The sequence below is a fragment of the Xenopus laevis genome, chromosome 9_10S (assembly GCF_017654675.1).
Source record: "Xenopus laevis strain J_2021 chromosome 9_10S, Xenopus_laevis_v10.1, whole genome shotgun sequence".
Lineage (NCBI taxonomy): Eukaryota > Metazoa > Chordata > Amphibia > Anura > Pipidae > Xenopus > Xenopus laevis.
Genome location: NC_054388.1, coordinates 109,786,790 through 109,858,878, shown reverse-complemented (window position 1 = coordinate 109,858,878; position 72,089 = coordinate 109,786,790). Strand labels below are relative to the sequence as shown.

Sequence of the window (72,089 nt, the reverse complement as noted above, 5' to 3'; positions counted from 1 at the left end):
TTGAAAGTAGAATAAGAAAGATATTATTAAGGGTATGACCATTTTCTTTGCTTTGGCCTATGATAGTTTAAGGTTACTGCTCCCCTCTTTATCTGATAGTGACTCACTTATGGACAGATGAGCTGATAACGGTCATTTCTGGTCAACATTGATCTTCTAGCACGTGCCTATGGCAGGCAATAAGTAAAAGGCTCTGCATATCTGGGGAAAGGTGCAGCGAGCATTGACTGCACAAGCCATTGCAGGTGCATTAGTTGAACATGGAAGCCCCAACCTGAAAATGCAATATACCGTTAGCCTTGCCAAATGCAATAAATATCTGCAAGTTTATATGCTTCGTTATGAAAAGTCTATCTGCAGCAGCCGCTGAAAGTTTCTCCATACCAGTAGATAGAGAACACCACTTCCTGACCCCTCCTCAGATCCTAGTGGATGTTGGTATAGACGGGGTCAGACTGGACCGATGGGACACCGGGAAAAAACCCAGTGTGCCCCCAGCTCCAGTGGGCCCCACCAGGCCAGATCCGCACCCTGGCACAGCATACGTGACTCTGCTCGCTAACGTGCATGCGCAACTACGCGCTACCGCACATGCATGTCGAGTGGGTTGCCGGACTGGAGCCGATGAGCCAGCATCCCCCGGGGTCCAGAGGGAGGGCCCTGAGGCAGACGCCCTGGTGGCCCCCAGGCCCACAGCAGCGGGAGCATTTCATAACGAACTTTACACTTAGTACATGTGTCGTATATATGTTTTTTTTAGAGATGTTGGTGCAAATACTTGAAGTAGTCACTTATTATTACAAATGTCCAACGAAGCAAAATAAATACAAAAGAGATCATCTAATACCCTAGACATGAGCCCACCCTAAAACAAATGTGGCATGCCCCTCAAATGGTTAAAAAAAAATTAAAATAAAAATATTAATAGTTACAACTTTTAAAGACAATCCCACTATAAAATATGAAAAACGCCAGTGTTTTTTTTAAATAATTTTTATGACTTTTCGGCATACAGGATATGATGTCACTGACATAAGATTGAGGAGGAGGTAACTTCATCTTATTAGTTTGCCAGGTCTAAGCTGGAGAAGGGAACTCTGTCAAAAGGATAACGTAATGGAAAATTCACCTGGCGGTAGAGTGCAAAACTGCACTAACGACGGTCTCTTTCCCTAACGAATTGTCCTCGGCGTCTGATATTAAATTGGCGGTGTCCCTGCACATTTGATTTCTGATGAATTTTCACTAGAGACGGCAACGTCGCCCTTTAGTAAATCTGTCCCAATTAAAGCCTTGTAGGCAATTTTTGGAGCTCCAATGATGCAGGTGGAGATAAGCGTGAAACTGCATCTTCATTGACCGTGGTGAGCTCACAACCACTTTAGAGCTAGTCCTGCGATGGTGGAAACAAAATCACTTCTGAAAGTGATTAAAAGAGTTGTTTACCTAAACTTTTAGTATGACGTAAAGAGTTCTGAGACAATGTGCCATTGCTTTTCATTTTTTATTATTGTGGTTTTTGAGTTTTATTCAGCAGCTCTCCAGTTTGCAATTTCAGCAATCTGGTTGCTAAGGTCCAAATTCCCCTAGCAACCATGCATTGAGTTGAATAAGACTGGAATATGAATAGGAGAGGGTCTGAATAGAAAGATGAGGAATACAAAGTAGTAAAAGCAAAAAAAATGTAGCCTTACAGAGCATTTGTTTTTAAGATGGGGTAAGTGACCCCAATTTTAAAGCTGGAAAGAGTCAGAAGAAGGCTGATAATTAAAAAAAAAACTTTAAAAAAGAAAAAATTAAGACTACGGTAACTGAAAATCTGCATAGAACTGGCCATTCTATAACATACTTAAAGTTAACATAAAGGTGAACCACCGCTTTGAGAATCTGGAATTTTGAGGAGTAACATTAATGAAATCAGAGGTTTTGGGGGGGAAACCTGGGATAATTCACTAGTGTGTCTAATTTTTTTGGATTTTTTTTCAGTGATTTTATAGTCATTCCTGATTATAATTGCAATTAAAAACAGCCTTGTGTGTCCTTTCCTCGTATTTGTTTGCAAGGCTACAGAACATTGTATCAGAAACAAGACATCAAGTCCCACAATGCCTTGCCCTCCCTCCTCTTAAAGGAAATGCAAAGGCAAAAAAATAAAAATCCAATTTTTAACTGAAACCTATCTCAAATATACTTTAATTAAAAACTACCATTTTTATAAGAAACCTGACTGTATGCAGTGAAATTCTCCCTTCATTTACTTGTTCTGACAGCTGTGGATAGGAAACTTCAGACGGTCCCTAATTGCTCTGCAGGGAAATAATTATACTTTCAAACAGCAGGGGGGAGGGACTTCCCAGAACTCGAGCAGGTTTGTTTGTTTCCCTGTAGAACAGCCAGCGACCGTGTAGAGATTCATATCTGCAGCGGTCACAGCAGTGAGAATTTCACTGCATACAGTCAGGTTTCTTATAAAAATGGTAATTTATTATTGAGGATAGATTTCTTTTTCAGTTAATAAAGTAAAAATGGGATTTTATTTTTGCCTTTATATCCTCTTTAATGTTTCCAACTCCAGCGACAAAGATCAAGAAGCCAGATTTAAACAGATAAACTGGGATTCTATTTGGAGGATTATTTTGCTGCAGCCACTGGTTCTGCAGAGTTGGAGAAAGTTTGTATTAAACAAAACAAAAACTATAAAATCCACATTAGATTACATGACAACACAGGACCCAGTGCAGTCTGTATATTCTGATTATTAATCAGTCTTGCTGTATCGGCTTCTGGCAGATATTATTTTACTTGTGTTGTTTTGATAATTTATGATGATCTCTAAGCAGCCCAGACCACACTGAGCATGTGCACAGTCTTGGTCTTGCAAAGATTTATGAAAGCATAAATCATTTGTTTGATTAGGCTTGTGGTGCAGTAAGTTCATGTTTATTTTTAGTATACAAAATACAGCATTTTCTAGCATTATTCTATTTTAGACTTCAGTTCCCTTTAATCATAGATAATTCAAGGAGCTGAAATATGAGAATTGACTGGAGGAGAGCTGACTACCAATGCCATGTTCCTTTCGTACAGTCAGGGAAAGGAGAACAGTAGCAGTTACATAAAAAAACAAAAAGATGAATACTATATGGTGCTGGTTTTACTTTGGACTAAAAATAAATATTATTGGCCCCTTTATTGAAGCTCCCTATAAATCTGCTACGGCGCTGTCCAAATTTCAAATGAGGGGGGGGCATTTCCAAAAGGGTCCCTGTCAGAAGAACAGTAGGAGGGGGACAGCCAATAACAGCCCTGCAGTCACACAAACAAAGACAGGCCTTGGTTCCCTATCAGGTTTGCCTAGCTGCTGATTGGTTCCTATCCAGCAGTGCAGTGTGCCGAGTGCCGACAGCTCCCCTGCACAGTCTGGGAAAGGAGGCAGCAGGAAGTGGAACAGATGGGTGGGACTAGTAGGGATTTTGTTGAGATTTTCCTTTTTTGCCAGACACCTGTAAGTTACCCTATTTAAAAAAAAAAATACTATTCAGATGTAGCACAAAGAGATGTGTAGTGTAAATATAGGCACCTATCTATCAAACTCTCTCCTCTCTTTACTTCTCCCCAGTGAACATTAATAGTATTATCTTGAAGAGATGTTTCAGTAAATCTCCATATAATTGACATTGTTAGATGATTGCACATTTCATATTCAAGCTTGATTTATGCTCTTTATCTTGTTCTTCATGATGATGTGTTTGAAGTTTCAGATGGATGCAAAGAGGTATCATTGGTCTGTGACTGACCTGTGTTTGGTAATGGTGAGTCCATAGTTGCATGTGTTTTAGACATATCTCTTACAATCTTCTCTTCTTGATCCTTATTTTGCAACGTTGGTGGAGAACCAGAATGATTTGTGTCACTTTCCTGCCGTTGATCTATCTCCAAATTAGTTAGTAATGGTGGGTTTGACATTTCAGATGGATGCAAAGAGGTATCATTGGCCTGTGACTGACCTGTGTGTGGTAATGATGAGTCCACAGTTGCATGTGTTTTAGATATATTTGTCTTCTCTTCTTGATCCTTATTTTGCAATGTTAACGGAGAACCAGAAGGATTTGTGTCACCTTCCTGCCATTGATCTTGCTCCACATTAGTTAGTAATGGTGGGTTTGACATTTCAGATGGATGCAAAGAGATATCATTGGACTTTGACTGACCTGTGTTTGCCAATGGTGAGTCCACGGTTGCATGTGTTTTAGACATATCTCTATCACTCTTCTCTTCTTGATCCTTATTTTGCAATGTTAACGGAGAACCAGAAGGATTTGTGTCACTTTTCTTTCAGTTGATCTTGCTCCAAATCTGTTTGTAATGGTGGTTTTAACGTTTCAGATGGATGCAAAGAGATATCATTGGCCTTTGCTTTGTATGTGCTTGGTATTGCCGAGTCTGTAGTTGACTGTGTTATAGACATCTCTGTATCATTCTTCTTCTCCTGTTCCTGCCGAAACACATTAGGTAATATTATGTTGAGTGCCTTTTAATATGGATGAATAAAGATTTTGGTTTTCTTCTTTCCTATTCTGCGCGGCTTGAGACGCTAATGGATCTCCTCACCCAACAAACGCTCTGACTCACTCTTCCATCTGTTCCATATCAAGTAATGGGGAGTTGGAGCAGTTTGCTGCTTTTGTTTTCTGCTCTGAACTGTGATTCACTATGACATATATACAGTAGTATGCAGGTGGGAGTATGAACTGGGTTGCTTATCATAAGTAAAGCTCTTCCTGGGGGTTGGTCAGGTGACATTTGCCGGGACTTAAAAGTGCCTGGTTGGGTTGGAATCACTGCTGAGCCCCTGTGTAGTGGAGGCCTTCAGCTCTTTGTGCCAAGTATCAATAAATCACTTCTCTGTTTTAACTAAACGTATGTGTGGCCAGTTTCAATCATTCTACATAACCCACAAGAACCCTTCTCAATACAGCTGGCCACTATGGGCCACCAACAAAGCTTCAATGTTTCTCTGTTTAGAGGGTTAAGCTAAGTAATAAAATGCAATACTAAGGCAATCTGTGAATATGTATCATGTTTTGGATTCCATTTTTCATCTGCACCTCTCTAATGGGGAGTATGGTCCAAGTGATGCAGAAAGATAAGCAATAAGAGGTTCACAACCATCTGGGTGCTGCTGTAGAGGGTTCACAAAGACAGGCAAATATCCGTATCACTGAAGAGATATCACTGCCCTCCATATCAAGAGACTTGCTCTCATAAAGAAGTGACAACAAAAGAGGGTCTATAGCAGGGATGGACTGGCCCACCATGACACCAGTGCATTTTTTTCGTTTCACCAAGGTTCTCTTTTTTTCATAAGCTCCATGTTTTTTTTTTTTTTTAAAAAACTGATAACGGGTGCATATTTAGCCCATGGTAAGGTTAAAATAAAGCTAGGGGACCACACCTTGTTTATTGGGCAATTTGTTTTTGAAGTCATAGTCCAAGGGAATCCCACAATCCACCCCAGTCCAAGTGTGTAAATCACGTTACAGGATAAAAATGTATGGAGGGTTTTCCTAAAAATTCAAAATGCCTATGAGTAAGTGCCCCACCAGGCATGAAACCACCACCTTTTTTTGTCCTAATAAATTACTTTATACTTTTAAAATACTTTTGTTTTTTTGAATTTTTGGGAAAACCCCACCATACACCCATGTTTTTCAAGACAACCCTGCTTGATTCTTTCGGGGCCAAAATCATTCTGCTGAAATCCACAGGCCGATTTCAGTCCCTAGTAGTATGCTCTTCTTGCTTCTCACCCAGAAGCCTTGTGTTGGCTCTGGTGCAAAGACATTCCCCGGATTTCGGTGAAGAAACACATGAGTTTATGTCAAAATCTGCTGAATGTTCTCTAACTGGAGCAGATTCTTTTTTTGGCTAGGGCCAGACGGGGCCAAAATCAGTCTGCTGAAACCCACAGGCCGATTTCAGCCCCTAGCAGTATCCTCTTCTTGCTTCTTGTCTAGAAGCCTTGTGTTGGCTCTGGTGCAAACACATTTGGCGGATTTCGGTGAAGAAACACGAGACTTTACACCAAGGGGCCGATTCACTAAGGGTCGAATATCGAGGATTAATTAACCCTCGATATTCGACTGGGAATTAAAATCCTTCGACTTCGAATATCGAAGTCGAAAGATTTAGCGCAGATAGTACGATCGAAGGATTATTCCTTCGATCGAACGATTAAATCCTTCAAATCGTTCGATTCGAAGGATTTTAATCCAACGATCGAAGGAATATCCTTCGATCAAAAAAACTTAGGAAAGCCTATGGGGACCTTCCCCACAGGCTAACATTGAGTTTGGTAGGTTTTAGATGGCGAACTAGGGGGTCGAAGTTTTTTTTAAAGAGACAGTACTTCGATTATCGAATGGTCGAATAGTCAAACGATTTTTAGTTCGAATCCTTCGATTCGAAGTCGTAGTCGAAGGTCGAAGTAGCCCATTCGATGGTCAAAGTAGCCCAAAAAACACTTTGAAATTCGAAGTTTCTTTACTTTGAATCCTTCACTCGAAGTAAGTGAATCGGCCAACCAAATGTTTTCTAGCTGGAACCGCTGAAGGGTTTCCTCATATGAAGCAAAAAAAAAAGATACTGCAAGAAGCAAGGGGCTGAAATCAGGCTGATTTTGGCCCTAGCTTTAGGCATGTCTACAATGTTGTATTAATTGTAATGGTTATCAATTGCATTATTTTATCTGTTCATGTCTATCTTCATTCCTGTCCAATGCTTAGCGCCCATAGAACAAGGCATTTTCTTTCCAGTATGTATTCTAAAGGAATTAAATGGCAACTCTAGCGTAAATTTGTATAGATTTCCATGCAAATCCTAAAATAATGGTTTCAGAAGTGTTAAAATATTTCTTCAAATGTTAAATCACCCTTTCAAGAATCTAGAGTTTACATAAAGACCTTCTTATCAATGACTTCAGTTCTTGATTCCTTAGACTGTAGATCAAAGGATTTAAAAATGGAATTAATGTAGCATAAAATAAAGAAGCCACTTTGTCTTCTATGAAATGAGACTTTGCATTTGGACGGTAGTAATTAAATAAAAAAGTAGCGTAAAATATAAAGACCACAGTTAGATGAGAGGAGCGGGTGGAGAAAGACTTGGATCTCATGTGTTCTGAAATTTTCAGAATAGTGTTGATTATAGGGATGTATGGGTAAAAGGTGGCTGCCAAAATAACAACTCCAAATAATGTGCCCAAGAGAAATATAAGCAATACATTGATGAATGTGTCACTACAGGAGACCTCAAGCAACTGGGGCAGGTCACAAAAGAAACTTTGCAAAATATTTGAGTTGCCAAAGGTCAGTCTAGTTAAAAAAAGAGTGTGCACCAAGGAATAAACCACACCAAAAATCAGCACTCCTGATACAAGCCATGCACAAACTTTCCAACTCATTATCTGCATGTAGTGAAGAGGGCGGCAGATAGCAACGTATCTGTCATAGGACATGACTGCCAGCATAGACACCTCTGATGTAGCGAAAAAGAAAAAAAAGTAGATCTGAGTTAGACAAGCTAGCACAGATATGTCCCTTCTATCTGTGAGTAAATCAAAGAGCATTCTTGGGACAGTGACTGAGGAGTAACTCATATCCAGACATGCCAGGGTTCCAAGGAAGAAAAAGTTAAAAGGTAGATCAAAAGAAATAACAAGAACAGAGGAATCTGAAGACTTTTTGTATCAGAAAGTCCACGGAGAACTAATGTATTCACCGTTGTTTGGTTTTCCATCTTCTTTTTGATGGATCTGGTATCCTTGGGACCTGGGGTTTTCTGGATAAGGGATGTTTCTGTATGGATGACCATACCTTGAGTCTACAAATAATTTAAATAAAAAATACATTGCCATTGGGTGACTGATATTAATGTAAATAACAAAGTTACTAAACCCTAAGTATAAAATAAATGATGATCCTGGTGGTTCTGTAGTTGTAGCCACAACACTGTAAATTAAGTAAGAATTGTATAATTACAATATTCAATAGAACCAGGTACAGGTATGGGATCCGTTATCTGGAAACCCGTTATTCAGAAAAGCTCCAAATTACACAAAAGGTTGACTACTTTTTATCCAAATAATCCATTGTAATGAAATAATTACAATTTTTAAAATTGATTTCCTTTTTCTGTGTAATAATAAAACAGTAGCTTGTACTTGATCCCAACTAAGATATAATTAATCCTTATTGGAAGCAAAACCAGCCGATTGGGTTTATTTAAGGTTTACATGATTTTCTAGTAGACTAAGGTATGAAGATCCAAATTACAGAAAACCCCAGGCCCCAAGCAGTCTGGATAGCAGGTCCCATAGCTGTACTTGGGTAAAAACACTTTCCTCCGTACCTTCTAATAAGATCAAGTGCTAATCTTTGTTGGAGCTTTCCTCGCCAGATTATCATTAGGGATGGGCGAATTTGACCCGTTTCGTCAAAAATTCGCTGCCAGCGAAATGTCGCCGACTCCCATTAAAGTCTATGGGCATCAAAAAATATTTGTCGCGCGGCAATTTATTTTGACGCGCCATACAAGTCTATGGGTGTCATTTTTTTGGCGAAACAAGGCGAAAAAATTCACCCATCCCTAATTATCATCATTAATCCAGTTGCAGCATACACACTTACAGAGAAGAAATGGTGAAAGTATTGGCTAGAATTTGTGCAACGGTGTAAAAATGCTAACGAAGGTGTTGAAAAGCAGGTAATGGTATCCCCTCAATAGAAGGATCTCGTACTCACCAAATGGCCAGTAAAGCCAAATTTTGATTTTAATCTTAGAAATAAAAACCTTATGGGTTACTCACAAAACAATTGTCAATGACAACATTGTGCGATGATAGTCTCCAAATTGTTAAAACCCCTCTACATGTTTCTTTTGGACCGTCACGCTCCATCAGGAGGTACAATGCATTTAGTCCAACGGGGTTTTTAAAACACTAAAAAGCCCCACTAAAATGACATCATAATCTACAAAAAAGTCCCATTGGATTAAACTATTTTTGCATCAAGACAAAATGTTTTATACTACAATGTTACTGTTTCCAAAATCTTATCAGTTGGTGTGCAAACACAATGGTGGAACCATCTAGAAAAGCAGGTGATGAAATAGAAGCCCTGAAATGTACAGTTTATACCCAGATTTTTAACCAAAACTAGCTGGAAAAACAATCTAAAATGATTAAATCTCAAATTTTTATGATCGAGTTTTTTTTAAAGATTTATTATGCTCTGAAGCTTCTAAAAATAAGAATCTGAAAATACTCCCAACTAAAACCGGTAGAAATCATGTAGAAGTCAATGGCAGATGGTTCTTTTAACAACTGGAACATGTTTTTTACCTTCAGGATTCTCGATAGTTTAGGGTTGTTTCATTTTGGTTTGATAAACAGATAAAGTTGTGTTTTCTGGGCAACAATTTGAAAAAGTCAAGTTTTAGGCGTGACCATTAGAAAAAGTTTACAAGTGATGCTCGATTTTGTTGCGACTTTTTTTCTAGACGTTTTATTGATAAATTAAGGGGGTTTGGGAGTTTGGATGACTATTGTTTTTTTTTTTTTGCACGATATTGTCGCACGAGTTTGTCAAGACTTTAAATTTTTCAAATTCAAGTTTTTGGGGAGACAATTCAGTACAGTTTTTGGAGCAAATTTTTATTGCTCCAATTTTTTTTTTTGAGAAGTTTTATTGCTAAATTACAGGGGTTCTGTTTTGGGAAGTTTGGTCGAATTTTTTTTTTTTTTTAATAAAATGAGAAAAAGTTGAGCTTTGGTAAATAACCCCGGATGTGTCTGGGTACATTTCATGGCAAAAAAATATATACAGCTCTTTCTATTAATATGTTAAAAAAATGTTTTTATTAATTTATTTAATTGGCATCTTAGGAGGCATATAATATGTCAATGTGTTTACAAAAAAAAATAAGTATCAAAGGGTTCCGGCAATTCTCTCCGAAAATCTCTCTTATTTATAAAAACAATTGCGGGAGCATGTGGAAAGAAAGATAACTAGTGGCATAGCTTGCATGACCAGTAAAACACAGGCCAAATGACTATACAAAATATCAAAATGGGACTTATCCCCATAGGCCCAAATTATACAGAATTATCACATAACCATGTTGTAATTTAAGATAAAATGCAATTTTTATTAACTACCATGCCACATACTTATTAAAACCACTTAAAACATAGAAATAGCGCTGCGCTGGGTGTAGGGATCCCTGTACCCTAAATAACCAGTTTCTGAGGAGCTCCTATATATAACTATGATGGATATTCACTTATGTGATGTGGCTAAACAGCCAAAATTCCACTCCAATATGTAAATGTAGGTACTTCAACTCCAATTGGTCACAGGGAAAGGAGATAAGCCATATATAATCCACACCGTCCAAATCAATTACAATTTTTCACCACAATATGTTGCAACTTGCTCGTTGCTGATAAACAGTTCCCATACGTCGGGTGTGGTAAGGGTCAATGCTCCATGTATTGGGAGCGGAGTAGATCGGGGAGAGGTTTCAGGATGGCTCTACTTGTGGCCGAATAAGCCGTGTAGTGCTGTATGATTTCAGTAGTGATGGCTGCCCGCCGTTACCAGCGGTCGCAATGCGGCCACGGCCCAAGGTGATGCAAATTGTGACAATCACCTTGCGTGTTAGCCCAATAAATCCTGCCAATCCCAGCCTCTTATTGCCCAAATAGATTTATACAGACCGTTGTAATCACGTCTGCACCGTGCGTAACTCAACGCTCCCTTGTAGGTGTACTTTGCTGGAGAGCCCTGCGGCGCCTTCCAAGTCCCTGGTCGGGAGAGGGATCCCGTCTTCCTCAGCTAGCAACGCGAAACCCCGACAGCTGTTTCGCCACCAAACGTGGCTTTGTCAAGAGTTTTTTCAGTTCTCTAACACTACAGAATATCTTACCTTTAATCATCACTCCCTCTGTGATCAGAGAAGAAACCCCTGCTTTAAAAATCAGCCTTTCTAAACCTTCCAAAGCTCCCGAGTCTAATTAAATGTAAAACACATCCTACAGGAGTTGGGTGAATTTTTTTTAAGTGCAACTATAATTTTCTTTTAACTATTTCATCCCTGTAGATATTTCTCATGTGGACGTCGAGTAAATACAGCCATAATAACTGAATAGCAGGAACCCTTTTTTTTTTACATTTTATTGGGGTGCAAGGAAATCATACAGGACCTTTAAATGGAATCACAGTGCAGTTGATACCAGGACTTCTGTTTTCAAGTGAAATGGTTACATCATGATTCATACAGGTATGGGACCTGTTATCCAGAATGCTCGGGCCTGGGGTTTTCTGGATAAGGATCTTTCCATAATTTAGATCTTCATACCTTAAGTCTACCAGAAAATCCTGTAAACATTAAGGGGCAGATTTATCAAGGGTCAAATTTCGAAGTAATGGGAGTTTTCTTTTAACTCCCATAACTTCGAAATTCCAATAAAAAAGACCAACCAAAATTTATTTAAAAAATAAATAAAAATTCGAAGGTTTTTTCTGCGGGTGAATAAGCTTTATTCGATCGTTCAAATCGATCGTATTTTCAGATTCCACCAATTAACTCCAAATAGGTTCTAGGAGGTCTCCCATAGGCTAACACAGCAAAAAAAAATTTTTATTTCAAAATTTCAATTCAACCCTTGATAAATCTGCCCCTAAATAAAACCAATAAGCTGATTTTGCCTCCAATAAGGATTAATTATATCTTAGTTGGGATCAAGTAGAAATAACTGTTTTATTATTACAGAGAAAAAGGAAATCATTTTTTAAAAATTTGGATTATTTAATTATAATGAAGTCTATGGGAGACAGCCTTTCTGTAATTCGGAGCTTTCTGGATAACGGGTTTCTGGATAGCGGATCCAATCCCTGTATTATTTTTAATGGCATTTTTACTTTAGGGAAGATCAACATTCATTTTATAAAGAGCATTCTTCTCTATTGTTCCTTTATTTGTTGGTGCCATCTTTCCTTATGTTCCCCTTCTCCCCAGGCACCCCGTCTTCTCTATTCTTCCTTTTACCCATTGTGCCACCTTTTCTTACATTCCCCTTCTCCCCAGGCACTAGTCTTTTCTATTCTTCCTTTTGTTGTGCCATCTTTCCTTACATTCCCCTTCTACCCAGGCACCAGTCTTCTCTATTCTTCCTTATATCCATTGTTCCATCTTTCCTTACGTTCCCCTTCTCCCCAGGCACCAGTCTTCTTTATTCTTCCATATATCCATTGTTCCACTTTTCCTTATGTTCCACTTCTCCCCAGGCACCAGTCTTCTCTATTCTTCCTTATATCCATTGTTCCATCTTTCCTTACGTTCCCCTTCTCCCCAGGCACCAGTCTTCTCTATTCTTCCTTTTACCTGTTGTGGCATCTTTCCTTACGTTCCCCTTCTCCCCAGGCACCAGTCTTCTCTATTCTTCCTTTTACCTGTTGTGGCATCTTTCCTTACGTTCCCCTTCTCCCCAGGCACCAGTCTTCTCTATTCTTCCTTTTACCTGTTGTGGCATCTTTCCTTACGTTTCCCTTCTCCCCAGGCACCAGTCTTCTCTATTCTTCCTTTTACCTGTTGTGGCATCTTTCCTTACGTTCCCCTTCTCCCCAGGCACCAGTCTTCTCTATTCTTCCTTTTACCTGTTGTGGCATCTTTCCTTACGTTTCCCTTCTCCCCAGGCACCAGTCTTCTCTATTCTTCCATATAACCATTGTTCCACTTTTCCTTATGTTCCACTTCTCCCCAGGCACCAGTCTTCTCTATTGTTCCTTATATCCATTGGTACATCTTTCCTTACGTTCAACTTCTCCCCAGGCACCAGTCTTCTTTATTCTTCCCGTTAGCCTTTGTGCCATTCCCTCCCCCTTTCAGCAAAGCTCCAACGTCTCCTCCCTATGCAAAGAACCCTCCCCTTTTACTCCCTTGCCCATATACCAGCTCCTTAAATTTTCAACATCTTCGATTTGTGCATCAGTCAAGCTCCCACATTTAAGGTGATGGCATACAATGAGATTTGTCACAAGCGGAAAATCTGTGCTATATGCAGGTAATCAGTTTACCAATGGCTATTCCCTTTGACTAGACTAAAACGTATTTTCTGTAGAAAAAAAATCACAACACACTCTTGATTTATAAAGAAATTCTAAGCAACAATCAGAATTTAAGTATTTGTCAAATAGTTTAACACCCAATCACATGCGCAAAATGATGATACACAGTCAGGCTTTTTTAATTTTAATTATAGTAAATTAATGAAATGGTTCAGTGCAATTTATTCCAAAGCAGCATGTCAGCAGCAGACGAGTCCTACCAAAAACAAAGGCAAAGAGAATTATAAATAAACTCAATATCTCAGTATGACAACAGCTATACATACATTGGCACACATTTATGCTCAGACATGCACAACACACAAGTATATGTATGAATATGTGCACAACACACACACTGAAAAGACAAACGCTCACAAATATCACAGATTTTGTAGAACATAATGAAAAGTGGTGCTTCTCTATTCTATAAATGCACTCTCCTAGATGTATTGTGCAGCGCACACTAAGGGGGTTATTTATCAAAATCACAATTTTTCGGACTATTTTATTTAAAAAAAAGTCAGAAAAAACAGAATCCACAATTCGATCTTATTTATAATTTAAAAAGCACAATTTACTCGGATTGGGGAAAACTCGATAAAATCAAGCGAAAATCCTAATTGCACAACTTTTTCCCCCAAATTGCTAGATTTTTCAGTGCTTTTCCCAATTTTTGCCCGAAAAAGTCTGATTTTTGGACTAATTCCAGCGCAGACCACAGAGACCTCTCCCATTGACTTATATACAACCTTGGCGGGTCGGAGATGGAGGATTTTCAGATTCTGAGTTTTCCATCCTCGGAGTATAATAAATCTTGAAAAATTTGTATTGTATAGTAAAAACATTTTTTTTTGGCATTCAGACTTTAATAAATAGCCCCCATAATGTAGATTATTAAAACACAAACAATGTCCATATTATGCCTTATGATAACACTCTTGCCATCCAACTATGTCAACTGCAGACTTGCCTATAAAGTCCATGTGATCACAAACTCTTGTACTATAGGCAAAGAAAGGTTCATTATAACCAGCACCTGTAAGAAAACAGATTTTAAAAGAAGCAAGTTAAAAGGATGTTTCTAAAATAAAAAACATAAATTATAGCATTTGGCAGTGGGTATAAGAAGTAAGTAAATTGATGACTCTTATTCTACTGCCACACAGGGCTTATATTTATTACAGCTTAAAGGAGAAGGAAAACGACTGAGGCAGTTTATTGCCAATATATTAGCCACAATAGTACAAGCTATAACACTATATTTATTCTGTAGAATGTTTTACCATACCTGAGAAAACCGCTCTAGAAGCTCTCTGTTTGTTTAGGATACAGCTGCCATATTAGCTTGATGTGACATCACTTCCTGCCTGAGTCTCTCCCTGCTCACTCATAGCTCTGGGCTCAGCTTACAGCAGGGATGGGAGGAGGGAGGGGGAGAGGAACAGACTGAGCATGCTCAAGCCCTAGCCCTAGCCCTGGAGGTTTAAGTTGAAAACAGGAAGTCTGATACATAAGCCCATGAGTACACAATAGAAGGAAAGAAATGTGCTGTTTCTTTTAACAGAGGACTCAGAGCAGCATTACTTTGAGGGTTTACTGGTGTATTTATATAGACCTTTCTGATAAAACTTACTTAGTTTTAACCTTTCCTTCTCCTTTAAGGAGGCTTAGCCTCCCCAAACCTACCTGACAATATTAAGAAAAACAAAAACAAAAGAGAAAGGGAATTTGTATACAGGGGTCTCACTAATAAATCTTTTTCTCCTGAGTCCTGTATTGGCAGCACAAATACCCAAGGGTTAATGTCCACTTGGAATGGCAGAATGACAGGAAAAACTGTAGGGCTGCTCCTCTAGGAATAGCAAACAATAGACAAGAGCGAGGGTGGGACTCCCTCTGCTGTCTATACGGCTATACATGATATAAAAGGATTTATTGGTGATTATACATATCACGTTTCCCTCTATCATACCTAGACAACACAGGTAAGGGTTGTGACCCAAAGTAGAGTGTGGGAGATAGCTTGCTCAGAGGAAGAGAAAGCAAGAAATAAATGGGGTAACCTGCCTCCTTGGAAGATGACAGAAAAAACTGACAGGGGAAAGGATAATGTTGGGAAGAGGAGGAACAGCCATATGGTTTTTCCTGTCTCCTAGAAAGACGTGGACATTATAATCTCATGTTGGGCTGTACCTGCTCTTCACCAGTAGGGTTAGTTTTTCCCAAGAGAGAAGTGACCTGCTCACTAGCGATTGGCGAAAATTAGCCTGCGTCAAAGTTTTTTGATGCCGGTGACAATTCCGACGGCGTCAATTAAACAGACATCCATTGACTTTAATGCGCGTCAAATGTCGTAGTCGGAATTGTCGCTTGCGCCAATTTTGTGCCCGCAAATTTATGCCATCGTCAGAATTCTAGTTTCATAAGTTTTCGCCCATTACACGAATTTAGCTGGAAATCATTTAAATATTAAATACACCCAATAGGCTGGTTTTGCTTCCAATAAGGATTACTTATATCTTAGTTGGGATCAAGTACAAGCTACTGTTTTATTATTATTACAGAGAGAAGTATTAATTATAATTAATAAAAATGTATATGTACTCTTATGGAAAATCAGATCCTGTAATTTGGAGCTTTCTGTATACAGTTATGGAACCGGTTATCCAGAATGCCGGGACCTGGGGTTTTCTGGAAAACGTATGTTTCTGTAATTTGGATCTTCATACCTTAAGTCTATTAGGAAATCATATAAACATGAAATAAACCCAATAGGCTGGTTTTGCTTCCAATAAGGATTAATTATATCTTAGTTGGGATCAAGTACAAGCGACTGTTTTATTATTACACAGAAAAAGGAAATCATTTTGAAAAAAATTGAATTATTTGGATAAAATGCAGTCTATGGGTGATGACTTTTCTGTTAGTTGGAGCTTTTTGGATAATGGGATTCTGCATAAAGGATCCCATACCTGCTACATACAGGCACTGTATCAATGGGTGCAAGTCAGTTAATTAACCCATGGGGCTAATTTTGGTTGAGAATCAGTTAATCCGCTGCCCTCTGCCGCCTCCTATTTCTGCTCAGTCATCGCGTTGGCCTCGGTGCAGACACATTGAGTTGATTTCAGTACAAAGATGCATTTTTACTCCATGTGTCTGCACCAAGGCTGACGTAGTGCAACTCAAAGCCAGTGGATCAGCTGTTTCTGAGACTTTATAACTACAGACTGAAAATCAGCCCCACGGGCAGCAGCATTCAGCACACAATAGGGTCACCTGATGATAAGCAGACAGCAGTTATATAGTGTCTTAATAATCATATAGACATAAAATGCACCATACTGAATGAGTAAATGAAGCAAAAGGAGCTGAAAAGATCAGTTATGGGGTACAGATGAAGCCATCAGGATTTAAAGGAGTCATTTTGTGTACAAAAATAAGAACGTACCAGTGCTTTATACTCATTTAGATATAGAAGAATTGTGCTTAAAAAGTAGTGTTTAAGGCTGATTAAATATTTCTGCAAAAATCCTATTATTCCCTCCCTTCTTTTCCACTTTCCTGCCCCCTGAATTCCCAGGCTGTGCACTCAGCTCACTGCACTGTAGGACAGAAACCAATCAGCAGCTAGCAGGACCTGATAGGGAACTGAAGCCTGTCTGTGCTCATGTGACTGCAGGGCTGTGATTGGCTTTCCCCCTCCTACTGTGCTTCTGGCAGGGACCGTTAGGACACGCCCACCCCTCATTTGAAACAGGGACCACAGAACATCTATAGGGAGCTCTAATAAAGAGGCTATTTTTAAAGATAATATTAATTTTTAGCACTATTTAAAAGCAACACCATATATTACTTATAATTGCCTACTAAATTATGTTTTTTTCATTTATCCTATATGTCTACATTTTGTAGCACAGTGCCATTTTTTTAATGCTAAATCCCGCCTCTAGATGGCGGTAGAGTGCAATGGCCTTCGTTCAACCAAACTACATTGTAGCACCACCAGGATTTAGTACCAAAAAAAATGGTGTCTGGACACGGTGCAGCAAAATGTGAACTCCTGATGGCTTTATCTGTAATTGTAAAATTGAATTCAAGCTAACATGCAATGGTAACATCAGTCTATTAGTACCTTTGTATCTAAGGTGTAAGAGTAATCTTCACTCGCAATGCCATTTACCAGGACTTTTTTAGGGGGGCTGGGCACCCCATAAACAGTCACCAGTCCCAGTTTTAAACCATCTGCCTGACTGTTCAGCCGGATGAGCTCATTCAGCAGGACATTCTGAAACAAAGAAATGGGTGTCAAATGATAAGCAGAATAGTTCTTCATAATCGCCTAGGACAGTCCTCATAATACCATGACATTTACATTTGCAGCTATGAAGAGAACGTGAGTGTAGTCCTGTCTCTCAAATGTTCCCAAACTTTCACCATCATCCCAGTACAAGTCACCGCGGGCAACTCCATCAGGGTTTAGTGCCACCACTAGCAGCAGGTCATTCTTGCGAGACTCCTCTGTGTTCATACCAGGCATCTGGTGGGAGCAATATTTGAAATTATATTCATGAAAAAAAAATACAGTTTTTTATTTTTTAAGGAAGACGTATGTGCCAAAAAGTAAGTATTTCTTACCTGTTGCACATTTATTAGTTAATTTTTTTCCCTAGTAGCTTTGGTCTAGCCTGGCTCCACTCATCATCATGTAACATGGAAAAACACTACACTAGCGTTTAAAGGAGTTTAAAGGAGCTGTTCAACTTTGAGTTCATTTTTAGTATGAGGTAGAGTGGGATATTCTGAGACAATTTGCAGTTGGTTATTTGGGGTTTTCAAGTTATTTATTCAGCAGCTCTCCAGTTTGCAATTGCAGCCATCTGGTTGCTAGGGTCCAAATAGCCCTGGCAACCATTCATTCGAATAAGAGACTGGAGATGAATAGACGGGACCCTGAATAGAAAGATGGGTAATAAAAAGTAGCAATAACAATAAATGTGTAGCCTTACAGAGCATTTCTTCTTTTAGAAGGGGTCAGTGACCCCCATTTGAAAGCTGGAAAGGGTCCGAAGAAGAAGGCAAATAATTAAAAAAAAACTATAAAAAAAAAAATTAAGATCCTTTAAATTTGCTTAGAATATCCCAGTCTATACCATACTAAAACTTAACTGAAAGGTGAACCACCCTTTTGAAACAGACACCATGAAGTAGAGTTGCCACCTGTCCGGTGTTGACCCAGGCAGCTCTTCAAAAAAACTGGGCTGTCTGTGTTAAAACCAGACAGGTGGTAACCCTACTCTATGGTGGTCAAAACTGACTGGTATTCCAAATAAGAAAAACAGGGCAGGATTCCCTTTGATTGTTGAAATGATCGGCCAATCACCCATCTCCATGTCATAGACAAGCCCCTGATGTCATGACCAGCCCCCCACAGCATCACAGACCCACCCCCATTGCGTCACGGCCCTGCCCTGATTCAACCAGGCCATAAGGTGGCAACCCTACCATGAATTGAGTGATGAGTTGTGGCCCTTAGTTAGGCACAGTAAGACTATTCTAGCTTCACACAACTATAGTGCAAGCTCCTTTCCAAAATGTTTGGACATAGTGTAAAATATCATAAAAAAGGGAATGCCGTGATTTGCCGAATATAATTTGATGTCTTTTGTTACCTAGATAAGCCCTGGATATATTTACTGCGACACATTACACTGCAATTTAATCTCACACTGACAAATATATAGACAAAACACAAGTCACACCTTTGCTTCAGTTTCATACCTGGGCAGGTAAGATATAACCTCCTCTTATGTGAAAATTGATCTTGTCTAGTGGAGCAGGAAGCACCATCCATTGGCCTTTACTCTCAATCCCTGTGCCCTGTAAGTATCAACATATAGGCTTATTATTGGTTGTGTAGAAGAAAGAAAAGGCAACAATGCAGATCACTAAAATAACTCGCCCTCTTCTTGCCTGCACTGGAACCAGGTGACTGAAAGGATACAGATGTGAAATGCATTATAATACACAAAAGCCATAAATATCCTGTAAATTATATCCTTATAAACGGTGAGTTCTGATGTCATCAGTTATAAACGGTGAGTTCTGATGTCATTTCTGTCACATGACTCATTGAAATTTTTGTATTATAATAAATAAAGTACCCCCAGTTGTAAAATATGAGAATATTAGAAGTTACCTCGGAGTTCCATGACCTGTATAACTCGGCCTCCGGCCTCGTGTTTTTATATGGTCATGAAACTCCTCGGTAACTTATAATATCCTTATATTTTACAAAAGGGGGTACTTTATTCACTATATTATTACCAACATGGATTTATAAAGCCACATATTGTGCAGTGTTGTACAACACAAGGCTGTGTACATAAATACAAATAACATATAAAACCTGAAACAGGATCCTCGCACCTTATTTTACCAGTGTACAAAGTAGGGATGCACAAATCCAGGATCTGGTTTGGGATTCAGCCTTTTTCAGCAGGATTCAGATTCGGCCTAATCCTTCTGCCTGGCCAAACCGAATCCTAATTTGCATATGCAAATTAGGGTCGGGAGGTAAATTGTGTGACTTTTTGTTCAAGGAAGTAAAAAATGTTTTCCCCTTCCCACCCCTAACTTACATATGTAAATTAGGATTTGGTATTCGGCCGAATCTTTTGCTAAGAATTCGGGGGTGCGGCCAACTCCAAAATAGTGGATTTGGTGCATCCCAAGTACAAAGCACAATTTCAGACATTTACCCATAATGCAGTGTTTCCCAATAATTCCAGAGTAACTGCAGCCGTTGCTTTCACAGCGATTAAGGTCGGATGCATTAAAACAGTTGCACGCTTGCATTTATTTACACAAACCAGAGGAAAGGTGCAACTAACACTCTCAGAATGGATCAGGCCACTTTTGGATTGCATGTTCAAAGTGGCATTTGCTGGATGGAGTGGGTTAACTGAACTAGTAATGTGCGGGGCAGGTTTTTCCCGAGGTTTTTTAGCCTACCCGCATCAGACTTCCGGGTTCCTTTTATAGTGCCGTCCCGCCGATGACGTCACAAAAGGGCAGGTCGAGCATGCACACGGCTATAAAGCTGGCATTTGAAGGTGGTGGGTGGGAAGAGCAGGAGAAGAGCTCAACCCCTACCCGCCCATGAAGAGGAGTGCGGGGTCGGCCTGAACTGCGGGTCCCGCAGGTATTGTCTGGCCTGCACATCACTAAACTGAACCATAACAATTGCTCTGTCTAACCAAGAATCATTAGTGGGTGAAAATTGATGCCCATAGACTTCAATGCATTAGGCACATTTTTCACCTTGTCGAAAATTTTCAATGAAAACGAGTCAGATTCACCCATCAATACTTGCAAGTACAGATGAAGCCACCAGGATTTCATATTTTGTCACACCGTGTCATTTTGTAGTGCCAAGTCCTGCCTCTAGATAGTAACATGGTAAGTTAAGTTGAACAAAAGACACAAGTCCATCAAGTTCAAACTTTTAACTCTATTTTAACCTGCCTAACTGCCAGTTGATCCAGAGGAAAGTGAAAGACCCCATCTGAAGCCTCTCCAATTTGCCTCAGAGGTTGAAAAATTCCTTCCTGACTCCAAAATGGCAATGGGACCAGTCCCTGGATCAACTTGTACTATGAGCTATCTCCCATATTCCTGTATTCCCTCACTTGCTAAACACCATCCAACCCCTTCTTATACCTATCTAATGTATCAGCCTGTGCCACTGATTCACTTCCCAGCTCTCCCTGTAACACCCCTTTCCCTCCTCTAATCTCATTGGCCCCCTCCTGTCTGCTGGGAGGAGCTACTGGTGAATAAAGCATCTGACCCTTCCTTGTACCTATCTAATGTATCAGCCTGTACCACTGATTCAGGGAGACAATTCCACATCTTCACAGCTCTCACTGTAACAAACCCCTTCCCAATATTTAGCTGGAGCCTCTTTTCTTCTAATCGGAATGGGTGACCTCGTGTCAGCTGGAAAGACCTACTGGTAAATAAATCATTAGAGAGATTATTATATGATCCCCTTATATATTTATACATAGTTATCATATCTCCCCTTAAGCGCCTCTTCTCCAGCGTGAACATCCCCAATTTGGCCAGTCTTTCCTCATAGCTAGCGTGCAATGGTCTAGCACCATCTAGAGGCAGGGCTTGGCACAAAAAAATGGTGTCTGCATAGGGTGCGATAAAATGTGAAATCCAGATGGCTTCATCTATAAGTCTTGAGCGTTTTTTTTTTTTTTTTAATTGTGATTTATTTGGAGGATTGAGGGCTACTCCTTACATGATAAGGACAATATATCGCCGAGCTATTATAAAGCAAAATAATAAAAAGTAGTAATAAAAAGCAACGCACCAATTCAGGAGCATACCACGTTCCAATAGGGAGGTATGCATTTACTTCAGTTTTCCCCTGCTCCAAAACAGGCGTGATCAGTAAAGCCTCCCCCCAAAGAAACTGCCGGTCAATTGTCCACGTGTTTGGATCAGTGGGAAACCTTCATAGGAAAGAGAAGGGAGAAACCATTTGAGATCTTTCATTCAAGTATAACAAAATCCCTTGAACCTCAGCAAACAACTCACTCGATAAAAAGAGCTCTGGCCACGGTCTCCCCAGAACTGTGAGCCTTGTGGAATAGGGTGTAGAGATACGGAAGGAGCGTGTAGCGAATAAGCAAGGCCGACTTTATAGCGCTCTGTGCTTCACCGCTGAACACGTACGGCTCCTGTGACTGGGGTGAAACACAGATATGTTAAATAGTGCAGTAACCACACAGGTTGTCAGTGCGCTAACAAACCGATATCCTGCAGAAAAACTAGTGATGCAGCGAATCCACCATTTTGGATTCGGCCGAATCTCCAAATCATTTCAGCCGAATACCGTACCAAACCCTAATGCAAATTAGGGTTGGGAAAGGAAGAAGTGGAAAACATTTTTTACATCCTTGTTTTGTGACGAAAAGCCACGTGATTTCCTTTCCCGCCCCTAATTTAGATTAGATGCAAATTGAGTTTCAGTTTGGCCAGGCACAATTATTATGTTAGAATTTGTAAAGTGTTCCCAAATCTGATGCCTAATACGGGTATTAATTCTACTATCTGGAAGGTTTGAGCCTCACTGAGCTGAAACTCATTTAAGGCTATTTACAGTAAATTCTGCTAAGTATCCAGAAACCCATTATCCAGAAAGCTCCAAATTACAGAAAAGGCCATTTCACATAGATTCCATTTTATCCAAATATTTCACATTTTAAGAAAGGATTTCCTTTTTCTGTGTAATAATAAAACAGTCGCTTGTACTTGACCACAACTAAGATATAATTAATCCTTATTGGAAGCAAAACCAGCCTATTGGTTTAATATAATGTTTACATGATGTTCTAGTAGATTTAAGATATAATTATCCAAATTACAAAAGATCCGTTAACCCGGAAAACCCCAGGTTCTGAGGATTCTGGATAACGTACCTGGACAGCTCTAGCTCTTATGAACAGGGTTGGACTGGGCTGGCGGGACACCGGGAAAAAAGCGGTGGGCCCAGAGCACTCTCCGATTGGCTGGCCCCACAAACAAGATTTGGGGGAGGGGCCCGGAAGTTTGGAACCCGGGAGACCCCCAATGGTCTGACCCTGATTATGAATGTTTGGGATCTGGGGTTTTCTAGATATACAGATGAAGCCACTTGGATTTGTGAGTTAAATGCGTCATGACTCAGGGGTAATTGAAGAAACTGTGTTATCTTAAGTCATCTTAACTCATTTAATGCATGTAACCTTTTCATTAGCATACCAAAGCTCCATTGTTCACAATGGTGAATGCTTTAATTAGATGGGATGTTGTGACGCAGTTTTCTGTGTTAAATGAGATAAATGGGATATCTGTGTTTAGTTATTCTGTGTCAAACAGACAAACCAAAGTGGCTGCATCTGTAAGATCATCATACCTTAAGTCTGCTAAAAAAAAAAAGCATTTCAACAATAACCCCAGTAAAATTGTTTTGCCTACAATATGGATTCATGCAGTTTAATTAGCATCATGTGTTAGCCACTGTATTATTATTACAGACAAAGGAAAGCATTTTCAAAAACTAGAATTGTGCAAAATTAAGTTAATGGGGGATGGTCATTCTGTAATTTAGAACATTCTGGAAAAAGTGGTTTCTTGATAAGGGATCCCACACCCCTACATCTAAAAAAATAAATAAATAAAAAAAAGGGGTAGTGAATCTGAATGAGTAATAAATGAAGTGGTTTCGCACAATGTGTGTGCACTTTCAGAGCTTTTTTGACAATGGGTTTCTTAATAAACGATCCCATATCTGTATTAGCATTGTGGAACAATTGCAACCCCTTTGTACCATTAGTTTCACAGAATCAATGAAATCTGTCAAAACTATTTTTCCTCTTTCAACTTTGCATTCTGAACAATTAACAGAAACTGAATCTCACTTCTGCATATACTCGAATAGCAGAACAGGAGTTTTGGGTTTTGTCCAAAAGTGAATGAGCTTTGGATACCGTTGTATGTAAACATTACTCACCACTGAATCTTGATCATTGTGGTTTCTCATAAAAGGATAAAAGGCTCCCAGTTGGCTCCAGCGCACACAGAGCTCCTCTGTAGTGTTACCCCCAAATCCACAGATATCTGCTCCTACCATCGGAACACCAAACATGTTGAACCTGAGTATGGCTGCAGCAGGGTACAAAGAAATGCAATAATCGCATACCATGTTACTTACTGGGATTCTCCTATCCTGAAACTGTCAAATGTGGGAGAAATGTCCATCCACATACCTGGTACAGAGTAATAAAGCTGTTCCCAACTGCTCACCACATCTCCAGTCCAGTGGCCAGCATAGTGACCGTGACTAGCAAATGTTGAGCGAGAAATGATGAAGGGACGCTTCTTCAGAACTTTAATCAGAGCACTAATTTGCAGAAAAATAACATTATTTCACATTCTACTTTATTTGCCATTCACAATTAAGGTTTGATGACAGATGCTCAATGATCCATATTAGTCTGGGTATTTGTGTATTCATATATAAAACACAAGAGCCACGAATATCCAGTAAATTATATCTTTATAAACGGTGCTTAGTGATGTCATCGGTTATAAATCGGAGCTTAGTGATGTCATTTCGGTCAAACGACTCACTGAAACTTGTGTATTATAATAAATAAAGTACCCCCTGTTGCAAAATATGAAGGTATTAGAAGTCATAAAGCCATGCTGGTGTGTAGCTCCATTTTTTGGAGTAAAGTCCAGAATTGAGAATTGAACAAACGAATAATAAAATGTATACAATCAAGAAAAATCAAAGTGTTATTAAAATATGGTTTCTTACCAGGGTAACCCCCAGTCCAAGGGCTTGCCAATTTTTGGGAAAACACAAAGTATTCAACTCTAGTAAGAGGTCATCCTGTAGTAAAGCAGTAGCCAAAAATGTTTTTATAAAAGTATAAAAATCTTTATTAGGACATATGTAAGCCTGCCTCGTTTTTGTGCCTAAGGTGGGCACTTACTCATAGGCTAGTGGTCTCTCCTGTTGTACAATCCTTATAAAGGGGTATTGACCAATTAAAAAGCATTACATTATGCTGCTCATTGACCAATCAAGAGAAGCCTTGTTCCATAGACAAGGGCCAATGCCTGTATAGCATCCTACTGAGCCTTATCCAATATTCAGCCTCATGTTTTTCTATGGTCATGGAACGCCTCGGTTACTTATAATATAGTGAATAAAGTACCCCCCTTGTAAAATATAAGGATATTATAAGTTACCGAGGAGTTTCATGACCATATAAAAACACGAGGCCGAAGGCCAAGTGTTTTTATACAGGTCATGGAACTCCGAGGTAACTTCTAATATCCTCATATTTTACAACTGGGGGTACTTTATTTATTATAATACACAAATTTTAGTGAGTCATGTGACAGAAATTACATCACTACTCACCGTTTATAACTGATGACATCACTACTCACCGTTTATAAGGATATATTTTACAAGATATTCATGGCTTTTGTGTATTATATCCTTATATTTTACAAGAGGAGGTACTTTATTCACAATAATTCATTCATATGACATAGTAAATTTTTTCCATATGACAAACAATTTTCTAATAGTATGAAATTCTTGACCAAATGGAAAATTTTCCTGAGCAATCTTTCCCAAAATGGAACCCTTATAATAGAACACTAGCTTGTACCATTAAGAACATGAGAAAATAAAATGTAAACCAGGACTATACTTTAGATATTAGTGCCATAAAAACTAATTTTACTAATTTTTGCTTTTTGTTATACTATAATCTAGATAACATTGGTTTTAAAATGGATAATACAATTTGAAGGTTTGAACTTTTATTACTAATCTTTTCATGAACTGCATTGCCAATCTTCTTTATTATTGATATAATTAATGTTGTTACTGTTATGTAACTACTCACCTACAAAACGAATAGAAATTAAAAAAAAAATACACATTGGTGAAATAGAATACTCCTTTAGCTTTAGGTGGGTTACCTATGGCCACAAGGACTGACATAGACGTAAATCCATAAGCTGAGAATTACAGTTGTATGCATATTTCCATACCTGTTGTATCATTAATGTGGGTGCTACATGGACATTTTGGTAGCAACAACCCAATACTAGTGCCGATTTTTTGTGTGAACTGGAAAAACATTAGGTTTGCAGCACAAAAGTTTGGAAGATATTCACTTACTAGTAGGTAGCCACTGCCTCAGAGAGTCCGTAGAGATTGTGAAGGTTGTAGTGTGAGGATAAATGCTGCTGACTGGAGGCACAGATGGTGGTGGAACTAAGTGAGCCTCCAACTACCCCTGGTGACAAGAGAAAAATGGAGGATACAGAACAATGACAATCCAGACGGAATAGAGGCGTGACACAGATAAAGCAAGCTTGAGTCTACTCTAGAGCTAAAATTAATCTTCCAAACTGTGAAAGCAAAGGAGAAAAACAATGGAAAGAAAGTTTGTGGCTCGCTGTATGAAAGGAAAAGCAGAAAAAATGGTGGGGGTGGTAGTGCTGAATTGGTAGTGACAATAAGTTGGCTCTACAGTTGATTTTGAACTTGGCCTTCTAGTTGTATTTGATCTAATCCTTCCAAAATAGCCTAAAGCAAGCTTTACATTGAGAGTTCCGTTGGTTTGGTGAGGTTGCCAAACAAGTAGATTCTTCTCCGATATGCTCACGATACAAGGTGGGCAATGTTGGGCCAAACAACCAGATCACAATGACAGGAATGCACAATGACAGACGAGCTGATGCAGTCCTCGACCTGATGGGATTTTTATAACTGCCCGATCGTTGTCTGCCCGATATTCAGACATATATCAGTTGGACAGGGCCCTTGGAGGGCCCCATACATACATCAGCATCTGAAATTTGCACATGTATGGGCATCTTTAAGGTAGATTTGTACCATCTTCATTCAGGTTCTTTCCTAATCACCTCCCAGTTTATCATGCAAATCACTACCTGTTCGCTTGGGTCATTGACCTCAATAAATGTTTTGCATTAGTAAAAAAAATAAAGAACAGCTGCATCATTGTATACCTTATACTAAAAGGGATTTAAGATGAACGTCTCATTTGATAGTATTGCTTAAGATTTCTTATTAACAACCCTATCAGACCTGAGCACAAATTAAATGAGCAGCTTTACAAGCATAGGCTCCTTTCACAGGCCCTCAATCCCAACTACATGGAGAAGACTCAGAAGAATCACTCTGCAGCTGGTCTGGTGGCTGCCATGTCTGGATTTCAGGACCTGATGGATTTCCAAACATGGTGTCTGCCAACCATGTTGCACTGCTCTGCCTTTCACGTGTGATAGGTGTTATTCTTGCGAGTCTGATCCTTCTAGTTGAGCAGGTAGTGTTATGAAACCTTTAAGACCACTATCAACATATAAAACGAAGGAACAGGGAAAATCAATTATAATCATGGTTATCTATGTTATAAAGGTAGAAATAACTTTCCAGGAACGTAGGGAGGGTTCTCCAGCTCATTGTTGGGGCATCCATTTACCGAGCCCTTGACAAAGTTTGAGGGCTCATTCATGTCCTTTAAAAAAAAAAAAAAGTACAGAGTGAGGAGGAAGGAACAGAAAGCACCATAAAAAGTTACAGAACTGCAATGATATGCTTCAAAAATACAGATAAATAGGGAAACAAATGGCAGGAGGTAACTTACAATCCACATCCCATCAAAAGGCACTTGGTCATGGAAAAGTGTCACCATGTCATACCACCAGCTAAATGTCTCCGGATTTGTAAAATCAGGAAACACAGTGAGGCCAGGCCAGACCTAAACAGATGGAAAGAAAGGGTACATGATCCTAATTCTGGTAAGAGCAGGGAGAGGACCCTGTTACACAAATCATTATGCCCATTACCTTTCCTACAAGAGGTTTTCCTTTATCATCAGTGATAAACACTCCTCTCTTCAGGCCATCATCATATGGTGGGTAACTCCCAGGTGTGTTGGAGCTGCTGATGGCTGGGTCCTAAAATAATCACAGAAGAAAGTAGCAGGCATGTTATATTATGTGTACAGAGTAATGGACATCTCTTACATTAACTTTCCCCAAGCAAAAGTGAAGGGGAATTATTTATAGGGTGCTTTTTTGACATGGGACTCAATGCACTTTACAGGGTTTTTGGCAGCCATAATATGTGCATTATGTACACCAGTTGAGTGACTTGTCCAGGGTCAAATGGAGTTTTGTCATAGGGAATTGAGCCAATAGCTCAAATAGGAGATCCTGGATGATCACCTAAGGTTTAGGTCAATTGTCACTGCAAAGTCATATGGGCAGATGTATTGGTTCGAAGGCTAAATTAGAATTTTCGGGGGGTTTTCGTTGGTCAAAATTCACAATTTGAATGTAAAAGCAGCAACTTGAATTGAATATGAGAATATGTCTAGTAGCCAAATGTTCTTATTCAGCTGCAGCTTCCATTACAAAATCTCTGAATGGTGCCCCTTACCACAATCATGATGTATTTCATGCCCTGTTGGTGGAACTCTTTCACCATCTCTGGAAAATCCCCATATCTGTTTGCATCGTATGTAAAGTCTCGCATGGCATCCATGTAATCGATATCATTCCACTGCACATCCTGAGGGGAGGAAAGGAGTTTTTCTAGACCATTCTGTGCTATCATTGTATACTTTAAAGGGAAGAAGATATGGTTTGGGGCAAAGAAAGTAGTTTTATGGTACCACATTGCTGAGGCTAGTTATTGGTGCAAGTCACTAAATCACAGGGTTAGCAATGGCTTTTTATTGGAATTCTTCTACAGGGATATCTGCTCACTCACCAGTGGAAATTTTGCATCCCTCATATTTTTCACCACTTGTCGAGTGCAATTTGACGTTGAATACCCCCAACGGCAAAGGTGGAACCCAAGACTCCAGTAGGGAGGCATAAATGGATATCCTGCAAAGTAAGGTTGGCCATTGTCAGGCGTGTTGAACTAACTTCCTAGCTTTGATGAGAAACCAGAATCATCTACATCTTCTGCCTGAGCTACTAGCTCCACTTTATGTTGTGTCTTGATTTAACTCATGCCATATCATAGCTGGAAGTGTCAATTAAAGACCATTTGGGCTTGGCAGATTCCATTTTCTTTACAATCAATGTGGAAACTGACTCCTTACCAATAACATCCTGATACTGTCGAATCACGGATTTTGGCTCAGGTCCAAGGAATACATAGAAATCCAAGATTCCTCCGGTAGTTCTCCAGGTCAGAGCTGGAGCTTCCTGCAATAATACATCTGGAGACAAATAATTTCAATGACAGTTAAGCATCTTCTAGAAAGGAAGATACAGCCTCCCTTTTTTCTTTTTTACATTCACAGAAAAATATACCATTGGTGATTAATTGTCCCAATGAGATACCAGATAAGAGCCCTAAACAAAAATCCCAGCACTTGGGACTCTCTATTGAGTTTTGATGCCATTACTTATGTATATGCCAAATAACGGCAATATCCATCAACCACACCTGAAATATAGAGAAGAGCTATATTTCTGGAGAAGCCATCTCTTCAGTATAACACTTACCCATAGCATTGCTGTTTAACAGGAACACCCCATGAGCTGAGCCACCTTTCTCCATGGACAGGTAGAATGGATGAGACCCATACAAGTTAGAATCCTTCTAAAGGAACAAACCACAGAGCTACTTTAGGATGTGACATATCCAAAACTTTACAGATGTTCAATAGTCATAACATCTTTACAGACAAAAAGGATTTTGGATCTATTTTTAGCTACATAGAAGTATCCTATGCTCTCAGTTCATGAAATCTCAGTGGGAACCTGGTGCAAATGGTATACTTCCTATTGTAAATATTGATGAAGAAAAAAAAAAAATGCTGTTGGTGAAACTAATGGAGCAAGTGGTCTTGCATTTATTTTTTTAATTAAATTAATTAAATAGACTTCAGCAAACGGGCATCAGTTGATACAATGACGTGGACAACCACAGAAAACAGCGGTCATTCCATTCCATTATTTCTATTATAAAGAAAAGCATCTCAACATCTAGGCAAGCCAAAAATGCTTTCCAAGACCTAGGGGTATTATTTTTATAGTCTACAATCAACAGAAGACTTTATGAAAGTAAATACATAGGGTTTACCATAATGTGTAAACAACTAATAAGACTCAAGAAAAAGGACGGAACAGAATCTGCCAGAAAACATCTTAAAAAGCCTGTCCAGTTCTGGAACAATGTTCTTTTGGACCAATGAAACGAAGATCAACACAAAAACGGTGGGAAAAGAAGATTATGAAGAAGGGAATGGCTCATGATTTGAAGCATACCACATCTAAGAATGGTGGAGGAAATGGCATGGGCACTTTAGGCTGCCAATGAAACTGGGTCAATATGGTTCATTGATAAAAATATGACTGCTGCCAGATTTTGAAGTGTATGTCTATACTGTCTGTTCTGATTCAGTCAAATGCCGTTAAAATGATATGCCATACCTCCCAACATGTGAGAGGGCTTAAAATGTTAGACCACACCCCTAAATACCAATTTTACCAAAACACACTCCAGACATACTAGGATACTTACTACAAAAAAGGATGTCCAGCATATAAACCCTAGAAATGCGAGTATGATTACTAACTAAAATGATCAATGAGCATATAAACCCCAGGCATGCCAGAATAATCACTAAATAAAATGGATAATGGGTATATGTACCCCAGACATGCCAGTAAGATCACTGTATACATGAGCAATGAGCACTCCATTAACTCCAGACCCGCCAGTAAGATCAATGCTGAAGAAATATATTGAAAGCATTGCCTCACCTACACTTGCACAAGCAGATTACCAATACCAACGTTTTTTTGTCCTGGTGCTCCCAGGCTTTTTGTCTCTTTTTCTCTCAAAAATCCGGGAGAGTGGTTTGTGCTCTTAAATTTGAGATTGTCACACAAAAATTGGAACATTTGGGATGTGATGGCACTTTGCAGTACATAACGAAAAGCAATTCAAATGCTTTGATCAGTATATGTATGATTATGTTAGTTTGACCAATTTCTTTTGAGCACTTGAAAATAGGGAAGCACTGAAAGTTCCAGAAGTGAAAGCTCTGAGGTGGTATCTAGGTTTATATCCTTACAGGACAGCACAAATACGAAACTGAGACATAACCCAATATTCTACTTACTGAAGGTCTCAAATCTCTGTTCCAAAAAGTGAGGCGATTCCACTGAAGGCTGAGATTAAGAGCAATATAGTGTTCCCCCAGACCGTACAGATAACCAGAGGGAAGGGATGTTGAGATCTGCAAGAACTGATCTGCAAATATCAGTGGAGCCAGAGTGGTGTTCAACCTGTCATATAAAACCGTAAAACCAAAGTATCCACCTTAATTCAGGTACAAATAAAAAACAGGTTGCTTCAAAACCTAATAATTCTGGCACAATTTTGAATGTTATTTAGAAGATTTTTATTATAACAATTTTTGTATGTTTGTACTAAAAAGGTATGGGACCCGTTATTCAGAATGCTCAGGACCTGGAGTTTTCCAGATAACGGATCTTTCTGTAAGTTGGATCTTCATACCTTACATCTACTAGAAAATCATGAACATATTAATTAAGCTTAATGGGCTGGTTTTGCTTCTAATAAGGATTGGCAGCAAAGCAGCATGGGGTGTGTATTCACAATGGTGCACCGCCCTCTTTTCCCGTGCGTGACACACGCCAGCGTCTAATCGCATGGGATGCACGCACCCAGCCTGCGCCGAAAAACTTCGGCAGTGGCCAAAATGAGTCTGCTGGCATCAGGGAGGTGAGAGGAAACATGGACTGATGCATGTATTGTGTGGTGGGTTGCGGATCAGTGGGGGCAAACTCACAAGTCTCTCCATCACTTCTCAGCTGTGTGTTCTGTGATGTGAGCTTATGCCATCCTGCTATGGGTTCTGGGGGTTATGTATACATGGAATTGTGCCTGTGCCATCCTACTACCAATTCTGGGGGTATTTATACATGGAATTGCCCCGTGCCATCCTACTATCAATTCTGGGGGTATTTATACATGGAATTGTGCCTGTGCAGTCCTATCAATTCTGGGGGTATTTATACATGGAATTGCCCTGTGCCATCCTATCAATTCTGGAGTTATATATACATGGAATTGTGCCTGTGCCATCCTATGAATTTTTGGGGTATTTATACATGGAATTGCGCCTGTGCCATCCTACTATGAATTCTTGGGTTATTTATACATGGAATTGCCCTGTGCCATCCTACTATGAATTCTGGGGGTTTTATACATGTGGTACCATCCTGCATTGAATTCTGGGGTATTTATACATGGAATTGCTCCTGTGCCATCTTAATACAAGTTCTGGGGGTATTTTAATTTGGAATTGCCATTCCGCTATGAATTCGGGGGGGCATTTATAAATGAAGTTGCCATTCCACTATGATTCTTAGGGGTATTTATATATGAAATTCTACTGTGCCATCCTGCTTTCTGGGTGGGAGAATGCAGAAAATACAGGGTTAAAGATCTTATATGATGGAGAACATACATGAACTAGTATTCTGAATAGGTATATATGTATGTGATGAGCAACCATATTGATCATATTAGTGTTAGTTTTACTGGAACAGTTTAACTGCTTCTATGATATTAGGTCAGTAATGTTGTGTTCCAGCCCAATGCATAAAGGTTGCGTGGGGATAGGGGGGCCCTGTTGTAAATTTACTTACCAGGGCCATTAGGGGGGGTCTAGTTATGCCACTGCTCCAAGTCCACCTTCCTACTCATTGGTCTACCCCCACTGGGACCTCAGAGTCAGAGAACTATCTCACAGCCACCATGGAAAAAAAACAGCCTTTACTTACAAAGTTTGCCCGGTGGACTTTCTGCGAACGACCAAACTAAAAGGGTCACAGGAAAATTGGACATCGTAGAGTGTATTGGGTGCCTTGCCATGGACCTGCGGAGTGGGTATTGGAACCTCATAGCGTTTCTCAGCAGGATCTTTGATCTGTGAGGGAATACCAACATAGTGAAGATTGTGCACAAAGGTGTACAAATATAGAAAATAGCTCCTGAGGGGCCTTGAACTGCAATTGAAAATAGCAACCAATCAGAACTTGTTTTCATTTTAACTAGTAGTAGACTCTTAAAAATGTATCAACATGGGACCAAACTTTATCTGACCTATTTAATTTAGTCATGTACCAGAAGTTATATTTCCACTGCACACTTATTAAACCTGTGAACAAGTAAAGGGTACCTTTTCAATCTACAATCTCTCCTTAAAGTAACCTTCTCGCCCTTACTTGGTAAACAATTTCACTTTACATATGTAAAGTGTTCATCTCCTGCTGCAGCCAACTCCTTATTCCACATAATTAATCAGAATCCTTCAGTAGATCAGTGTTCATCCGTGCACTAACTGAATATGTACCGTCAGTCAACAGATTTGTACTGTTTGCAGTTTGATAAAATACATGTGTAGGGGGCTGATAAATAGTTGCCCCTTTTATTGTGTATTACCCTAAAGTTTAGCCACTGAAGGGCCCCTTAGTTTATGGAAGGATAATGCTCCTCTTCCTGGATCAAAGCTTTCCCTAGTTTAGCCAAGTAATAAGTAATATTATATAAGCTGAGCACACGTGTTCTCAGGGTCCATTTTATCCGTCCCCTTACCTGGACAGGTAGGAAGGGTGCATTGGAACCTAATCAAGTCTAGCAAGAATAGGCTACTCACTTTAGTAGATCACTCTAGGAGTGATGGATAGCCAGGGCAATTCAGCCAAGCAACACAGGCTCCACCGAGGAGTGTTAAGTGGGTTTTGGGAGACATCCAAGAGTTCCACTTAGAGTAAAGGCTGAAAGTTGGAAATGCCTCTGTCTATGCTGTGTATTCTCTCTCTTACCCTGTGGGGATGTATAAGGACCATTGATACTGTGAGTATATGCCTATCCACATATGTTCTATGTTTGGATTGTGGAAATACTAAATACATGTTATTGTGGAAATACTAAAGGTTACAGTTTCACTACAACCTGCGAGGGCCCACACCTGAGTGTCTTGAGTTTCATCCGGGCAGCTTAATTGTAAAGCTTATAGCTCAGGAGAAATTGTGCAGCTCCATTTTACCATAGCCTTATACATGTATTTCATGTTTCATGGTTTAATTTAAAGGCCTTATTTATCAAAATCCTAATTTTAATAAATGTATTTTATTAAGAAAAAAAAGTCTAACCAAACTAGAATCCACGATTGTAGCTTATTTATTATTAAAAAAAGCATGATATAATAAGAAAAGTTTTCACAAGTCGCTCAATTTTTTCGGGCTTCTTCCTAAAAAGCCCAAATTTTTTGGAAATTTTTGCCCAAAAAGCCAGAAATAGTAGAATTTTTGGGCTAATTCCAGTGCAGACCACAGAAACTTCCAAATAGGATAGGGACCTCTCCCATTGACTTATATACAACCTAGGTAGGTCTAAGATGAAGGATTTTCGGATTCTGACTTTTTCCATCCTGGGGTACAATAAATCTCGAAAAATTTGAATTTTTTATTTCCACTAAAAATTCGGATTTTATGGTAAAATCTGACTTTAATAACCTCCTCAGTCTTTCACAGCAATTGGCTGTTTTTTCAGAAAATCCCGTTAGACCAGTAGACGACAATTTTCAACATGTGACACTTAGCACAACAGCTACACATTATACAAAAAACATAACACTGTTCCTCTTTGTCAACCACAACAGAACACTGCTGGTTATGCAGACTTCCCACAACATTCCAAATGAAAATATCAAAAGCATTTGGCAGGGAATTAATCTACAGTTGTCTTAGAAACAACCTAAAATACTTACAGTAAAATGGAGTCTACTCTCTGTCTCGAAGAAAACTTCCAGCTGCAAGGTCATTATATCACGAGGCATGAACGTACCCATGGAACGCTTGAGGGTGGCACTGTATCCTCTATCCGTCTGGGTTAAATTGTCCATCTTGTAACTGGGATAGCTTGGGGGATAAAAGCACCATGGCTGCCCAATATTCCCGTTATGTTCTGCTGGAGAGTAACAGCAGCCACGAGCCTCACACTCTTCCTTACTGACAATCTTTTCTGGGGCACAGTCGAATCGGCTGTTGGGGGACAAATTACACTGCAAAGGGCTGGGCTGGGTTTCTTGTGATGGGGCTCCAGAACATACAGCAGAAAGCAAAAGAAGCATTAACAGACTCCATACTGAACCTTCAGAACTTCCACTCCTGCCCAAGGAGCCCGGCATAGACATCTTGAGCCGGATGGGATGTGTCTCTACAAATAAATTACATGTGCATTAGCTGCCTCATTATTCCACAAAAAGAAATAAAACGTGAAAAATGTTATGTCCACTGATAATTTAGGATTTGCATATTGGTTAAACAACTTTGGTATGCTCATATCCTTCTTGCATGCCTTCTATTTTTACCCTATTCAGCCATTGTTAAATAATCTGCATGTGGACAGCCTCAAAGTACTTAAGGAACTCTGGGCATAATGGGTGCTCAAAGACAGGTGCTTAAAGGGGTGGTCCACCTTGAAGTGGACTTTTAGTAGGATATAGAATAGCCAATTCTAAGCAACCTTTCAATTAACCTTCATTTTTTTCTCTTTTATAGTTTTTTTAATTATTTGCCTTCTTCTTCTGACTCTTTTCAGCTTCCAAATGAGGTCCCTGATCCCATCTAAAAAACAAATGCTGTCAGGCTACAAATGTATTTCTATTGCTACTTTTTATGACTCATCTTGCTATTCAAGCCTCTCCTATTCATATTCCAGTCTCTTATTCAAATATAATACGTTGGACCCTAGCAACCAGATGGCTGAAATGGAAAACTGGAGAGCTGCTGAATAAAAAGCTAAATAACAAAAAAAATAAATAATAAAAAAATTAAGAACTAGTTGCAAATTGTCTCAGAATATCACTCTCTACATCATACTAAAAAGTTAACTCAAATTTGACCAACCCCTTTCAGGACCAATAAACTTGTAATTATAACATAGCCTGTTTCCCGAAGAAACGGAGTAGAAGTTTTCCATGCCTTATACTCTCCCGTCTGCCACATTTTATGAAGCCATTGCACTTTATCTAAAGGGGAGGATTACGCCCTTTTTTAACATTTGTTTAATGAATTGGGCTGGGCACCCACTTGTTGGATTAGGAATGAAATTTTACATGGTAGAATGAATTATTTGCAGTGTAAACAGTGTAAATTAGGAATAAAAACTACACAATAAAAAGCATGACAGAATCCCTTTAACCTTCTGGAGGGACAACTGTACATAGGATTGCCCAGCCTCTTAAAGTATTTTTTTCCTGGGCCCATACTTGTGTTATATAAACTTGTTAGACAGGCACTCATTGCACCAACTCATGTGACTCCGAGATGGGAAGGTTGGGAGCGAGTATATTGAATGATAACAACATGGAGGATCAAGTTGGGAAAGGGCGGGTAAGAGTCACTTCAACTTTTGTCAAGTTCCCACAACGCCTTAAACAGTTATTCTCCTTTTTTTTTGCAAGTATGCTAACCACAGAACAAGCAAGGCATTATGGAAATTAGAGTCAAGGAGGAGAGGTGTCTACCAATTCAATACATTGTAAAGGAAGATACATTACATAGTTTCAAGAAAGGGTTAGATGGCTTTTTAAAAAGTGAGAAAAGTGAGTTACTAAAATATACACTACATTTAGTACGAAATTAATTCATAGGCCAGTGCAAATACCTTCTTGGAGTCAGACCTGCCTCTGGATAAGTCAACAGGCGGGTTTCACTTAATCAAATAGCTTGAACTTGATGTGTCTTTTTCAACCTCACCTACTATGTTAGCTATGCAATTACAGTTATGGGACCAGTTATCCAGAATGCTCGGGACCTGGGGAGTTCTGATTAATGGATCTTTCTGTAATTTGGATCTCCATACCATAGGTTTACTAGAAAACCATATAAACATTAAATAAACCCAATAGGCTGGTTTTGCTTCCAGTAAGGATTAATTATATCTTAGCTGGGACCAAGTACAAGCTACTCTTTTATTATTACAGAGAAAAAGGAATAACTTTTAAAGATTTGGATAAAATGGAGTCAGCCTTTCCGTAACTGGGAGATTTCTGGATTACTGGTTTCTGGATAACAGATCCAGTATTAATGGTATGAGTAACTAGGGAAAGATGAGTAGGGAACTTTAATGTTAAATTATGAAAATATATTGAAAACATTTGACATTTCACAGTGCATAAAATGTTCGAGTGGGCATCCCCTTTCAGTCTTATATATGCAGGCACATTTGCTAAGACTGGGCAGTTTTCTTTGGTAACAGTCAAATCTCCGCTTTCATCGTTCTACCTACAGGCAGCTGTAGGTGATTTTTTCTTTTGAAAACCAAATGCAACAATCATGCTGAATTTGATTCTCTTGACTTTAATAAAACACAAGTAAAATATTTACTGATTGAAAAAGAAATTTACTTCAAGGCACTATTATTATTACTGTATATCAACATGTTTTTAGAGCGCCAGCATATTCCGCAATGCTGTAAAATAAATGTCTGTATACAAAGAACATACAGAATTACATACATAGCAACCAGTAACGGATGCAAAAGGTGAAAAAAGCCCTGCACAAAAGAGCTTACAATCTAAAATGGGAAGGAGTTGAGTGGGCAAGATCAGAAATAAGCAAGGTGAGAGATGTAGCAGTATTGCATTTGGTAGCTAAACTGAAAGAGGGTAGGCTTCTCTAAAATATGTTTTTAAGACCATGGGAGAGATCTATCTATCTATCTATCTATCTATCTATCTATCTATCTATCTATCTATCTATCTATCTATCTATCTATCTATCTGTCATCATCTATCTATCTATCCATCCATCTATCTATCCATCCATCTATCTATCATCATCATTGTGTCTCTCTTCTATCCATCCATATTATTATTTGACTCGGAACATCTTTCCTTAAAATGTTCCTCAGAGAAGAGCTTTTGTGTTTTTCGTTTTCTCTCTCTCTCTCTCTCTCATCTATTTTGTTTTAGACTCACTATTCAGAAAACTGGCACAACACCATTACACTTTGCTTGGTATTTAAACAAACACTATTATTTTGACTGATTTTCTTTCCTCTATATAAACACATGTTTGTGTAGGGATTGTCAGAGTGGCATGTCAGAGGAGGAGCGATTGCTGAGGTGTATAAGCCTGGCAGCAGTGTTCATTATGGACTGGAGAGGTGACAGTCTCTGGCGTAGAAAGCAAATTAATAGAGAGTTACAGTCTAGAAGTGATATGATGAGAGAGTAAATAAGAATGTTGGTGACATCTTGGGTGATAGATCGCATTTTGGATATGTTCCTTAGGTGGAAGTGACATGATTTAACAAGTGTCTGGATATGAGGAGTGAAGGACAGGGCAGAATCTAGGATAACCCCAAGGCACTTGGTCTGGGGAGACTGGGTGATAATGTAATTGTTAACTATGAGAGATACTTCTGGGATGTTACGGGTGTTAGTTGGGGGAAAGAGAACCATTTCCATTTAAGAGAGGTTTGATTTAATATAGTGATGCAATATCCCAGTAGAGATAGCGGAGAGGCAGGAAGAGACCTGAGTTAAGAGCTCTGGATTGAGATCAGGAGAGGAGAGACATCTGAGTACAGTCAGTATAGAAGTGGTATTGGAAAGCATAAGGGTTGGTTTGCTGAGAAGGAAATATTACAGTTGAGAGCGATTGATTAAATATATGAGTTAAGGCCTTAATTAGACAGGGATTGGCATTGTGAAGGGGTTTAGAAGGTATTGCATCAAGTGGGCAGGTAGTAATTTGAGAGGAAGCCAAAACATTTTGAGACTTCCTCAACAATTACAGGGGAGAAGGAGCACAGAAGAGACTGGGTTGTCTGGAGGGAGGGTAATGAATATCTAGGGGGTTTAGCAGTGTAATGTCACTTCTGATGGTGTTAGTTTTGTTTTTGAAGTGCTCAGCAATATCTGGAGTAGAGACAGATACACACACACATTGGGGAAAGACAGGTGTTAAAGGTAGAGAAGAGTTGTGCAGGTTTTTTAGAAAGGGATTTAATGAGTTTAGTACGGTATGTTTGTTTGGCTAAGAAAAGACTTGTGTTATAGGAGAGCAGGATAGATTTGGAACTGCTGAAATATGATTCTAAATGGGATTTGTGTCAGCAACACTCAAGTGCACGTGAATGTCCTTGGGGAGCTTTTGTAAGAACAGTATGCCAAGGTTGAAGCCATTTGGGTCTAATACATTTAGTTTTGGCAGGAGCAAGTTCATCGAGGGTAGTGGTGAAAGTGCTTTAGTTGAGAGAGGTAGTCAGATTAATACAGGAGATGGTTGAGATATTAGAGGGAAGAGAGAGTCAAAGGAAGAAGAGAGATGTGACCCGTTTTGTGTTTGCAAGTCACATAATGCACATGTTTGTGGTGAATCAGGGAGTGAGAGGGAGTTGGTGAGAGTTGAAATGTAAGTAGAATGTGATCAGAGAGAGGAAGTGGTGAGTTAGGAAAATTAGAAATTGAACAGAATCTGGTAAAAGATTTTGAGATTTGCCAGTGAAGTGAGAGAGGGAATGTGAGCACAGCCTAACGAGGATGTTAGTGAAAGAAATTTAGAGAAAAGATCATGAATAGCTTGTTTGTTTCAAGCAGAGTGGCGTTCCAGAGAGCACAGAAACACTAAACTGGGTTCTTGGGTATAAATATGAGAGAAAGGGAGGGAGAACATGGCTCTGATAAAACTGGGATGGTATAAGGGCCAGAGTTGGGGGAAATACAGTATACAGATCAGAATTATCAGTATACAGGAGTTACAATAGAGTGGTGTATATAACAGTATACAGATGATCAGAATTACAGAATTAAGCAGTATACAGGAGTTACAATAGAGTGGTGTATATAACAGTATACATGAGTTACAATAGAGTGGTGTATATAACAGTATACATGAGTTACAATAGAGTGGTGTATATAACAGTATACAGGAGTTACAATAGAGTGGTGTATATAACAGTATACAGATGATCAGAATTACAGAATTAAGCAGTATACAGGAGTTACACTCTTCTGCCTGTTCATATTTGCCGACAGGAGTGTGCACAATTAAAGCTGATTCCAGACTAGTTCCAACTTCACACACTCCCGGAGCTTTGTGTCGGTGAAGAGACCCAAAAGATTACTAACAGACAGAAAGATGTGGCCCCGGAACTCGCTGTACTGCTCTGCATTTTAGGGTCAAGTTTCACTAATGCACAGTGCAGGGAGGGGGCAATGGCAGACAGCTATGTTAGTTTTTTTTGTTTGTTTTTTACTGGTGGGGGTTTAGTTCTCCTTTAAGCAGTTTACAGGGGTTGCAAAAGAATGGTGTATATAACAGTGCTCTACACATTGTTCTAACCTGGCCTAAAAAAAATGTCCTAAAGAATATTTATCTGACTGAGTTTCTTATTTAGTCAGATAAATCAGCAACTATGGATTAAAAATAAAATAGAGAGTGAGAGAGACAGAGCATGTGTGTGAGAGAGAGTGTGTCCTGCCAATAAAGCTCATTTGATTTGTGTGAGAGTGTGAGTGAGAGAGAGCACCCCCTACCTGCTTTGGCAATGCTTAATGTATTTGGTCCTTCCAATAAAGCTCATTTGATTTGATTTGTGTGAGAGAGAGAGCGCGTGAGAGAGAGACAGAGAGAGAGAGAGCATGAGTGTGTGAGTGAGAGAGACAGAGAGAGAGCATGAGTGTGAGAGTGTGAGAGAGAGAGAGAGTGTGAGAGAGCATAAGTGTGTGGGATAGAGAAAGAGAGTGTGAGACAGAGCTTGAGAGAGTGTGCAAGAGAGAGCCCAAGTGTGTGGGATAGAGAGAAAGAGGGAGAGAGTGAGTATGTCTCAGAGAGCGTGTGAGAGAGAGCACGAGTGTGTTGGATAGAGAGAAAGAGAGAGTGTGAAAGAGAAAGAGAGAGTGTGCGTGTGAGAGTACAGATGTCCTGCATTATTCACATCTCAGAAATAGTAAAAACAAATAGAAGTTAAAACTATTCTCTCTCTCTCATTAAAAAGCCAGGCAACACAGTGACTTACAGACTAAAGTCTCAGTGCAGGACACACAGACCCTCTCAGTGCAGGACACACAGACCCTCTCAGTGCAGGACACACAGACCCTCTCAGTGCAGGACACACAGACCCTCTCAGTGCAGGACACACAGACCCTCTCAGTGCAGGACACACAAACCCTCTCAGTGCAGGACACACAGACCCTCTCAGTGCAGGACACACAGACCCTCTCAGTGCAGGACACACAGACCCTCTCAGTGCAGGACACACAGACCCTCTCAGTGCAGGACACACAGACCCTCTCAGTGCAGGACACACAGACCCTCTCAGTGCAGGACACACAGACCCTCTGTGGAACAGTCAGTAAAGTCCCCAGTTCAGCAGTAACAGTGGTGAATAAAAGCAAAAAGTAGTTTGTAGCTATAGATAATGTATTGTTTGTAGCTATAGATAATGTATATTTTGTAGCAATAGATAATGTATATTTTGTAGCAATAATGTACATTACTTACATATGTGAGACACAGAGTTACAGCGCAGAGCTGCTCAACTCATCTGCTTCTCCCTGCAGCACTCCTCTGTGCACTCTCACTTCCTCATTAGCTGATCACATGATCCCACTACTGATGCCTGCCTGGGACAAACCTCTCAGAACTGCACGATCTCAGTACAAACATAAAGCCGCACACCTTCCCTCCCAACATTTGAATAATGGTAAGAGGGACAACATATCTAACAACCATATTACAACATTTGGTTATGGAACGTTTGAACACATTTCTTGGGGTTTTACGGTCTTGTTTTAGTTTTGCTACTGAGGGTTAAATTGCCCTTTAAACTAACGGTCTGAGTTCCTCCAAGAGACTTGTTTTTCTTGTTCGCTGCAGCTGCTGAGTATTAGCAACTCCCTGCCTCTCATTTAATTACATTTCAGAGACTTTGAATCTTTTTCTGGCGTCAGTGCAGAACTCAGGACATTTTAATAAAATGAGGGATTGGGGGCTGAGCTGTCTAAAGCAAGACTGTCGGAACAGTTGGGAGGTATAAGATAAAGATCAAAAAGGAATTCCAAATCAGTGTCTTAAACTTTGTATCTTTTTCTGGCTGTTCAGTGCAGGAGATCAAGGAGAAAGCCGGGACATTTCAGTAACAATCCGGGATTGTGGGTTGAACTGTCAAAATCGGGACTGTCCCGCGAAAAACTGGACATTTGGGAGGCATATTATTTAATATTTTATATGTTTTTGAGTGCACTTCAATGTCCCCAGCAAGCAGTGTAAGGGAGACCTTGATGTGGTTATATATTTTGGCCGCAATGTGGTTTTAACACCTCCGATTTTGTTAAAATTTATTTAAAGTGCTGGTCAGTTTTTGTCTTTTATTGTGTGTAAATTATGGCTGTATATCATTTGTAGCAGCCAGTCAACTCCAAAGTGTAGTTTAGTATAAGCACAAAAAAAGCATCTGGTCAACATTACAGTGTGGGTTAGACTGAGCGCTCACAATTTCTATTTGTTTTACAGACTATGTAGTGCAGCTCTGGTTGTAAATCTATACTTTCTATTCATGGCCCAAAGTCATGTAACCAGTCAGACTAGGGGTTCAGGGCAACTGCCTTGGTACCTGCACCCCCCCCATAGGGTTGCCACCTGCCCGGTTTTCCAAATTAGGAAAACCGGGCAGGATATCCTATTGATGTGGTGACTGGCCAATCAGTGATTGTGCATCATAGCACCACCCCTGACATCACGCCCCCTCTGCATCATGGTCTCGCTCCCTACATGTCACGGCCCGCCCCTACCCAGATTCCACAGGGCCAAAAGGTGCCAACCCTAACCCCCCATGCCCCCGCCTATGGTTGTCACCGACAATAGCTGGTATAGGATCTTGAGATTTTTGTAGATAACAAGTTGTCTAATTCTGGGCAGTGTCATTCTGTGGCTACTAAAGCAAATAAAGTTCTTGTATAAAAAAGGGCATTAACTCAAGGGATGAAAACATAATTCTGCCTCTTTATAGGTCCCTGGTGAGGCCTCATCTGGAGTATGGGGGCAGTTTTGGACTCCAGTCCTTAAGAGGGATATAAATGAGCTGGAGAGAGTGCAGAGACTAAGTGCAACTAAACTGGTTAGAGGGAGGGAAGAGTTAAATTATGAGGGGAGACTGACAAGGTTGGGGTTGTTTTCTCTGGAAAAAAGGCGCTTGTGAGGGGACATGATTAGACTTTACAAGTACATTAGAGGACATTATAGACAAATAGCAGGGGACATTTTTACCCATAAAGAGAATCACGTACCAGAGGCCTCCCCTTCAGACTAGAGGAAAAGAACTTTCATTTAAAGGAACAGAGTAGGGGGTTCATCACAGTCAGGACAGTGAGGTTGGGGAATGCACTGCCGGGTGATGTTGTGATGCTGATTCAGTTAATGACTATAAGAGGGACTTGGATGATTTCTTGGACAGACATAATATCAAAGGCTATTGTGATACTAAACTCTATAGTTAGTATAGATATGGGGATAAATCATTTATGTGAAAGTAGGGAGGGGTGTGTGTATGGATGCTGGGTTTTCATTTGGAGGGGTTGAACTTGATGGACTTTGTCTTTTTTCAATCCAATTTAACTATGTAACTATGTAACTATGTAGCTATTCCTAACACCCAATAAATCCCTCCCTTTCTTGACCCTCTCCACTGACAAAATAACCCTTGTATGGTTAGACCTTCCCATTCCCCCACCCTCCCCACCCATCTGCCCTCCCACTCCACAATAGGCGTAATATTAAACACAGTAAATGACAGTACAGGTATAGGACCTGTTATGCAGAATGCTTGGGACCTGGGGTTTTCCGGATAATGGATCGTTCTGTAGTTTGGATCTTCATAATTTAAGTCTACTAGAAAAACATGTAAACATTAAATAAATCCAATAGGCTGTTTTTCCCCAAAAAGGATTAATTATATCTTAGTTGGGATCAAGTACAATCTACTGTTTTATTATTACAGGGAAATGGAAATCATTTTTGAAAATTTGGGTTATTTGATTATAATGGAGTATATGGGAGACAGCCTTTCCGTAATTCGGAGCTTTCTGGATAAAGGGTTTCCGGATAACAGATCCCATACCTGTACCATAGTTAAAAGTAAGAACTGGATGGATCTCATTGGCCAGAGGCAATATCTTCTCCCAATATGATGACAACTGCTGTTAAATGGGGGAAGATAATATTCCAGATGGAAGGAACTGAACTGAAACACTGTTAGTGGTCGACACAATCGACCAAACTGATTAGAGGTGATGGATCAACACAAGCAGCAGTGCTTCTCTGACTTCTCACAGGGGAAGAGATTACCAGATGATGGGTTGGGCCATACATAAACAAGATTACTAACTGGATTAAAATTAAATTTACTAAACTCCACACCATGGAGCAGGCTATGCTTGGAATCAAACTGCTGAGGCTTTGGAAACTGATGAGATGGTGGACACTGAGAGATTGGAATTTAAAAATCTTTGTAAGGCACTAATAGGATGAACAGTGAGACACTTAACTCAAATAAGCAGTTAATTCAAGCTGTTCTTTGTACATTTTGTAGCAGCCCTGACAATGTTGTTTCTGTTTGACACCATTTTTGATCTATCAGTAAGAAGATCTATGAAGTAGAAGCTGTGATGGTCTTTGAAATGGTCAGCAACCCAGAGGTAATGTTTGATGCTATATGATGTAGAAAATGGTAAATATTTAAATTATCTAAAAGTAACATATTTATCTGTCTGTTATCTGACTGTTTGTGCTAAACATTTTTAGTGCATGGATATACCTACACGTGTAGTGGTATAGGAAACTTCTGAAGAGCTGGTGAGAAAATCCAAGGTGGCAATTTTCAACAATTGCATCTGAAATGGGGATAATAAAGATCCATTATGTATCTGTGAGTTCCTTACATTCCTAATATTTTGTCATGCTAGGACTTCCAAAACCCATAAAAGGTCCCAAGGTTCGGGTTTTGGCTTGCTCTTCTGCCTATAACAGCCGCCTTTCACTTTGGGAGGAGCCCTCTGCTACTCGGATGCCGCCTGGACTTACTGAAAGAGAAAGGGTCAGTTTCTGGGCAAGCTAGCAAACCTGAGTGTATGAACAGATGGACGGGAACCAGGCAGAGCGTAGTCAGAAAACAGGCCCGGTCAAATACCAGAGGAGCAATGAGGTACTTGTCACGGTCGGCACCAACACCAAGCACTCTGGTCTCGGCTCGTGCTTCATCTGTAGTGTGACCGCCTTTGGCCTCGGGAGGAGCCCTCAGCTACTTGGATGCCACCAGGACTTAAACGAGAGGTGCAAGACTAGATGTTCTGGACAGGCAGAGGGGCACAACTGTTTAGCGAGAGTCTTTGGGCCGAAGGTCGTAGTACAAAGCGTTAGGCAATAGAGTAGTCAGATCAGGCCGGGTTGTGGAATGCAGAGAGTAAACGTAGTCCGGCAGGCAAGGGTCAAACCAGGAAGTCAATCAGAAGAGTTAAAGCAGAAGAGGTAGTCGGTATTCAGGCAGGTGTCAGGATCCAGAAGTCAGAGTAGTCAAAAGCCAGGCAGGGGTCACATCAGGAATCAAACAGGTTCAAAAACAGAACTCACAAAAGCACCAGGAACAAACTCCTATCACGGGCAAATTCCAGTAGTGAAAATGGGCTATTTAAACATTTGAATTTGGCGCCAATTGCACGCTGGCATCATCACGCCAGCGCGCCTGTGCCTTTAAGAACCGTCGAGGCGCGCGCACGCGCTCTAAGAGACCAGCACCGGCGTGGAAGAAGAATCGGTGTGGTGTGGCGGGCGTTCCCACTTATGGTGCGGCGGGAGTCCCCGCCGCACTGGGTAAGCCCTTACAGTACTGAATCAGAATCCAAAAAACATAGTCAAAAACAGGCCAAGGGATCAGGACAGGCAGCAATCGTCGAATCAGGACAGGCAAAGGTTCAAAACACAGAATCAATATAAAGAATAAACCCAGGAACTATAAAGCAGAACCTACATGGGGAATCCAGTACTGCAAACCGGCTCTTTAAATTCTTAAAATTTTCGCGCCATGCTGGAGAGTAATATTCTGAGACAATTGAAAGTTGAAAGTTGGCTTTCATTTTTCATTATTTGGGTCTTTTGAGTTATTTAGCTTTTTATGCAGCAGCTCTCCAGTTTGCAGTTTCATCAGTCTGGTTGCTAGGGTCCGATTTATCCTTGCAACCATGCATTGATTTGAACCATGTGTGATACAAATGTGACATGACAGGCCATGTATGAATGTGATTGTGATCAAGTGTGTCCAATATGTCTCCTTAGTTATAAAATGGCTGAACTGACGTTAACTGGAGTTATGGTTATTAAAGGATAAACTTGTTTTTCATGTAGAACTTTATAAATATTGTTTGGGAAATTTCAAGGCGAGGGAGAAGGATAGGGAAATCAGAGACAGTAAAAACATGTTTATTATGAAGAAGAAAGCTCATGGTCACATTTCTGGGCGTACAGACATTATTTTGTTATATGTCCAAAGTTAAGATTAAGGCCAAATTCTGCTATAATGGATAATTTTATTATTGTGCTACTAAAAAAAGAGAACTCGGTTAAGGGGACTTTGGAACTTCATCTACAAGTAGACAAGTTGTGTGGAACCTTTCCCGATTAGTCTGGCTTTGAGAGTTTGCTGTGTTTGGCCCAGGGTTCCCCAGCTGATGTCCCTCTCAAATGATGTCGATATCAATCAGGGATATATTGATTTGCTTACAATATTTTATTCTCATTTAATATTGATCAGTGTGTGTGTGTGCTTTATATCTTTCACTTGATAAGCCTGCCTATGGTAGCTTGGCAAGACACCACGCCACAATTTATAAACAAAACATTGTTTTGTTTTTGCAATATTACAATTCAGTGGTAGTGTAAAGGATGCCCCTATTGGACGCTGAAGCAGTGGATACATGGCCTCTGGAGTGATTCAACATCTGGCAGTCTGAAAGAAAATTTGGTAAATATTAATAAAGTCCACATCAAGCAAGCTCTGTTGTATGTATTTAAACTAGGTGTGGGGGGGAGGGTTCAGTAAAAGATTCAGTGGAAGACAGGTTAGATGAGATAGTGGGCAAAGAAAGGGAAAATGGGGGAGGAGATTTGGCTGGGGATACTGTTAAGGATAGGGAGGACCACATGTCATATGTTCAATATGGTACCAGTATTAAATGTATGTTTACAAAGAGTCTGCAAGAAGTCTGACTGGTAAAATGGGAGAGCTGGAGCTGCTGGTGATGGAAGGAAAATATGATGTGATTGGTGTGGCTGAAACATGGCTGAATGAGTCGCATGACTGGGCAGTAAATATCAGCGGCTATACGTTGTTTCGGAGGGACAGAGGCAATAGAAAAGGAGGAGGGGTATGTCTGTATGTTAGGCAGGATTTAAAAGCTCATATAAAGGAGGAGGTTATGTTAGAAAATGAGGGGGCAGAAGTCGTATGGGTGGAGTTCTTCACCAATTGTAAAGAATCCAGCAAATTAATTGTAGGTGTCACTATAGACCCCTAATGTAAGTGACGAGGAAGAGACAAAGCTCCAAATGCAAATAGAAAAGGCTGCTAGTTTAGGTAAAGTAATGATAATGGGGGATTTTAATTACCCAGATATTGACTGGAGCAACGGTACTGCTAGATCAGTAAATGGGAACAAGTTTATAAACTTATTGCATGACAATTTTTTAGCACAGGTTGTTGAGGAGCCTACCAGAAAAAATGCTATTCTTGATTTAGTGATCTCAAATGACCCAGAACTTATAGCAAATGTGCAAGTCATTGAACCCCTGGATAATAGTGACCATAATGTTATATCTTTTAATGTCTGGTGCAAAAAACAAAAATATACTGGGGCAACAAAAACCATGAATTTTGCAAAAGCTAATTTTAGTGCCTTGAGGGCTGCCCTACAGAGCATTGATTGGGGCATTAGGTTTTCAGCTAAAAACACAGAACAGAAATGGTTGTCCTTTAAAATGATATTAAATCATTACTGTTCTTAATTTATTCCCTTAAGGACTAAACGTAGAAGCTCTAAGAATCATCCTGTGTGGCTTAATACAGAAGTAAAGAAGTTAATGGGAAAGAAGAGAAAGGCATTTAAAAACTACAAATCTGTAGGGACAGAAGCTGCATTTAATGAATATAAACACTGTAATAAATGTTGTAAATCAGCAATCCGGAAGGCTAAGAAAAGAAATGAAGAGTTAATTGCGGTGGAGGTGAAAATTAACCCTAAAAAGTTTTTTAAATATATTAATAGTAAAAAGATGCAGGTTGAGAGTGTTGTTCCATTAAATAATGGTACCAGTATGGTTGTAACAGATACAGAAAAGGCAAATGTGCTAAATCAGTTATTTTCTTCAGTGTATACAATAGAGGAGTCTGGGTTCACAGGCTCACTTAATAACTGCACGAATGGTTCAGCTCAATCTAGTCAGTGGCTGACTCAGGATATGATTCAAAAAGCTTTAATACAAATTAATGTAAACAAGGCTCCAGGGCCTGATGGCATACACCCCCGGGTTCTAAGAGAGCTTAGTTCAGTTTTAGACCAGCCCTTATTTCTGATTTTCTCAGATTCACTGTCATCTGGTATGGTGCCTATGGATTGGAGAAAAGCTGATGTTGTTCCAATATTTAAAAAGGGATTACGATCTCAGCCTGGCAATTATAGGCCAGTAAGCTTGACATCTGTGGTGGGCAAATTATTTGAAGGCTTGTTAAGGGATCACATTCAAAATTTTGTCCTAATGAATGGCATTATGAGCAACAATCAGCATGGCTTTATGAAGGATAGGTCATGTCAGACGAATTTGATTGCATTTTATGTGGTAAGAAAGTTTCTGGATAGTGGGGGGCAGTAGATGTGATCTATTTGGATTTTGCCAAAGCGTTTGATACTGTGCCCCACAAACGACTGCTTTCTAAACTAAGGTCTGTTGGGCTTAATGAAGTCGTTTGCACGTGGATAGGAAACTGGCTACAGGATCGGGTACAGAGGGTGGTTGTTAATGGGACATTCTCTACTTGGAGTAAGGTTCTTAGTGGGGTCCCCCAGGGCTCAGTATTGGTTATTAATGACTTAGGGGAGGGTGTTGTAAGTAATGTATCAGTGTTTGCAGATGACACAAAATTATCCAGCCCAATTAATTCCATCCAGGATGTGGCATCCTTGCAACATGATCTTGACAAACTGGCAATCTGGGCAGCTAAGTGGCAAATGAGATTCAATGTTGATAAATGTAAAGTCATGCACCTGGGATGTAACAATATCCAAGCCACTTATACCCTTAATGGGACTGCACTAGGCAAATCCATTATGGAAAAGGACCTTGGAGTCCTTGTAGATGATAAACTTGGCTGTAGCAAGCAATGCCAGTCAGCAGCATCAAGGGCAAATAAGGTCTTGAGCTGTATTAAAAGGGGCATAGAGTCAAGGGAGGAGGGGGTCATTCTTCCACTGTATAGAGCACTTGTAAGGCCCCATCTAGAATATGCCGTACAGTTTTGGTCTCCATCACTCAAACAGGACATTATTGTATTAGAGAGGGTACAGAGAAGGGCAACTAAGCTGGTAAAGGGAAAATCTTAGCTATGAGGAAAGACTGGCCAAATTGGAGATGTTCACGCTGGAGAAGAGGCGCTTAAGGGGTGATATGATGACTATGTATAAATATATAAGGGGATCATATAATAATCTCTCTAATGATTTATTTACCAGTAGGTCTTTCCAGCTGACACGAGGTCACCCATTCCGATTAGAAGAAAAGAGGTTCCGCCTAAATATTGGGAAGGGGTTTTTTACAGTGAGAGCTGTGAAGATGTGGAATTCTCTCCCTGAATCAGTTGTACAGGCTGATACATTAGATAGCTTTAAGAAGGGGTTGGATGGCTTTTTAGCAAGTAAGGGAATACAGGGTTATGGGAAATAGCTCATAGTCCAAGTTGATCCAGGGACTAGTTTTCCATTTTTTGAGTCAGGAAGGAATTTTTCCCCCTCTAAGGCAAATTGGAGAGGCTTCAGATGGGTTTTTTGCCTTCCTCTGGATCAACTGGCAGATAGGTAGTTAATAAAAAAAAAAAAGGTTGAACTCGATGGACATGTGTCTTTTTTCAACCTTACTTACCTATGCCTGGCGAAGTGTTGCGATGTGAGCGAATTTTCGGAGGTTATTGAATTTGCCGCTTTGTGTAAGTTTCATTAACAAAAGCATACAATTCACAACGTTTTAGGGATGCACTGAACCCACTATTTTGGATTCGGCCGAACCCCCGAATCCTTGGCAAAATATTCAGCCAAATACCGAACTAAGTCCTAATTTGCATATGCAAATTAGGGATGGAAAGGGGAAAACATTTTTTTACAATTTCCCTCCCCACCCCTAATTTGCATATGCAAATTATGATTTGGTTCGGCCAGGCAGAAGGATTTGGCCAAATCTGAATCCTGCTGAAAAAGGCTGGATCCTAGTCAAACCGAATCCTGGATTTGGTGCATTTCCAGAAAGTTTAGCCAGTAAGAAGAATAGTTTAAGTTAAAATAGTAATGTTTAGTAAATTATCCTTGAATGTCAATGGGGGACTAATTTGTCTTTGACACCTAGTAAGCACGCTTCAGGAAAAATGACTTGAGGAAGAGCTAGATGGTCAATAAGACACTTAACCAAGTTTCACCAGAATTATACGTAGGAAATCTGCAGCAGGGTGTTGACATTGGGGACAAGAGGGCGATTTGCTTGGGAAAGCCATATGTAGTCTAATAGACATGTAGTAGCAGAGGTGAAGGAGTTTAAAACTGATAAATCTATCTCTTCCATATACTCGCCTTTTAATAGTTTTGGAAATACATTATTGACAAATATGGAATTGCAATCTCTCAGCATTATCTTATCCTACATAAATATTTTTTTTGCAGCAGAATTAACCACACAATGTTTTCCCTGGTGCATCACTGTATAATTCATTGAATATAGCCTTAACACTGAGACTTATTGTACAATGGGAGTTTGATCTTGGTTCTTGAAATTTGTAGTTTGTAGTACAGTAGTTTTATTTCCTGCTTCACCTTATATTTTTAGTCTACTAGTTCTGCTCAGTGAGGCACTTGCAATGCCCCTACTCATTTAGATTTTGGATAAGGCTGATCTCAACCCTTAGTAATGCTATCTGCTTACTCTGGGTACTGTTGTGTTGTCACTACACCCATAAAAAACTGGGCACAAGGGAAAAAATAATAGCTGGAAAAGGGACTACTAGCAATGCTTTTAGTTGTACTGTATATTACAGTAAAGTCTGTACTATTTATATCTGGTATATCTGTGATACAGGAGTGAAATAGAATATCTAGTATAAGGCTGTATCTGTACTTAGTACTAATTAAATATATTATTATTACAAAGGTTTGGCAATCTTGACCCTGTGTCTCACTGAACCTACCTTACATTTGCAATCTCTGTAAAGACCTTCGTAATGAGGTTTTGAGTTCCTGGTTCCTCAGACTGTAGATCAAAGGATTCAAAAAAAGGGTTAATGTAGCATAAAAAACAGAAGACACTTTGTCCCCTGTTAAACGATACTTTGTATTTGGACGCAAGTAATTGAAGAAAATTGAACCATAAAATATAAAGACAACTGTTAGATGAGAGGAGCAGGTGGAGAAAGCCTTTGATATCATGTTTTTTGATGGGATTTTCAAAACAGTTAATATTATAGGGATGTATGGGTAAAATGTCACCACTAAAATAACAACTCCAAACATTATCCCAAAGAAAAAGATTAGCAATTCATTAATGAATGTGTCACTACAGGAGACCTGAAGCAATTGGGGCAGGTCACAAAAGAAATTTTGCAAAGCATCAGGCCTGCAAAAGTTCAATTTGGCTAAAAAAAGAGTGTGCACCAAGGAATGTACTACACCAAAAACTAGCACTCCTGATACAAACTGAAAACAAACTTTCCATTTCATTATCTGCATGTAGTGAAGAGGCCGACATATGGCAATGTATCTGTCATAGGACATCACTGCCAGCACAAATGCCTCTGACATAATAAAAAAGCAGAAGAAGTAGAACTGCGTTATACAGGCTGGCACAGAAATGTCTCTTCTTTCTGTAAGCAAATCAAAAAGCATTCTTGGGGTAGTCACTGATGAGTAACCTGTATCCAGACATGCCAGGGTTCCAAGGAAGAAGTACATAGGGGTTTGGAGCTGAGAATCAGTGAAGATCAGGAGAAGGATGAGAAGGTTCACAGTCAGAGTTATAAGGTAAATCAGGAGAAACACCACAAACAGAGGAGACTGAAGACTTGGAAGATCAGACAGCCCACTGAGAATCAACATATACACTATTGTTTGGTTTTCCATATCATTGTTGTATTACCTGCAAAAATGACCAATTCCATATTAATAATAATAACCACCACAAAAACAATAATAATAATTATTAAAAGACCGGAAAATAACACCATTTACCCCTCGGTTAAATAAATCAAATATAAACCCACTCTCTCACCATTAGGATTTATAGCTTCATAACATATAGATGACTTCAAAATATTAATTTAAATTGTGAAAAACTAAGACCCAGGTAAATTATTAAAATAAGTACTGAGTTTAAATTCAATTATCAGCTTTAAAAAAAAAAGTTCTATTGAGAAGCAATTAAAACATTTACGGGGTTATGTATTAAACTCCGAATGCAAAAATCACGAAAAATTCATGATTTTTAATTAAGTTTGACTGTTAAAAAATCACAAATTTTTCAGAATGAATTAAACCCTGAGGATGGATAAGTCCGAATCTGAATATCCGGCATCTCAGACCTGTCGAGGTTGACTATAAGAGTCAATGTCCCAATGATTTGTTGATGTGCGCTGGGTTTTGTGCAATACCCACAATATTTTCAGGCAAAAAACATAAGAGTTTTCACCCGAAAAATCCTAAAAATTCGTGAAAATCAGATTTTTCCCCCACAAAGAAAATCTTCGGGAAAATTTGATAATAAATAAGTGTAAAAAACCCAAGTAGATTTGATCGGGGTTTGCAGCAGAAAATTTTGAGATAAAATCAGACTTTGATAAATAACCCACATTAACAATAAAGAGGTTATTTACTAAAGTCCGGTCGGCCTTTTTGGTGCAAAACTTTAATTTTTCAGGTCTTTTTTTACAACCCAAATTTTTTCGGGATTTATTAAAGTCTGATGCTGCAAAAAGTCTGACTCTGAAAATCCGCCATCTCACACCTGCCGAGGTTGTATATAAGTCAATGTGAGACGTCCCTATCCTAAAAAAATATAAATTAATGGAGTGTGAAATTTTACCTTTAAAGGACTAAAAAAGCCCCCAAATTAAATGTTTTCCATCTACTCATAGGATGTGCATATAGTGGCAAATGATAAAATAAGGGCTTTCTGCTACATTTTTTAATGTTTATATATACCCCCTTTGGTCACACTTGAAGTTAAGTCTGGGTCTCCCACAGATTGATGTCCAAGAAACACCCATGCTCACATCAACTACCAGAAATTCTTTGGGAGATAAAAGTTACATGAAGAACCCATGGCCAACAGTTGGTATAATAGCAGGGAAAAGACAGAATAATTTGAGTTGTAAGTTTGTTTCTAGGCAGACTGTTAAAATGATTTTCATTTTTAATTTATGATATTAGTACTGGTACGAATCCGTTGGAATTATATTATGTTGTGTTCATTACAAGGTAAAGAGGTAAGTCACACATTTTGCAAAATAGACTACAGCGGTGAATCTTTAGCAGAAGACCAAAGCTTCATAGTAGTTTCACAAATAGAGATGATCTCTACTGGTTGTGACCGGTTAGCTTTTATGCATGCTTATTGGTTAATTGAAGTTAGAAAAGAAAACTAACACAAATATAGAAAATGTTATTTCTTCTCATGTTCTACTCTCACAACTACAAATGCATTACAACTACAAAGGTTCACCTTTGAAATAACTGTTAGTATGATGTAGAGAGGGATATTCTGAGACAAGTTGCCATTGGTTTGCATTTTTCATTATTTGTGGTTTTTGAGTTATTTAGTATTTTAATTCAGCAGCTCTCGAGTTTGCAATTTCAGCAATGTGGTTGCTAGGGTTCAAATTACCCTAGCAACCATGCACTAATTTGAATAAGAGACTGGACTATGAATAGGAGATTCCTGAATAGAAAGATGAGTAATAAAAATTAGGAAAAACAATTCATTTGTAGTTTTACAGAGCATTTGTTTTTTTCTAGAAAGGGTCAGCATAGCCCATTTGAAAGCTGGAAAGAGTCAGAAGAAAAAGGCAAATAATTATTATATAACTATAAAAAATATATAATCAAAACCAATTGAAAAGTTGCTTAGAATTGGCCATTCTATAACATACATGGGGCACATTTACTAAGCTCGAGTGAAGGATTCGAATGTAAAAAACATTTTTTTTTGGGTACTTTGACCATCGAATGCTACTTCGACTTTCGACTACGACTTCGACTCGAATGATTCGAACTAAAAATCGTTTGACTATTAGACCATTTGATAGTCAAAGTACTGTCTCTTTAAAAAAAAACTTTGACTACCTACTTCGGCATTTTAAACCTACCGAGCATCAATGTTAGCCTGTGGGGACCTTCCCCATAAGCTTTCTAAGCTTTTTTGGATCGAAGGAAAATCCTTCGATCAATGGATTAAAATCCTTTGAATCGTTTGATTAATTTATCGTAGAGGATTATTATAATTTTTTCCTTCGATCGTTCAATTGAAGTATTTGCAGTAAATCCTTCTACTTTGATATTCAAAGTGGAAGGATTTTACTTTGATGGTCGAATATCGAGGGTTAATTAACACGTGATATTTGACCCTTAGTAAATGTGCCCCTAAAAGTTACCGTAAAGGTTAATTACGCCTTTACAGAGGTGGTTCACCTTTAAGTTAACTTTTAGTATGTTTTATAGTGGCCAATTCTGAGCAACTTTAAAAATTTTTTTATAGTTTGTTAATTATTTGCCTTCCTTTTCTGACTCTTTCCAACTTTAAAATGGGGGTCACTAGCCCCATCTAAAAAACAAATGCTGAGTTATTGCTACTTTTTACTACTCATCTTTCTACTCAGGCCCTCTCCCATTCACATTCCGGTTTCTTCAGTGCATGGTTGCTAAGGCAATTTGGACCCTAGCAACCAGATGGCTGAAATTGCAAAACTGGAGAGTGGCTGAATAAAAAGCTAAATAACTCACAAATAATAAAAAAATGAAAACCAATTGCAAATTGTCTGAGAATATCACTGTATGTTTTGTGAATTTATTTTATGAAAAGAATTACAAATTATCATATTTATTACCACAATTTTTTGTTTCAAAGTAAAGTCTCTTATCTCAAGGCCCTTTATGTGATAATGGAACTAATCCCAGTCTATAAAATCTTTGTTGTAAGCGTCCTAAATCTCTGGAGTTCAATTATATTTTAACTGTTCCCAAGACATGTATTATATACATGTAACATTCGTATTTTTTTTACTCTTGTCTAGGGGGTTTATTTATTAAAGTTCAAATGCTAAAAACTCAAAAAATTCTAAAACTTTTAGTGGGAAAAAAAATTGCAAATTTTTTGAGATTTCTTATACTGCAAAAAATTTCAGACTTGCAGAGGTTGTATATAAGTCAATGGGAGAGGTCCCTATCCTTTTTCGGAGGTTACTGTGGTCTGAGCTGGAATTAGCCTGAAAAAAAATTTATCAAGAATCAAATTTGTGAGTTGTGTGAGGGGTTTTGTACTTTAGAATTTAAATTAGAATTTCAAATGTTTGGGTATTTGGAAAAAATCTGAATTTCAAAAACTCAAATTAAAAAACGATGGGGGGAAAAAACTCTTATGATCAAGTTCATGACGTGAAAAAACTTGAATCGCTTGAATTGAGGGGGTTTATGTCCCAAAAACCCAAATTGATTATGTTTTTGGATAAAAATCCTCAAATCAACCAAAATACTTGAGCTTTGCCTAGGACAACTACCATTGACTAGAACAATTCTACCCGACGGTTACTTTTTTACATTCTAATTTTCAAGCTTAATATATACCACACATTCAAGTTTTTGAAAATTTGAAAAACTTGAATGTATGAGTTTGGGTTAAAAAAAAATGTGAATCGTGGAAAAAGTCAATTTAAATTTTTGATAAATTTGTCCTGTGTAAAAATATACTGTAAAATAGAAAGATCACAGTTAGATGAGAGGAGCAGGTGGAGAAAGTCTTGGATCTCATGTTTGTTGATGGAATTTTTAGAACAGTGATTATTATGGTGATGTATGAGTAAAAGGTTACCCCTAAAACAACAATGCCAACCAATGTTCCAAAGGACCTGAGATTATCTGGATAAGAGCTTCTCCATAATGTGAGGAGCTACATCTAAATTGGGTTTAAACTATAGTAATTATATTCTTATTATTATATTCCTACTATATTGAATCCTATATATAGAAGTTCCTACAAATATTTGTCTACTTCACCACTGATCGATAGATACAGTAGATTAGGTGAAGTAGCCAAAAGGACAGAAGGAAAAGTCGTTCTGTCATCAGTGCAGGGATAACTTCTCTCCTTTAAGAGATCAAAATGGTGGGGTCGGTATTAAGATGGTGTGAGTACTGAATGAAAATCGACAGAAATTAATGTATTGAATTTTTCCATATTTAGGGCTCCAATTGAAGCTGTATAAATTAGTGCTGGGTGAATCTGACCCATCTGACCCATTACTGGAACTCCTCATATGTCTGTTCTCTTTTTTAGAGATATGATAAATGTGCCACTATGGAAAATCTAAAACTAAAAATGATTTAAAATGTAAAACCACATTGTTATTAAAAAAAACAGACCCAATAATCAAGGTATTTTTGGCTGCACTGCTGCAATATGTGAGACTTACCTCTACACAAGGTGACACCCTACATCAAAGCTCAGTTGACAAACAGAGTTCCTAAATAAATTATGTCATTGATCTTTAGAGGATAATTATAATCTAGAAATTCAGTCAAGTCTCTCGAGAAGATCAATTAATCCAGTTTTAATGGGTTTCTTGTTTATTAATTTAATGCTGATGGAAAATTTGAGTAACTTATGTGTTTCATTATAGAGAAGAATGAATCACATATCAATATCAATCAATATGATAAGAAATATTTATTTTAATAAACTCATTAAAGTTCCAGGAAAGCTTGACTGGCTATATATGCTAACAAAATGTTTTCCCCAGGCATGGATTCACAGGGAAATTCCACACTTTTTTCGCGAAACTGCAGCAAAAATCTACCACAACAAAAAAGTCACCAAGACAAAATTGTCACAGAGACAAAAAAGACGCGATAAAAAAAACCTTTTGTGCATTTGGATTAAAAAGTTGTCGAGACAAAAAAGTTGTTACAAGAAAAACACCCATTGACCTACTGACTTCAATGCGTTTCCCATTATTCTGTATCTGTCTGTTATTGTTCTGGTTTAAGATACAGGTAGAACAAAAATTTAAAAAAAATGTTTTGCTTTTACAAAGCACCCTGAACTCACTCCCTTTTGTCACCTGTAAATGTAGTAATTTGTCTATAATTTGTATATACAGCATGACAATAAGGGCCCTATTTATCAAAGTCAAAATTTATTTTATTATTTAAATCAAAAAAGTCAGACCAAACTAGAATAAAACTAGAATCCTAGATTTGGACCTTTTTTAGTTATTAAAAAATCACAATTTAATCAGATTGGGTACAAACACAAAAAAAATCGAGTGAGTTTTTTTCTTGAACCACTTTATTTTTTCGTGATTTTTCCCAAAAAGGCCAAATTTTTCAGATGTTTGCCTGAAATAGTTGGATTTTCAGGCTAATTCCAGTGCAGACCACTGAAACTTCCAAATAAGATAGGGACCTCTCCCATTGACTTATATACAACCTCGGTAGGTCTGAGATGCCAGATTTGTGGATTCAGATTTTTTCCATCCCCGTTGTTTAATAAAGCTCAAAAAATTCTAGTAAAAATTCCGATTTTCTAGTAAAAAAAAAAACAACTAAAATTTCATGAGTTTTTGGCATTCGGACTTTCATAAATAACCCCCTAAGAATTAGGGGGGAAAATAGGATTTTTAGACTGTGGGGTTCACAATCATTTTCCTCCTTTTTTGGGGGGATATTTGAAGTGGGACATGTTGTAGCACTTTCTTTTCTCAACCAGTTGTGTAACAAAGGTAATCTTCTTGACACTGTCTCTTTTATCTTAGCTGTTGTGTCAGATCATTGTTCACAACTGGTTGGTGTATTAGCCACACTAGATATGGGAGTAACGTCAGGGCTTTTTTTAGTGTTTTCTACAATCTTACATATTGATGATGCAATATCTACCAATGAAAACTTGAACATACAACAACATGTATTGTTGTATGTTCAAGTTTGATTGATGCCATGCTCTTTGTGTTTCCACATAGGATTTGTTGAAAGATTGGACACAAGGAATGGATTTAACACTGCTTCAGAATGAGAACTGTATTGCAATGGAGCAGGCACTCAAAAAGCTTCTAGACAGATGTGTAAAAGAAATGTAATTTATTTGGTACACAGGGACAAAGCCTAATGCATTTCATATCATACAGACACTTAGGAGGGAGATTTTCTCACTTTTTTCTGAAAACCATTCGGAACAAATCCGAACAGACTTCCTTACCCCCTATTTATTAATACATTTTCACAAATTGTTCTTGTACGAAAAAAGTCACAATAAAAGCTTAAAAATCCTTTGATTAACTTTAATTTTGCACTCGGAACCTATGATTTTCTCGTAAAATCACCCGAAATTGTCCACAAGCTTTATATAGTCTACATTTTAGTGTAGCCCTATGGTAACAACTCTTGCTTTCTGTGAGAGGTTAATACTATAAAACCAAGTGGGATAGCTCTAAAGTTTGTTTAGCAATTGTTTATTCCCTTTAAAATTAAAACCAGTCACCTTCCTGCTAGCCTGACAAAATTATTGTCCAATGGGGTTAGATCTATGCACATGAGCTAAGCTTTGGTCCAGCATCCAGAGGAAAGAAATGCACAATTTTACCAATTTAAATTTATTGCGATATAGAATTTAATGAATGCGCGTAATGGTCAAACTGGTATTACTGCAAATGACAGGACAAGTTATTTATCAAAGTCTGATTTTTCTGGTCGGACTTTTAAATCATATTTTTGTAGAAAAAGAAAACTCAAATTTTTCATGATTCATTAAACCTCAATGATGTTAAAAGTCCGAATAAAAACTCAGACTTACTGAGGTCATGTACAGTAGAAGTCAATGGCAGATGTCCCATTGATTTTATTCAATAATCTGAACATCTTGTGGTTTTCGAGTATCAAAATAAAAAAAGTTGCAGGTTTCAGCAACAAATCCGAAAAATCTGTGCGGATTTGGTTTGAGCAGTCTTCAGAAAATAGTGAGAACTTTTCAGATTTTGATAAATAACCCCTAGAATTTTCTGTATGGAATATAACAACAAAATGCCTGACAAAGTGCTGGAGCCTTCTCAATGGCATCTTTTGCATCGATTAAGCTTTTGGTCAGCAGAATTTTAATTGGTAGATTGTTTATCATTTTTAGTTTGTAGAATTTTGGAAATACTGGCAGAAAGTCAGTGGTCTGCTTAAGGGTTTACAATGCAAGGGAATTCTGTAACTTATAAAAAAGTAAAACAATACCCTGACTTCCAACAAGGAAAGTTGGTTTCCCAATCAATAATAAACCAATTGTACTGTTCCCCTGTTTTGGGGTATCTAAAGAAGCCACTTGGTTGAGTGATGAAATATTTTCACTGAATAAAGGTGGCCATAGACACACCAATATTATTGTACGAATGATGTCTTGTACGATAATTGGTACGTGTGGTCTGAGACAAGTCGACCAATATCGGTAAAAAGCCTTGGATCAGTTGTCCAAGACGGAACATTTCGATTGGGCACCTTTGAAGGTGCCCCAACATTGTACATTAATTCTTAATCATCAGATAGAGCTAAAGAATTATTTTTATTTTATGTGACACAGATCATAATTGTAGAATGTATGGCCACCTTTACAGTTCCTCTAGACTTACAGTATCTCTTATAGCTAGTTACATTACATCAGTGATCCCCAACCAGTGCATGTGGATTGTGGATATGCATGTGGATTGCTCAACCCCCTTTGGTATTCACCTGTGAAGGTGTCGGGTGCTAATACTGGAAGATCCTCACATGCTTTGGGTCAATTGATACACAGGAAAAAATCCAGTAGCACACTGCAAACAAGTGTTTTGTATTTTATTTATAATTTTTATTACAATGTAATAACTCAAAATTAGAGTGCTCTTACACATACAGGTAATCGTCCGTTGTGATTGTAGGTGCTCACTTGTAGATCTCAAGCCTGCAACTGGAGACGTATTTGTAGACAAAGCAAACATTTGCGGCACACTAGTAGTTGCAAAAAGTGAAAACATTTATTTAGCTGTCCAAAATGTAAGGCAGGCAACGTTTCGGACCCCACTGGGCCCTTTTTCAAACTTGAAAAAAAAATTCAAAACTATGGGAAGGCCATCTCCCATAAACGCCATTTTAAGCAAATAATTCCAATTTTAAAGATGTCCTTTTTTCTATAATAATAAAATAGTGCCTTATACTTGATCCTAACTAAGATATACAGTAATTAATAGTAATGGGAGAGTCTGACCCATTTCGCTTTGAGAAAAATTATCTTAACAACGTCAATTTGTCAGAATGCATTAAAGTCTATTGGCATTTGTAACAGACCCCACAAATGGACGGCATATCTGGACAGAGATTTATTGGCAGGCTGCTGAACAATGCCTAACGGGATGTACTCTCGAACGCGTTAGGCGTTGTTCATCAGCCTGCCAATAAATCTCTGTCCAAATGTGCCGTCCATTTGTGGAGTTTATTATATGGTTACAGAGTGGACTCTGAGGACTGAGCACTTGGCCTTCGGAAATAGTGGTGAGCTGGAGCAGTCTTTCCTCGGTTTTTATATTTTCTTTGTAAGTACAATTTGCAGCAGATAAAGGGTTATCGGATCACACTCATGGTTACTGCACAACGCTCTTACACATTGTAAATATCCCTTCCCTCTTCCCCTTTGATAGAAACACTTATTTCCTGTTGTTCCTGTTTTCTCAATAAACCATATTTTGGCGGGAGGGAGGTTCATTGAATCCTGTTACAACTACTGAAATAGTATTGTCAGTCTTACAAAACTCCTTATATCGTACAGATATGATGTACTGTGATGGTCATGCTCATACGTTTTGTTATTGTTTGGAATGAAGATATTAGTTTGTCTAGCAATTGGTACAAGAACACTCTGGTCTGGCTAAGGGGCTGATTTATTATACTGAGAAAATGTCTCAAGATTTCAGGATTCATTATGCTCCAAACCTGTTATAAATCTGAGTCTGAGAATATTACAGCTAAAACGTGTCATATTCACGTAGAAGGCAATGGTGGATGTTTCGAAGATGTTTCTTGTCTTCATGATTCTCAAAGTTTTTGGACATTTTGACGTAGATTTTTATGTGACAATCTGAAAAAGTTGTGCTTTTCAAGTGACAATCCTGACAAGGTCCAGCAAGTATGGGACCGTTGGCCCAGAGGTATACTTCCATTTGAGAGCTATAGCCTTTTTTGCATACATTAGGAGAATAGATAGGAGGGTACATTCAGCTCTTCTGACAGATACCTCCTCTACCCTGTTCAATAGAGTTATAGTATGGTCCATATGTGTTTTTAGAGTTGTTTGCCAAAAAATATGTATCACCAGACAAGTCCAGACCATATGGAAGTAGTATGCAACTATGGCGGGGCATCTGGGACATGCTTGTGTTAGGTTGGGATTCATTCTATGAAGTCTTTGTGGGGTAAGATAGGTCATGTGTAAGTATTTTAGTTGGGCTAGTTTATCTGCTGCATATTATTCCATCCAAGCAAGAGTCTAGGGCATCTTCCCACATTTCATTGTCAAGTGTGGGAATATCTGTCTACCACTTGGCCTGGGTTTTGGTTAGTGCAGAAATACTTGTTGACATTATGGGGCCGATTCACTAAATTCGAGTGAAGGATTCGAAGTAAAAAAACTTCGAATTTCGAAGTATTTTTTGGGCTACTTCGACCATCGAATGGGCTACTTCGACCTTTGACTACGACTTCGAATCGAAGAATTCGAACTAAAAATCGTTCGACTATTCGATAGTCGAAGTACTGTCTCTTTAAAAAAAACTTCGACCCCCTAGTTCGCCATCTAAAAGCTACCGAAGTCAATGTTAGCCTATGGGGAAGGTCCCCATAGGCTTGCCTAACTTTTTTTGATCGAAGGATATTCCTTCGATCATTGGATTTAAATCCTTCGAATCGTTCGATTTGAAGGATTTAATCGTTCGATCGAAGGAATAATCCTTTGATCGTACGATCGCAGTATTTGCGCTACATCCTTCCTTCGACTTCGATATTCAAAGTCGAAGGATTTCAATTCCTAGTCGAATATCGAGGGTTAATTAACCCTCGATATTCGACCCTTAGTGAATAGGGATGTAGCGAACCGCCGATTTGATGTTCGCGAACGCCGTTCGCGAACACCGGCAAAAAATGCGGACAGTTCGCGAACTGTTCGCGAACTTCGAACATCCGAAAATCGTTTGATTCGAACGATCGAAGGATTTTAATCGTTCGATCGAAGGATTATCGTTCGAATCGAACGATCGAAGCCATTCGATCGAATGATTTCATGCAATCCAATGGCTTCGATCGTTCGATTCGAACGAAAATCCTTCGATTTTAGCGATCGAATGGTCGAATGGTCGAACGATTTTTGACGCGAACGCCTATTGGCGAACGTCGCGCGACGTTCGCGAACATTCGGCGGACGCGAACAGTCGAAGTTCGCGCGAACTAGTTCGCTACATCCCTATTAGTGAATCAGCGCCTAAGTGACTATAGAACAAAGATAAAGGTTTCCGGAGTTCTGGGTTATGTGCTTAGACCTTCAATCTCCTAGGGGTGGTATCCACCTGTCGGCCAGGAGATTGGGCATTCACAGCATGTCTCATCTGAATATATCTAAATAGCATCTGATTTTCCTAAAGGATTTGGAAATGCATTAATTTATCTCATAGTAATATCTGTTATGTATTTAATCCCGTAATGTGCCCATAGGTGAGGTGCTGGGATACTTTTTAGGTGTTGCAATTTAGGGTTACACCACAGGGGGGGTGTACTTAGAGCAGCTGGGGGAGGTTATAGGAGAGAAATTTAGGGCTACTGTCATGCCCCCACTGTTGCCTTCATTAAGCGGGTAACTGTTTTAAAGTCTTTGGTAAACCTGTAGAGGAGGTTCTTTAGCCCCTCAAATCAGCCCATTACTTGTGCCTCCAGTATCGTGGAGGCATTTTGTGGAGAGGGGGAGGCCCAGTGCCATGCATTTACTAGTTGGGCCACTAAATAATATAGGAATAGGTTTGGTGCAGCCAATACCCTTTTTTAACTGTGTGTTGGTGGGTAGCCAGGGCAATTCTTGGTTGGGATTTGTTTCAAAACATTGTAATTTCAAGGCTTTTTAGGAACACTTCCTTGTTTATTGTTAATAGTGTGGGGGGATCGCTCTTTAAGTAGTAGGTGCAGCAGCTCCTTTCACACAGACAGTAGACAGTACACTGGTTTCTAGCTTATCTTACGTGTGCATTTATTTAACACAGCAGCTTATACACCAACATAACAGTTCATAACCTTTGGGAAGGCAGTAAACAAAAATAGTCCAAGTGTACTGGTAAATGAAAATGTCCTTCTTCCAAAGGTCCCACAGTCTCCCACTTGGGCAATATAAGTCCAGCAAAGATTCCCTGTGCTTTTCTCCTGGAAGCAGCCTGCTCCCCAAGCACTTGAAGGTAGTAGCTGGTAGCCAGTCCTTGCTACCAGATAACTTGTCTCCTTCTGGAAAACTTGTGCGCAGCAAATAAAGTTGTTATGCTCACACACAGGTAACATGCAGTTATAATGAACACTCTCCAATACAGCCCCAATAACTCTCCTTTCTCTCTCTCCCACTCTCCAGGGCAGAGAGCAGACTTAATGGAGCCCCTCACCAGGTGAGACTAATCACTCCTCACTGCTACTCAGAGCCTCATTTTCACAGCCCTCTGCACTGCTTCATAGAGGATTCTGGGAAGGATATATTTTCCATCTATGATTTTCCCAACCATGCTACAATAGGGATTCTTTGGGAGAATGAACATCTTGAAGAGATTGATTCTGCCATATTGGGACAATGGCAGGGGTGACTGTGCCTCGACTTTAGACTCAATGTACTTGAGGACCAGGGAGAGACTCAGTTCTACACATTTCTTGAGATCTCTGTGGATCCGTCTTCCCAGGTATTTGAATGATTCAGCCCAGAATAGGCCAGGTGGGTTAGTAGGGGTATCAGAGGTTTTTAGGTCAATGGCAAAAAGGATGAACTTGGCCCAATTTATCCTCTGACCATCGTAGTCTGTGTGGGTATTAATAATGCATAGTGCTGCCCCAAGTGCCTGTTCTGGGTTAGCTAGGTACAGCAGGGTGTCATCAGCGTTCATGTACACTGTCAGGGATAGGGAAGGATTGCAAGATTGTGCAGTTTGTTCTGACTCTGGCTACTGGGTTATTGTATGATGCCTGGACCCTTTAATAAAGGTGGGTGGGTACCAACTATTCTCATTGTGCACCACAGATATGACCATTTTACCGAGTCGAAGGCTTTTTCATTATCAAGTGAGTCATATTTGCAAGTTCTTAAATGCATTTTGAAGTTGTAAATGAACCCTATTGCCCTTTTAATTTTGTATCTATATGGTAGGAGCTTTTCAGTCACTGTAGTTTATTTCTCCAGTTTCCCCAAGAATTTGTAGTGTTTGTAAAGATTTTTTAAGGGACATTTTGAGATTCTGGTTCCTCAGACTGTAGATCAGAGGATTTAAAAAGGGGACGAATACTGAGTAAAATACAGAAGCCACTTTATCCTCAGGAAAACGATTATTTGCATCTGAATGAAAGTAGTTAAAGAAAGCAGTCGTGTAAAATAAAAAGATCACAATTAGATGAGAGGAGCAGGTGGAGAAAGCCTTAGATTTCATGTGTTTAGAAGACATTTTCAGAACTGTTGTGAGTATAGAGATGTATGGGAAAAAAGTGATTGTTAAAATTCCTACTCCAAACATTAACCCAAGGACAAGAATGAGCCATAGATTAATGAATGTGTCACTACAGGAGACCTGAAGCAATTGGGGCAGGTCACAAAAGAAACTATGTATAACTTCTGAGCTGCAAAATGTCAGTTTAGTTAAAAACAGAGTGTGCACTAAGGAATATATTGCACTAAAAAGCAACACACCTGATACAAACTGAACACAAATTTTCCAGGTCATTATCTGCATGTAGTGAAGAGGCCGACATATGGCAATGTATCTGTCATAGGACATCACTGCCAGCACAGATATCTCTGATAAAGAGAAAAAAATGAAGAGGTAAAACTGAGTTATACAAGCTTGTACATAAATAATCCTTGTGTCTCTGAGTAAATCAAAGAGCATTCTTGGGACAGTGACTGAGGAGGAACACATATCCAGACATGCCAGGGTTCCAAGGAAGAAGTACATGGGAGTGTGAAGATGAGAATCAGTGAAGATCAGAAGAAGAAGGTTCCCAGTCAGAGTCATAAGGTAGATCAGGAAAAACACAAGAAACAAAGGAAGCTGAAGGCTTGGAATATCAGACAGTCCCGCCAGTAACAACACATACACTATTGTTTGGTTTTCCATCTCACTTTGGTATTGCCTATAAAAATTACCAAATCAATGAAGACAAGTAAGATAAAACAACAGTACAATACACCATTAACAAATATAGTAAAAAACAGAAGCCAACTTTAGAGTCTGTTCTCTGTGAAGCAACATATTCCCCATCAAGATAAAGAAACCTGGAAACACTGCTACAGTTATGACAGTTATGATATATATATTATTTTTTTATGATTTAATGTTTACATGATTTTCTAGTAGACTAAGGGGGTTATTTATTAAAGTCAGAATGCTAAAAACATTTTTTTTTTACTATAGAATTCTAATTTTTAGTGAAAAAAAAAACTTGAATTTTTTGAGATCTATTATAACCCGAGGATGTAAAAAGTCTGAATCAGAAAATCCAGCATCTCGGACCTACCGAGGTTGTATATAAGTCAATGGGAGAGGTCCCTGTCCTATTTGGAAGTTCCTGGGTCTGCGCTAGAATTAGCCCGAAAATCTACATATTTTGGACTTGTTGGGCAAAAATCTGAAAAATTTGGGCTTTTTAGAAAAAGCCTGAACAAATTGAGCAATTCAGGAAACAAAATAGGAAAAAATGGTACCATTCGGATTTTCAGTCAATTTTATTGTGTGTGTCCCCGATTAAATTGTGCTTTTTTTGATATAAAAAATAATGAATAAGTATGAAGGTCCAAATTATGGAAAGTTCCAGAAAACCTCAGGTCCCAAGCATTCCGGAAAACAGGTCCAATAGCAGTACAGTTATAAAGCTTGGAGGCCAAGATGTATGTTATGATGTATGTATGTTACTTTCCAAAATATGTAGCTGGTGTAGAAATTGGCAGTTATACCAGGGACACAGGGTGAATTTTGATCATTCCATAACAGAACATTTTTGCGAGTATAAAACAAAATGTTCTATAAAATAACAAATATAATTATTCATTTAAAAATTTAAATTATAATGTTGATGTTTGGTCATATTTAAAGATGTATTTTAATAAAAACATCTGAAATTCATGAAAAACACAGTTTAACATTAATGACATGTATGTTTGTGTTTCTGTATATACAATGTACATATTGAAATTATAATTCCAAATCTATACATGAAATTCATATTTCTAACACTAAATACTGTCTCCCAGCTTTCTCTTTAACAAAATGTAATGTCAAAGTTACTTGTCCCAGTTTTAACCCATTTTATTTTTATTTCATATGACTACACTGGAATTTCTAAGTTTTATTATTGTATTATCTTTTACTGTACATATTTTAAAATATATGATGCCTAAATGATCTCAGAATTTTGTTTTATACATATGAGCTATTATGAGACTAGAGACAATGAAACTCACCTTTACACAGAGTAATACATTGTGTCATACTCTTTATCAGTTCCAAATCAACCTCAGTTGCAAGAAAACAGTTGCTAAATAAACCATCAGGTTGATCTCTTGGGTATAATTATAATGTCAAAATTTCAGTGAGATTTAGATACTGGCTATGACATTTTGGGTAAATTCATTACAGATAATAAAAAAATCTGTGTTAAAATATGTTATATTTTGATAGATATTTTTATGTTGTATGCATAGTACCTGTTTAAGCAAATTATTCTAATTTTTAAAAGAATATATTTTGTTTTTCTTCAAAGATGCATAAATGTATATCGGAGGCGGTACAATTCTACTGGAATTTTTAAGGGGGTCTGATTTTTTTCTGGTAGGACTTTTAAAGGGGAAAAATGAATTTTTTTTCCTAGAAAGTTCCCTAAAAGTCCAAATAGAAAAGTACTCCAACCTGCCGAGTTCATGTAGAAGTCAATGGAAGATGTCCCATTGACATTTTAAAGATAGCCTGATCTGTGCTGGGTTTCGTTCAATAATCCGAAGATTTTGTGGTTTTGGGCTTCAAGCCTGAAAAAAAAAAAAATCTAAATACTAATCAACATTTATGCAATATATGATGTAATGTGATGCAGTTATCTTTACTAACAATCAAATTTCTATTTTTTCATGAATCTTGAAAAATTCTATAAATGTAAAAACCAGGGAAAACTTTTATACAAATATCTGCCAGGTAAAATGTGTCAAGGTCCTACAGAAGTCAACAGGAGCTGCCCTGATCCTATTGTACCGTTTTTAAATAAATTCTGACTTTATAGAATCTTTAAAGGTTTTCGAGGTGTTCATATTTTTTAGTGCATCATTACGCACTTATTTTTCAATCATGCTTTTTAGATTCAGATTATTAAATACATTTTCATGACATTCATGGTTTTAGAGAATATAAATTTCGTTGTGGTTTCAAAAACCTCTAAAGCCACGAAAGTTCAACCCTCAATAAAAAGGCCACCACTTGTGCTATTTCTTATGCTTTCCATATGCGCTGAATAAAACTGTCCTAAATATCTTCAACTGGAACTGCCATTTGGTTCAGGATTTGGCTATGTCCCCGCATTTTTAAGCATAATATAGATTCAGTCATATCCATAAAGGCAGATTTATCAAAATTCAAACTATTAATAAAAAATAGATTTCCATAGATTTCACAGATTGAAAGGAAACCATAAAAGTCTTGTTCCTGTGCTTGTTTGACATATGTATACCACATTTTTTAAAGACTTATTAATACCATCCAATATTTATTTTTCAATCCATATGAACTTTGCTCAGGAAGACTTGGCAATATTATAAGAGATGTTGATATGAGAAGGTGCTTTTGGCATTTTATTCCCAATAGTGCAGTTCAGACACAAACTGATCTGTATACTTACTAGTCAGAAGGGATATTGTCACGTGCATGCTTATGGTTGGTCTTATCTACAACCATAAATCTGCTTGTGGAATTTGGTTGGTTTAAAATGGTTTAAGTGCTTATTTAATTTGGTCTTTATTTTTGCTTCTTTTTTTAAGATAATTTGGTTATAACCAACATAACACCAGTCACACAAAGTATAGTGATTTATAAGTGTGACCATGACCACTTTGTTTTATAGTGTGCTAGCATCCAAAATATATATGTATATCATTAGGTCCATAAATCTTTGGACAGAGACAACTTTTTTTTTAATTTTGGTTCTGTACAATACCACAATGAAACAGCAGTTGGACTGTAGACTTTCAGCTTTAATTCAGTTTGGATAGAATTTGCATAAAATGTGAGGAACTAAAGCCTTTTTTAACACAATCACTTAATTTCAGGGTTCAAAAGCAATTGGACAAATTTAACTGAATAGAAGAGTCAGAGTTTCCAGGCCAACCTCATAGCTGCACTGTTGACTCAGGAAATGGTTCATAAAGCTTTTGTAGAAAAGAATGTGAACAAGGCTCCAGGTCCAGATGGCATACACCCCTGGGTTCTAAAAGAGCTTAGTTCAGGTTTAGACAAGCCTTTTTTTCTGATTTTCTCAGATATGCTTTCATCTGGTATGGTGCCTATGGATTGGAGGAAAGCTGATGTCATTCCAATATTTAAAAAGGGATTAAGCCGATGCGCATGCGCGAAGCTGAACAGGCAAGATGCGTCTGTGAGTAGCTCCGCACCCGTACTGCATCTTTAGCAATAAAAAGCACATCAAACCGCTTTTCACCCATTCCGCTGTGAGGTACAAGATACCAAACCTGAGACGACGGGAGAGATGGGCCCTCCGACAACAAAGAAGGGCCAACAGGCACGAACGCCACCAATGTTTCAGCGTCGATCAACTGAAGGCGTGCAGCCGCCATCTTCAGACGCCCGCGCTGAGCGGGAGCAAAGTCAGGAACGGCAGCGCCATACAGAGGAGGTGCAAGCAGCCCTCCAGGCCGTGCAAGAAATCTTTAAAACAGAACTAGCGGTGGCGGTGACAGATTTTACACGCCAGATTAAGGATCTGGGAGAGAGGGTGGATAGTTTGGAGCGGCGGTCAGACTCCTGCGCAGCAGCATTAAGGGACGACCAGAAGCAGCTGAATGAACACCAGCAACGGATCCTACAACTTGAAAATAAACTGGAAGATCTGGAGAATAGAATGAGAAGGGGAAACCTGAGAGTACGAAATGTACCAGAAGCGGTAACAGACCCCTTGGAGATGATCAAGGGGGTACTACGCAAGTTGCTACCAGACCTACCCGATGAACATCTACATATAGAGAGAATACATCGAGCCCTGGGGCGTCCACGAGACCCTAATTTGGCCAGAGATATTATACTGAAGCTGCACTATGTGGAGGTCAGAGACTTGGTTCTGCGAGCCACGAGGTTGGTGAGTAGAGAAGTGCTACCCCACCAGATGCAATTTTATGCTGACCTAGCCCCAGTAACTTTACAGAAACGCAGGCTGATGAAACCTGTTACAATGATACTGCAAAATAGAAATGTGAAATACAAATGGGGGTTCCCCTTCTCCCTGCAGTTTATTTGGGGAGGCCAACAGTATTCTATACAGACACCAGCAGAGGGATTGGCACTTTTGGAAGGGAGCGGAAGGGCCCCCCTACAGGAAAATGACCCAGTAGCAGAAATGTTACGTCCAGATCCAGAGTGGTCACAAGTTTCAGCCTCTAAACAGTTAAAACGTCCTGCTCCACATTCACCTTTAAGAGAGCAGAGATCAGCACGATCAAGGACTATTATAGAAGTAAACCACCCAAAATAATGTTGGACTATATGTAAAGGGTATCAAGATGCATTTATGCTACACAGTCTGATGCTATATCGAGAGTTACTTTTTTCTTTCACCCTTCCCCCTCCCCCTTTTTTTTATTTTTTTTTAGTTGTTTTTTTTTTGTTTTTTTTTTTTGGTTTGATGCCTGCAAGATAACATAGCAACCACTTGGTTGACCTGGCTAGCTTAAGTATAGTGATTGGATTGCATCTATGCTGGTCTTAAGATCCAGACTTCAAAGAGTTATAATGTCTTGCCTCTTTTTTTCCCTTTTAGGGAGTAAAGATTAGTATTATTGGGGACCAACATAGATGCAGAGTACTTAAAACAATGCTAGACTTTATGGCAATTGCAATAGTATGCATTTATATAATTTGATATTATGCTGAGTTTTTTTTTTTTTTTTTTTTTTTTACAATATAAGTTCTTAATGATTGGATAGATTGGGTCAAATCAGTAACTATATAATGCTATCCTAGGTGCTAAATATGAGTTTGTTTGTTTTTTTTTTTTTTTGCGGTTTGATAATGTAAGCCGTTTGACAACTATGCAGAAAACGGGATTTTGCTCATCCAATAGAAGTACCACCACTATGCCCTCCCATGTGGAGAAGGACATAGAAGTGGAATGCCAACAAAGGGTACTTAGAAATGGCGTTCAGCCAAGAGGTTTTTTTGTAAACCTAAAGTATTGTCTTTTGTTTTTTCTTGTTGTCCTAAATGTTTTGTTTTTTTAGTAGTTTTTCCTTTCATTATCATTGTGTTCAGGCGGTTGGGTGACCAGGGACAAGATGTTGCGACATTAAAGTTTTTAAGTAGAAGAATGTCCTATATAGAGGATGTCAATTAAAATAATTTCGCATAATGCCCAGGGACTAAACTCTCCAAGTAAGCGTAGGGTAGCATTCCAGATGTACCAACGTCTCTCTCCAGATATAATATGTCTACAAGAGACACACTTCACTAAACGATCATTTCCTAAATTTTTTCATAAGGATTATGGGATGTATTACCTGTCCTCAGATGTAAGCAAGCATAGCGGAGTTGCAATCTTTTTTAATAGACGATTTCCATTCGTAACTTCCGAAATTAAGATTGATGATAAGGGTCGATATATAGTGATTCAGGGGACACTGTATGACAAGACGTATATGATTCTAAATACCTATGCACCGGTAGAGTCTCCTTTTGCCTTTCTAGAAACTATGGCTGAACAATTATCAGATTTCCTCGCTGAGAGAGTAATTTGGGCTGGGGACTTTAACCTCCCGTTTAATTATATGCTCGATAGGTCCTCCCCCACTTCAACATCTGGAAACAAAAGAAATACGCAGAAGGTTAATAAATTCCTTCGGGACTATGAATTATGTAACACATGGAGAGAGGTAAATGGAGATAAAAGAGACTATACATTTTACTCCCACCCCCATAATAATTACTCGAGCATTGACTATATTCTGATAAAATCCTCGGATGCAGGGGCATTGTTGGAATCTAAACACCTTCAATGTGCCTGGTCAGATCATGATATCGTAATGTCTGTTCTGGACTTGCAAGCTCCCGCTCTAATACGCCCAACGTGGAAACTAAATGAGGGTTTGCTAGCGGACCCTGAATGTGTCTCGTATATTACACAGGAATCCGAAATGTTTTTTAAAGAGAACTGTAAAGCAGATGTGTCCTCAGTG

General features: G+C 38.8%; 1 protein-coding gene across 1 annotated transcript; it reads right to left on the bottom strand.

Annotated features, from left to right (window-relative positions):
- Positions 1-13,308: 13,308 nt before the first annotated feature.
- Positions 13,309-41,521, bottom strand: LOC108703274 (lysosomal alpha-glucosidase). Its single transcript, XM_018239389.2, has 21 exons — positions 41,361-41,521; positions 34,613-35,061; positions 32,622-32,767; positions 30,932-31,097; positions 29,307-29,403; positions 28,898-29,017; positions 28,558-28,676; positions 28,225-28,356; positions 27,630-27,740; positions 27,428-27,541; positions 27,214-27,298; positions 25,936-26,053; positions 23,996-24,129; positions 23,740-23,891; positions 21,783-21,931; positions 21,556-21,697; positions 18,951-19,049; positions 17,545-17,709; positions 17,305-17,457; positions 14,140-14,205; positions 13,309-13,383 (listed from the first exon to the last, which is right to left on the bottom strand). The coding sequence occupies exons 2-20, from the start codon at positions 35,036-35,038 to the stop codon at positions 14,140-14,142; spliced, it is 2,694 nt and encodes an 897-aa protein (XP_018094878.1). The 5' UTR covers positions 35,039-35,061; positions 41,361-41,521; the 3' UTR covers positions 13,309-13,383.
- Positions 41,522-72,089: the final 30,568 nt, after the last annotated feature.

What these genes read in the sequence shown, in the direction of transcription:
- LOC108703274 (XM_018239389.2), bottom strand. Translation starts at nt 35,038, where the DNA reads ATGTCTATGCCGGGCTCCTTGGGCAGGAGTGGAAGTTCTGAAGGTTCA. An exon ending in TTCTCTTCATAGCTGCAAAT is followed by an intron (nt 17,458 to 17,544) that starts GTAAATGTCATG and finishes TCTTTGTTTCAG; the next exon opens with AATGTCCTGCTGAATGAGCT. An exon ending in CTTACACCTTAGATACAAAG is followed by an intron (nt 14,206 to 17,304) that starts GTACTAATAGAC and finishes GTTTTCTTACAG; the next exon opens with GTGCTGGTTATAATGAACCT.